General features: G+C 35.0%; 1 pseudogene; it reads left to right on the top strand.

Annotated features, from left to right (window-relative positions):
* The first annotated feature begins 16,261 nt into the window (after nucleotides 1–16,261).
* LOC124229839 (myosin-9-like) lies at nucleotides 16,262–49,940 on the top strand (annotated as a pseudogene).
* The last annotated feature ends 22,149 nt before the right edge of the window (nucleotides 49,941–72,089 follow it).

The following is a 72,089-nucleotide window of genomic DNA, read 5'->3' as shown; positions in this document are numbered from 1 at the left end:
CAGAACTCAATATCTCCCTCAACCACATCAGTCAGACAATATCACACCTATACACAAAATCATCTAATGATCTCCTCTACTATTTACAATGAAATCTAAAGTCTTTGCAAAGAATTCTAAACTGTATAATCAGGACTCCCTTTACAACCATTCTAAAGTGGAAGAGCTGCAACAGATATTAAACACGTAAACAATTACATAATTTTTTTAAATAAAGACAGGTAATGATAAATGCCACATAAATAAATAGAGAAGGTAAGGAAATAGGGCCCATGTGGTGGAGATGAAGAGCTATTTATATAAAGTGGGCAAGGAAGACCTTCCTTAAGATTTGCTGATTGACAAAATATTCAAGTAATATGAAGAACAAGAAAGAAACTAGAAGGTACTAATGCCTGAAGTCATAGCAACATTGACTGAGAGAGAGCAGGATAACCTGTAGCTGGGACAGGGAAGATAACTTGTAGTTACAACACAGTAAGAAATCAAAGGAGTGATAGGTGATTATGCAGGAAGCCATCAGGTTAAATTTTGCCTGGTGAGTTAAATCCAACTTTCTATCCACTTCATGTCTGCAACCTTGCAACTTCAGGTATCTAGAAAAAATCCACAGCAATGATGACTGCCTCTTTTTAAAGTCATTATCATTAATGAGCCACAAATGCTACCTTCCAATCTCATAGTATTGTCTTAGTTCAGTCACTCTTTCACTCTCCTGGTCATTAATTTCATAGCTTTTTATCTCTCGTCAAATTCTCAGCACCTTCTTCTCTATTCTGACCCTCAGCTCCTAACTTTACTTTCTATTTCACTGAGAAAAATTGAAACTGTAAGAAGAGAACATCCATAGTCCTACTGCCATGTCTACCCAAGCACTTGCATCTGTACTCATTTTCTTTGTAGTTACTCTTGTTACCATAGACGGCCAATCCTTTTTTGCAACAAAAGCCAACCTCTCCGCTAATACATTACTTCCAAAAACTGCACCCACAGCTCCATCTAATCAAAGATAACTATATAACAATTCTTTTATCTTATTCTGAATTGGTTGATGCTTTCCTCTTGACTGCATCTTTTACATCCTCCTCCAAACACATTTAACAAAATCACTTAACCCCACTTTCTTTCTAGTTACCACCACATTTCTTTCTTTGTCTTTAAGGAAAGTCTCAGTTAGATTGTCCCCAATATTTCTACCCTCATTCTCTCTTTAACCTACTTCCTCCAGGCTTTTGAATCCTACAATACACTAAAACTACCCCTAAATAAATCACGAGTGATCCTTCTGTTGCTAAACCCAATGGTTAAAATTCGGTCTTTATTTTTTTTGACTAATTGGCAGTACATGAACCAGATGCTTTTTCTTTTCTTCCTGCAGCATGTTCTGAACTTATCTTCAAAAACTCAATACTAATTATCCTCCTAACTCTCTGCCTTTTTTCTTCCCAACATTTTGTTGGTTCTTCTTTGTTTTGCTAGTCTCTAACCATGGAGTTCTGTAAGACTCAGTTCTTGGTTCTCTCTCTTTTTTTATGTGCACACACTTATTTAGTGAGTTCATCCATTTTCCTGTTTTTATAAACGATATAAGTATACTAATTTCCCTCAAATTTATGTTCTGACCACTCCCTGAGCTCCAGGATCACATATTTGATAGCTTACTTGATATTTTTCACTTGAATGTCTGCTTAACATATCGAAACCTGAAGTTCTGTTCTTTCCCCATAGTCGGCTCTCTCAGTTATTTTCTCTATCATAATAGATGATAGCATCATTCCACTAGTTTTTTAGGACAAAAACTTTAAAAGCATTGTTGACTTCTTTCTTTCACACTCTATATTTGACCCATCAGCAAAAATTATAAGCTCAACCTTCAAAATATATTTAGAATATCCAATTAACCAATTTTCACAGCAGCCATTACTACTATTCTGGAAAAAGCAGCATAAAATCTTTCTTGAATTACTGCAATGTTTTCCTAAATGTTTCCCCCGCTTATAACTTTGTCCTTTTTTAGTCAATTCTCAACATAATGTCTAGAGTAATCCAATTAAAACATAGTCTGATCAAGTCACTCTTCTCAAAATTCACCAACAGCTTCACTTGTCACTCATGATAAAAGACAAAGTCTAAGCAGTAACCTGAAAGAGCTTGAATGGTTCTCTCACCCTCTTAAGTCTTGAAACTTATCCCCCATTTACTTTTTTCAATCATTCTGCTCCAGCCACACAGGCATCCCCTTTAACCTGAGAAACTTTGAGCTTGCATTTTCCACTGCCTGAAATCTCTTCCGTTGATTTACACATGGTTCTCCCTTGCCTCTTTGAGGCATATAGTGACATATCATCTTCTCTGTGTGGCTTTTTGTGACTGTATTCATTTTCTAGAGCTGCCATAGCAAAGTTCCACAAACTGAGTGGCTTAAAAGAACAGAAATGTATTCTTTCACAATTCTGGAGGCTAGAAGCCTTAAATCAAGGAAGCAACCAAGAGTTAGTTCCTTCCAAGAGCACAAAGGGAGAATCTCTTCCCTATCCCTCTCTTAGCTTATGGTGACAGCTAGCAATCCTCGTCATTCTTTGGCTTGTGGATCCATCACTGCAATCTCTGCCTCTATCTTCACATGCTATTTCCCCTCTGCCTCTGTTTCTTTACAACGCCATATTCCCTCTCTGTCTCTTTTCTTATAAGGTCACTGTCATATTGGATTAAGGGTCCACTCTACTCCTGTAGGACCTCCTTTTAATTAATTACATCTACAACAATGCTATTTCCAAATAGGGTTGTGTTCTGAGGTACTGAAGGTTGGACTTTAACGTATCTTTCTTTTAATGGACACAATTCAACCCATAACACTATTCATCTCATCTAGAACTGAACCTGGCATTCTCTGCTCCTTTTCCTAATTTATTTTTCTCTATGATGTGTATCTCCATCTTACTTCCTATATATTTTAGTAATTTTTTATGTTTGCTATCTATTTCCTCTTATTACCTTTTAAACTCCATGAGGGAAGAAGTTTTGATTTATTTTTCTTCATGTTCTACTCTCAGCGCAAAAGAAAATGGAATGTAGTTGTTGTAGAGTCATGATAAATATTTGTTTAATTAATTGGTGAATGAAGTTTAAAAGCATTAATGAAGGAATGAATCCCTGGACTATAGAATACTTTATTTAAGCACCGAAAATATAATGAAAAGCAAGTCACATGCAGTTTTTCTCTTTCTAACACTGGAATATATTAAGTATAAGTACACAAATATGCACCCTCTTAAGCACAAGTTGACACCATCAATGCTTTTTCACCAACGACGTGAACTATATTCACATAAAATTCAAAATATTCCCACCAAGATGTGCTATTTACTATTCACAGTTAAGAAGACACTACCTTGCATAAAATTTGTGTTTGTAACATAAGTATTTATTAAGTGTTAAACCACAGTTTATATTCATTTCTCTGATGTGTGTATAGTAACATGGATGGATCGATGCTAATGAAAAATCCTTTGGCACTGATACTTCCTCCACAGTCTCCCAAGTCCCATGCCAGTAGTGGAGGCACTAAAACTGAGTAACATTTCATATAATTTTATTTTGACATCATTGTTCATTTTGTTTTGCAAGTTTGCTCTTTCCCAGGCACTTATGATGTTAATGCATTTTTTATTACTGTATATGTCATAGTCCTGTTGAATTCTGATTAGGATCTGGAACTATATATCACATATGTTTGCTCAGAAGCAAAAAATAAGTTTGAGTTGATGTATTTCATCATTTATCAATGTTATCTGAAAACTCTTCAGAAATGCTCCATTTCATTCCCTATCACTTTTGTTGCTGCGAGAGAGTAAGAGATATTAAAGTTGGACAATGTCTTTTTTAATTAAACAATTGTTAAATGTGAAGATAGAAAATTAGAATAAAGAGTCATATGTAACTTAACATTGATTAGACATACACTTGTGGATGCCACTTTCAAAGTGATAACAATATCACAGATTTAAATGAAGACTTCCCCTTGGAATATTTTGGCTTTGTTTTTAATCACCTTCCTGGACACAGGTATGCACAATAGAATGTACTTCTTAATATAAATAAGCCAGGTAAAACGTGGCGTAATGAAGGTCATGCTTTCAGAGGGAGACTTGATCTGAATTCTCTTTCCTTGTTTTACTCTTATGTACTTGGGCATGTCCCTTAACCTTTCTGAAATTTGATTCCCTCATCAATTAAAATGGCAGATTTAACGTTAGTTTAATGCTTATAATATGCCCTTGAGGCTCTGGTTTAGAAATTTCACAGACGTTATATCATTTTATTTCCATAACACGTTGGTGTGGTATATAGTATTTATTTCTTTTTATAGACAAATAAATCAAAGAAAGTTCTCAAAGGTAAAGCTGATGGTGGATATGTGAGTGTGGAGCTATGAATTTAGCTGTTATTGAGTGCTCATATGTGCCACATTGTGAAATATATATTTTATAATGACTCTTTTGGAAATAAAAATTATATATATTTATACATAAATATACATACGTGTAGCTCTCTCTCTAAATATATATATTATATATATATATATATATTACTTTTATGAGAGTTTTGCATGAATATAGTTTAAAAAGCCAGAGTCTTAAAAAACTTTTGAAGAAAATGACCGGAGATTGCCCCACTCCTTGTCATTCCCAATCTCTGCTTTCCAGAAGCTGTCACTTTCCTTTCTTTTACTGTTTCCTTTGGTGTTTATCCCCGTGTCTCTTAATAATGTGCTTGTATCGTGATTTATTAACTTGTCAGTATTACATGCTATCTATGTTTTCTCTGTGGAAAGCAATAATTTATCCTCCTTACACTCTACCAGTCTCCCTACACCTCTACCTGCATCACCCATGCTCACTTCTTTCACAATCTACACAGTTATTTTGAGTTCCTTAATTATTGCATTTATATTCTTATGACTATATAATATTATTCACAGTTGAATTACATAATGCTGTATGATTATATGCTTTGCTTTGCATAGTTTTTGTTTGCCTAGGAATTAGTAATTTCCTCATCGGTTTTATTTAATTTTCTATATACCCATCCTTTTATCTTATTCGTGAACTAACTTTCGGAGTTTTAAATCTCTTCTTAGTACATTCATAAAGCTCAGTGATCTCCCATTTTGGGGGGCATATTTCTCAGGGCCTTCCATTCTACTCCTCAAATACGGACTACTTGTTTTTGGGCCAATTGCACAACAGCACTTCTCTGTTGTAGAATATCTTTTATTCCTCTGATCTCCAGTCTTTTTCTTTCTTGGCTTCTTCCTTCTTCTGCAGAACAACTTCTAGTAGCTTTTTATGAAAGGGCCTGTAGGATCATTGTCCACATAAATGTGCTGTAGTCTATAATCACATCTGATTCTTACTTTGCACGTTAAAATTTTGGTTTTAAAATTTTAGAAATTATTTTAGAAACTCTTTTGGGGAATGGATTAACTGAAAAATAATTACTGTGTAGGCTTTTGAATGTTTTGTTCCTTTGCTTCCAGATTCTAGTGTTGTTTCTAAGAAATCAGATGCCACTCCTGTTCTCAGCCAATTTTATATGAACTTTAATTTTCTTAACAGTTTCCCTCTCTTATTTTTTTTAATATCTTTCTATCACAAAGTTTGATGATGATATGCTTTTTTACAAATCATTTTAATTTGGAAGCTCATGCCCTTCAGTTAAGCTAAATGTTATATATTATTTTTATGTTCTAAAGAAATTAGAAATTTCTACTTAATTTTCCTTTTCTGCCATTATAGCTTTCAATATATTTTCCTGACTTTTTAATATATATTTATTGATTCCTTACTTATATATTCCTTTTTTTCTTTTATAGATAGATATATGTCTGCTGTAGAAATCACAGACTGACCAGCAAATCCTTGCTGTTGGCTAAATCCTAGCACAACCCTCCAGTAGGCAGGGGCTGCATGAGCCATGCTGGTTCTATGGAGGAACATTCTCCAGTACTCACTTTATATAATTTAATGAAAAAAGAACTTTCAGTAAGGAGAACATAGCTTCTAGAGAGAACTTTTTTATTTTCCTGAGGAAGATTCACCCTGAGCTAACATCTGTTACCAGTCTTCCTCTGTTTTTGCTTGAGGAAGATTAGCCCTGAGCTAAGTCTGTGCCAGTCTTCCTCTATTTCGTAGGTGGCATGCCTCCACAGCAGCTGAGAGTGGTGTAGGTCTGTGTTCAGGGTCTGATCCCACAGACCCGTGTGGCCGAGGCTGAGCATGTGGAACTTCAACAACTAGGCCATGGAGCCGGCCCCTACAGAAGATGTTTATTTTTGTTTTTGTGAGGAAGATTCACTCTGAACTAACATCTGTACCAATATTTTTCTATTTTATGTGGGATGCTGCCACAGCGTGGCTTGACGAGCAGTGCTAAGTCCATGCCCAGGATCTGAACCTGCAAACCCCAGGCTGCTGAAGTGGAGTGCACCAACTTGACCACTATACCACTGGGCTGATCCCTACGGGGGACTGTTTTATTATTTTCAAAGATTGGCACCTGGGCTAACAACTGTTGCCAATCTTATTCTTCTTTTTTATTCTTCTCCCCAAAGCCCCCCAGTACACAGTTGTATATTCTAGTTGTGAGTGCCTCTGGTTGTGCTATGTGGGACGCTGCCTCAACATGGCTTGATAAGCAGTGCCATGTCCCCAGCCAGGATCCAAACCCGTGAAACCCTGGGCCACTGAAGTGGAGTGTAGAAACCCAACCATTTGGCCATGGGGCCAGCCCCTACAGGGGACTTTTTAAAGTCACTTTCTTACAAATAACAGAAGCAGCCTCAAACCAAGTATCTTACTTCATTATGAAGATATGACCACTTGAAATTCTTGCCTAGCAATATTTCATTATGACAATGAAAAAATCACCACTGAATTTCTCCTTTTTTTTTTTGAGTGGAAGCTTTTTGTGTGATTATCTTCTTCATTTTTACTACTCTTTATTGATTGTGAGTGTGTGCAGGAGATTGTAGTGATATCTATTGGTTTATAAATTGTTAGATTAGTGAGCCATATCAGACCTACTGGAAAATACGGGGCAGAACCCAGAGATCCTGAACGTTAAGCTGGATGCCTATGTTGTATGGGATCTTTGAATGGTCCTCTTTGGTGAGGAAGGAGCGCACTTCATGAACGGGAAGGAGGGTGCACTTGAAAATGTGGGGGGCCGGAGGAAGACCACCGCCAATTTAGTGACTGGATTTCCTAGCCTTCCTTTAAGACTCATGTGTTCATGTGACTAAATGACTGTTAAGGAGATGTGAGTGGAGAGATGAGTGCAACTTCTGGATCATTTCGTTTAAAACAAGCCACTTGCCATATATTTTTGTTTTACTCTTCCTCTGAGTACAAAAATGGATGTGCAAATGAGCTCTTCTATCATATAGATGAAGACAAAACTGTTGGAGATGGGGGAGAGGCAAGTGAAGGAACCTGGACTTGCATGATTGCAGTAGCAGAACGGCCCTGCCAACCCAACACTCCTTGACTCTGGAATGCTGTGTGAAAGAGAAAGTTGCTGTACTTTTTGGCTCTTTTTGTAATAGCAGTTTAGTCTATATGGTAATTAACAAAATGTAAATACAAAAAACAGTTTGGAAAACAGAGTGCATTTTCTCCTAAAAATGAACCTGCATATATCCTACTAGAACATGAGCACAAGCAGACACATACAATAATATTTGTAGCAGCTTACTCATTTTGGAAAAACTGAAATCAATCCAAATATCTATTATCAATAAAGTCATATACTGGATCACATAAACATTCTTCAACAGTTGGCCGAATTTCATTCGTACACCTTCTAAAAGGAAGGAAAACAATATAATTTTGGAATATGTGCAGAGATGATATGAAGAGAAGTTTGATAATGTTTATGACCAAAGACAGACTAGACATGATTAGCAGTAGAGTAGAGAGAAGCATACAATGGCAAAGGGAACATGAAGAGAGATTCTAAGGAGCTACTTTCTGTTACTTTGTCATGTTGAGGTAAAATGAGTGTTTCCCTTTTAACTTCTCTTTAAAGTGAACACATTTTATACTCTCTTTTGTGAATTATTTTACTATAAAAAGAAAAAATAGTTTGAGTTGCATCATTCATAAGATGTGTTATATTTGCACACATATTATACATATCTGTTGCACATGCACACAATATTTGATATAACATGATATAAGGTGTGTATGAATATAACACATCTATAATATACAGCATTAATTTTACAGTGCCAGTTAGAAAGGATAAAGGACGCCACGAAGGAGCAAACATTAACTGGAAAAGTTCTTAAAAGGCAGTTGCATTACTTAAAAAATTCAATACTTTAGAGCTTCAATGAAGTTTGTATAAAATTAGTTTGAATCTTGCAAAGAGGGCTCCTCCTGTGAGTCGCAGTGGTCTCTCGTGTAACACGGGTAGGAGAGCACCTGAACAAAGAAAAAAGGCACTGTGATTAGAGATTTCTGTTAACCTGGGGAAAAATACAATTATGAAGAACCCTGTTGAAAAGCTTTCCAAAACCCCTTGAAAGCCATAAACCCCCTGGACGTGGCAAGAGGCATTTTGCTTGCCTTCACTTAAAGTGCATGACGGTCAGAATCTGACTCAGAGAGACTTGAGTTTTGTTTGGCTCAGCAGGCAATTCAATTAAAACACAATAATATTTGGTTGGAAAGGGTCTGTTTTTATGCAGCTATGGCCTTCTTTCATTTATGGATATTTAACTGTAGTATTTACTTTTTTTTTCCTGTCTATTCACAACATACATGATTTTTTGTGTGTTGCATTCCATTGTGTTTTATAAGGTTTCTTTTTCCTAAAGTGGCAGCTTATTTCAATTTACAAGACCGCAGCAAATAAGTTACTCTTTTGTTAACAAAATGGTCTCTTTGCAGTGGCCATATTATTTTGTGATTTTCTATGATAATGTCTCAAAATATTACTATATATGAGGTATACAACAGTTCAAGACAAAATAGATTGGATAGGAAATTAATATTTATCTTAAATCACTCATATCTCATCTAAAATAATCCTTTAATTTTCATCCAATCTAGAGGGAAGTGGTCATTGAGGATGCTTACCGTTATGTTGCATCCCATGCTATAATCGCTTTAACTTCAGGAGGCCCTAACTATGCTCATTCTTTTCTGGAAAAAATACATAAATTAATTTGCCTGGATTAGACTAGCGTTGTAAGAAAGCAAACCTAAAATTTTGAAAACGTTGCAAATTTTTATTGAACACAAGTGAGTACATTTAAATTAATTTTATTATTTCTAGGTTGCCTAATACATTAGGTAACACCAGAAAACTTGAGCAATCCAGTTATTGTATATATTCTGTGGTTTCCTCAAGAGGCAAATTAGTAAAGATTTTCTTTCTCATATATTTCCACACAATATTGTAAAATAAGAACAGGGGCCTAATGGACCTCAGTTCTCTCTACTTATTCATTCTCTCTTGCCATATCTGTCATAGGAAATGAGTAAAGGGATTACAAGTAAAATGATGGAAACCTCCAACATTACTAAAAATTAGGGAAGGTTAAAATAAAATGCAGATAAGATGAGTTTGATGGAAGACATGAGTACTAGATTTTTAATTACCCCCTCTGAGAAGCAGTAATATTCCTAGACAATAGAAGGAGAAAACACCACAAGAAGTCAAGTAATACTCATTATATAGAGAGTGAGGGGTCCTGGTGAGGTCATTTGGGACACTTTGTGGAAAAAACCCACTAGTATGCCATTTTACTGCTAGGAGTCAGCCACAATTGAAATGCTAGAAATGGGAAGGCTTGGGGATTAATTAAGGAGTCCACCACAGAGCTGACTCTATCCTACTCCCCACCCCCCTTTCAGGCTACTCTATTATTGATTATTAATGTAAATTTACAGCAATCTGCAGAACATTGTAAATTTTAGAGGAGTATTTCAAGTAAAAAATAATAAGAACAAAGGAAAATCTACTCATCCCATTGATCAGCTAACACCAGGCCACATTGCTTTTTTTTCTGACTCAAGGAAGAGTAAATGAACAATAAAATTACAGGCCAAGACTGATGAGAAGAAACCACAGCAAAAAAAGTAAGAATGTAAAATCTCCTTCAGAGTAATGTCTCCTTGGAGACCCAGAGCAACGTAAAAGAAGACAGAAATCTTTTGCCCAGAAGAATTATTGGTACTACCTTGATCACATAGAGCCTCCAAACATAGGTAGTACCCCCTTTTAGCCCCATTTGAAAGGAAACTCTTTCATATAAATATATTAATTTTAGTTATACCATTCCACTCGTCCTACTTCACCTACTCATTGTGAGGACTTACAAATGTGATAGGAGGAAATTTTCTATATCCTGCTTTGTCCAGGGACTTTGCTTCAATCAACCATAACTCATAAATAGAACTATAACATCACCTGTTTCAGGAAAAATAAAATAAAATGTAGTGTACATTGATGGTTAAAACACTTCACAAAACAGACTCTGTATTATATCTTTAACTTAAAATTTATCTATCAGAAACCTAAAGCAAACATCAAACTTAATATTGAAACACAAGAATCACTGTGTCTGGGGGTTTCCTGAGGATCGACATCATCGTGGGGGGAGGGAGGTGAGTAAACTCTATAGGGTGTGTTGGAGGTCCATACGTGATACTAGAGCTCTCTGCCCTAACGTTCATTTCATACCCTCAAGTCACATGAAGTAGCAAAGTAAGGTTTAAGATTTCACCTTTCCCCTCAGATATGAATGATTAATGAGGTAATGATATAATGCATACCAAACATGATGAGAGAAAGCAGATTATCTGAAGAGCACAGCACCATGAAGACAAAGAACTAAACAACCAAATTTATATGCAAGGCAGAAAAGCAATTTAAAAAACATAATAAACATGCTCAGAAAGGTAAGGGATGAAATTGCAAACTTTCAGCAGGAACAAGCATTATGAGATAGGGCCAATTTAAATTATTGTGTATAAAATTTTAATTGCTGAAATAAAGATCTCGATAAATATATTGGATAGAAAAACAAATATGGTCAACAGTTAGAATTAATGAACTGGATGATGAGGTAAGGGAAATATCCCAAAATAATTGATTTAAAAATGTCAGCACAAATTTTATGAGTCACTAAATAAGAGAAAAAATAAATATGAAAATATTTAATGGTGTAATAACTAGAATCTCCAAGAATGAAATATGGAAATGACAAGCAAGATATATAAGGCAAAACAAATGCACACACACAAATGCACAATTAGAAATATTGTTTTTAAATGTAAGAACCTCAAAGAAAACATGACAATTCCAGGACTACCAGAAGAGGAAAAAAGTTCACCAACAAGAGACAGGAATCACACTGACTTCAAACTCTTCACTCAATGATATTTGAAAGCACTTAAAGATATTAATAGTTTTTCTTTTTTTTTAGGTTTTATTTATTTTCTTTTTCTCCCAAAGCCCCCCAGTACATAGTTGTATGTTCTTCGTTGTGGGTCCTTCTAGTTGTGGCATGTGGGACGCTGCCTCAGCGTGGTCTGACGAGCAGTGCCATGTCCGCTCCCAGGATCCGAACCAACGAAACACTGGGCTGCCTGCAGCGGAGCGCATCAACTTAACCACTTTTAAACCACTGAGCATCACATTTTACATACAAGCAATATCATTTAAATATCTGATAGCCAAATTCAGTAAGTTGTCAGAAATATAAGATCTCATAGGTTTACTACACAATGGCATTCTTTGAAAACACTCACAGCAGAAGTACATCGGCAAGGATAGAAATGACCCTGATTAAAAGAAGAGTAATGCCAAATTGTACTAAAAATAAAGAAACAAAGATCAAGCAATCTCTTGTCTTTATTTCTCCCAAAACAGAAAAATTAGCTATATAAGTATGGATGGAATCCATGTATATATTTTCTTTTATCTTATATATCTGTAAGAGGAAACCTGAAATACTTCTAGAAAATTTTAATATCAGATTAGACATAATTTAAATATAATTTTAAAGCTAAAGACAGAATAAGTAATGAAGAGGTGTTCTATGTACTGATAAAAGACATACTTTGTCAAAAAGAGATGATAACCATATTAGAGCCAAATACCAAAACATTTCTCCAGTATTCCCTTTAAATATTTTTCTCTTGTGCCAAATATTCTAGTCATATTATATCTATGGTCTTTTGATAAGCCCACTGGACAGTTCAAAGAAACACAAAGGTGAAAAACAGAAATCAGCATCATTATTGGACAAAAGGGCAGTGTAATCAGTGGACCCTATCTTTGAGGTATTCTTGCTGTGGTGAAGACGGTATCAGATAGAAGAAAATAAAAATTAGCCTCTGATCATAACAAGGACAGACCAATGAGAAATGAATTATTTCAATAAAGTCAAGGAAGACACTTATAATGCAAGATCTGTAATTAGGAATACTCACTAATGAAAACTCTTTCTCTAAATACCAGAAAAACTAATAAATGCCAACTTATTTACAAACAAAATATCTTTAATGAATACAATATATGCCAGATCCAATCCATCAACCATGAAGATGAGAGAACATTCAGGAAGCCAATCCAGAGGCATTCTGAAAGCCAATCAGCAGGTTACGGAGTGTGTGCCCAAAGGAAGTGCCAGAATCGTGAAAAGAATAGTGAATGTGGCTTTTTTGGAGTGATGTGATACAGGGGTTAAAAGCCACAGAAAAGATAGGAGTTATGCCTTTATAAATCTAGTTTGAAACTACAGTTTGGGAAGTGGCTCTAAAAGAGGTCATATGAATAAGCCAGAGGCAATTATTGAAAGACAAATTGGGTAATAATAAATATTCTCAAGCATTCACACTTGTGTTATCCCTGAGGTGAGGCGGGGTGACGGGGCTACTTATATTGAATTTCAGCCAATAATAGAGACTTTTTAGTAAAACAATTGGTATTGAATCCATTTTAATATAAAAATAAGAATCATGATTAAATATAAGAAAATAAATGTTAATCTTGAAAATATAAAAATAACTTAAGTAATAAAACCTGGAAAAACAGGCTGGGGGAGTGGAAGTAGAGAAACGTTTAAAGATCTTACATTTTTTATCTTTATTAGTGGATAATAGATCTTGTAATTACTTCAACCTTGTAAGTTAGAAAACTTCGAAGGAATAATTTTAGGATAAACATCTATACTAAAGAAACATTGGAAGGCTAGAAACTTTCTCAATTTTACTTCATACTGATTCAGATTGGTTTCTACTTCAGCAAAATTCAATTAAAGTAACGCTTGGCATACTTTATTAAAGTAAGCTATAAGATCCATTTTTAATTATTTACATGTATATTCCTATTAAAAGTAATTCAACAAAAATTTATTGAATACTATTAGGAGCCTGCATCTTGTATAGGTCCTGAAGACATGGCAGTGAATAAAATGAACAAAAGTCACTGCCTTCACAAAGTTCTGTTTAGTTGAAGTGGCAAGGGGCAAAATATGCACCAAAAGAGTTGTACACTTAACAGTATATTAGAAGGCAATGAGTAATTATGGAGAAAAAGCAGGGAGGAAGGAGGCTCAGGACAAGGAAAATTGAAAGGAGTTTAAGTACAACAGTTCGGGGAGTCCAGACTGAGCTGTTGGTGCCTGTGCAAAGAAGACAGCCACAATCAAGAGATTTCTGAGTAGTACAAAAAAGTGGGTGCCGGAAGAAGCCACTGGGACTGGAATGGAAGTAAAAGACAGAGAGGGTAAGAATGACATCTGTCAGGGATAGAGGGTTGTGATCATTTAGGGACTTGTAGGCCATTCAAAGCATTTTAGTTTTATATTTTGAGTAAAAGAGGGTGCTACTGGAGAATTTTGAAGAGAAGACTGACATCTACCTATATTTCATCAATCCCTCTGTCTCTATCTCTCTATCTATGCTATATCTATATATGCATGCATCTATATTGATTGACCTTGTTTGAGTCACATCATTACACTATCCCAATCTTTTGGTGGGATTATAGTTTCATTTGGATTAATATACTTTTACCTGTGGTGAGGGCAGAGTTTACTGTAATCACTAACACTCGGCAGACCCCCATCAAGGAAGTATGAAGGAGGTAAAAATTGCTGTTACTAGGGGAATAGAGGGGGAGTCTCTAAGGTTGACTTAACAGTCAAAAACAGCTACTATCTACAGAGAAAATAAAGCTGAAACATGGATGGGAGACAGGTAAGAGGACTAAAGCTTAGGTTCCCTCGAGCCTACAGTGGGTCTCTGGCATGGACCACTGACCAGCAGCATTGACATCACTTGAAGACTTGTTAAAAATATAAATTCTCAAACCTGAAAAATTAGTAACTAGGAGTGTAGTGCCTAATCTTCTTCTTCTTCTTCTTCTTTTGCTGAGGAAGATTAGCTCTAAGTTAACATCTGTTGCCCAATCTTCCTCATTTTTGACTTGAGGAAAGTTAGTGCTGAGCTAACATCCATGCCAATCTTCCTCTGCTTTTTATGTGGGTTGCTGCCACAGTTTGGCTGATGAGTGGTGTAAGTCCGTGCCCAAGATCCAAACCTGCTGGAGTGGAACGTGCTTAACTTAACCACTATGCCACAGGGCCAGCCTCTAGTAATCTGTTTTCTAACAAGCCCTTTGGAAGATTCTGACACACACTAAAGTTTGAGAATTAGTTGCCTATATAAATAGAGTTCTTGATGTTAATATGTAACCTTAGTTTACCAAGACTGACATTTTCTATCTGTGATAAATGTTCCAGTAATTAATAAAGTATGATTCAATGATGTGTACTCAGTGCCTCTATACTGAGATAGTAGGGGGAATTGTTCTGGAAAAAGAAAGGGGCTTGTTAGAGATTTTGCGTTCAGATTTCTTCCCCTCTCCTCTAGGGAGATTCTCAAAATCAAAAGCCAAACTACACATGTACACATACACTTAGACATTATGCTATGTTGTGGAATGCCTGGGATTAATAAAACTTTTAAAAATAAAATATTAACTGGGTAATGGTGATATAGGAGGTCACAGAGAGCCCAAATTATAGTTACAGCAGTTATTAATGCATAATAGGGACAGGATGCCCACTGACCACACAGAGCTTAAAAATAACTCACTAATTGATCATAACTATTTCTGACACCCTATTTGGAGGAGAGAAGATGTAAATGGAGCCACTTCAACATCATAGCTTGTCTCCATGAACACTGCTGGGAGCTTCGCATAACATACCAAGGGCTGGCAATCGCCAATGCCTAATTACAGTCATTTATCACACAATGACATTTTGGTCAAGGATGGACTGCAAATATGATGGTGGTCCCATAAGATTGCAATGGAAGTGAAAAATTCCTACTACCTAATGACATCATAGCCATTGTTAATGTCGTAGCACAACACATTACTCATGTGTTGGTGGTGATGCTGGTGTAAACAAACCTACTGTGCTGGCATTCATATAAAAGTATAACGCAGGGCAGTCCTGGTGGCATAGTGGTTGAGTTTGCGTGTTCCACTTTGGCAGCCCGGGGTTTGTGGGTTTGGATCCCAGGAGTGGACCTACACACTGCTCATCAAGCTATGCTATAGCGGCATCCAGTATACAACGTAGAGGAAGATTGGCACAGATGTTAGCTCAGGGTCAATCTTCCTCACCAGAAGGAAAAAAAAAAGTATGGCATATACAATTATGGGCAGCACAAAATACTTGGTAATGATAATAAATGTCTGTTACAGGTTTATGTATTTACTATACTGTACTTTTTATTATTTTAGAATGTACTCTTTCTACTTAAAAAAAAGTTTACTGTAAGACAATATGCCATGTTACACCAGCAGCAGCCTCATACATCTCGTGCTTACTATGCCGCTTGATTGCATCATTTTCTCTTGTGCTTGATTTAATCCCGTGTTGTTTTGTTCATGATGGCCCATAAGTATAAAAAACATACTGTTAATGTTGCCAGTAAGAGGCCACATCGAAATGAAATGTAAATGAAATTAAAAGTGGTTAAGGACTACAAAGGTGGAAAAATCAATGATGGTTATTGCTAGCCAGTCAGGCATGTCCCATTCCACCATAGCTACAATCTTGAAGAACAAGAACAAAGTGACAGAAGCTGTTAAAAGATCTGCTTCATGGAAGGCAACACGACTAACAAAAATTTCAGAAGGACCTACATCAGACACGGAGAAACTTCTAATGACCTGGATTGAAGACCAGATACAGAAGTGTATCCCTCACAGCACCATGATGATCACTGCCAAAGCAAAAATTTTGTTTGAGATGTTGGAAGAAAAGACTGGACCAGACTATGATGTTGGATTTACTGCTAGCTCTGAGTGGTTTAAATTATTCAAGAATCGTTACTCATTATACAACGTGAAAGTGAGTGGTGAGTCTGTGAGTGCTGATATAAAAGCAGCTGAAGAATTTTTGGAAACTCTAGATAAACTGATTGTGGAGGAAAACTACTTGCCAGAGCAAATATTCAGTGAGGATAAAACCTCCCTAGTTTGGAAACCGATGCTTGACAGGCTTTCATCCTTAACGAGGCCAAGTCAATGTCAGATTTCAAGGATTTTAAGACCAGGATAACAGTCTTTCTTGTTATTGTTATTCAAATGTTATTTGAATGATGAAATATTTCTTATTTTCTTTTTGCTTTCCATATAGTCCAACTTTTCTATGGTATGAAAAATTATATTTTGTAACTTTAAGGAATAAATTTTGTTAAGTATAACATGAGTTTTGAGAATTATACAGATACATATATAGCTCAATACATTTTCACAAAGTGAGCATTCTTGTGTAACCACAATATACAATGAGAAATAAAATATTACTGTATCAAAAAAGTTCCACTTCTGCTCTATCCCCGTAGCTGGCCTTGCGAGGGTAACTACCATGCTGACTTCTATCATTGTAGATTAGTTTTTCCTATTTTTTAACCTTATTAAATAGATTCATATGAGGCATGCTCTCTTTGGTTTCTTTTGCTCAATATATTATTGTGTGTAGTTGTTTTTTTTTTTGTCAGATTTGTTTTGTTTTGTTTCGTTTTTTAGTTTGTTCTTATTCATCACTGTATAGAGACAGTTGTCTCTCAGTATCCATGGGGGATTGGTTCCAAGACCCCCACAGTTACCAAAATCAGCAGATCGTAAACACAATGCACAACTTGTGGTTGGTTGAATCTGTGGAGATGAAACTTGTGGATTGAGAGAGCCGACTGTATTCACTCTGTAAGTAAGACACAATTCACTCATCCATTCTGATATTGATATACATTTGTACATTTGACTGTTTTTCTCTTACCAATGATGCCATTATGAATATGTATATGCGTGTTTTTTGTACATATATGCTTACATTCCTGTTATATATATATATATAAGAGTGGACCTGCAATGTCATAGGGTATACCTCGTTCAGCTTTAATAGACACAAAGTGTTTTGGAAAATGGCTATGCACATTTCTAGTCCTACCAGGAAATTGAGAATTTCAATATTTCCGCATCTTAATCAAGATGTAATTTTAATTTTCCTGACTAAAAAGATGTTGAAGAGATTTTTATAGTTTACTTGTATATCTGACCCTCTTTTGTTCCACCTCACATAACCTGGGCCTTTTTACTTCCATCATTGTCATGAAAAACAGATGCTCGATGGATTAATCTGATAACACATTGTTTCAACTGCATCCTGTGTTTTGGTTTCCTGTTATGGACCTAAGATACTGGGGAGATGCCTGCCAGAACCTTCTCAGCCATTCTGACACATGTGCAAGGGGGTTAATACCATAAGGGGCAAGCATTAGCCATAGGAGAACATGAGTCGCTGGATAAATGTTTCTTTCCTCTCTCACTTAGGCAGACTATGTCAAGGTGCAATCTACATGACTTCTCAGAAGGTCCCCTGAGAATTGTTCCCAAATTGGCCATAGCAATAACAGACTAAGTAACATAGCCTGCTTTTCCTTTTCTGTTTCACACTTTCCAGGACCCTGGTCATATTCTTTTGAATTCCTTCCTAAAGTAAACTACTTGCACAGTCATTGATGTTATGGGAGAGCACAAGCTTAGAGAATTGGTCATTTGGAGATGTGTTCGAGATTTTGTGAGCTTTTATTGTTTCTTTTTTCTTGTTGAGTTGCAGAATGCTTGTGGTAGGCCAAATATAGCCCCTAAAAGATATTCACATTGAATCTGTGGAATGTGTTAATGTTACCTTATTTGGAGAAAAGGGTCTGTGCAGTTGTGCTTAAGTGAAGGACTTTGAGATGAGGAAATAACCCTGCATCTAAATAATCCTGGGTCCTAAATCCAATGACAAGTGTCCCTGTAAGAGAAAGACAGAGGGAGATGAGAGACAGACAGAAGAGGAGAAGACAATGTGAAGATAGAGGCAGAGATTGAAGTAATGTGGCCAGAAGACAAGAAATGCCAAGAGCCACCAGGGCTGAAAGAGGCAAGGAATGATTTTCTCATAGACCCCCAAATGGGAGTGGGGCTCTGAAGAGATCTTGATTTTGGAATTCTACCCTCCAGAACTGTGAGACAACACATTTTTGTTCTTCTAAGCCACTCAGTTTGTGGTCATTTGTTACAGCAGCCCTAGGAAACTAACACAATGCTCTTTATATATTGTGGAGATGAGTTCTTTGATATATGTGTGCTAGTATCTTCCAAATGGTATCTTTTGATGAATGGTTGTTCATCATTTTAATGCAATTCTGTTATGAATCTTTTATGGTTACTGTGTTTTGTGTCCTACTTAAGAATTCTTTGTCTATCTAAAGGTCTTAATTATTTGGTCCTTTGTTAGCTTCCAGAATTTTTATTGTTTCAACTTTAAAATTTAGATATACCAAATATCTCACATTGGTTGTTTTTTGTTTTGTTTGTTGTGTGTGTGTATGTGTTTGTGTGTACATGTGTTGCTTTTAAAATTTGCCTTTTTTCTTTTCTACTTTGTTTTGTTGTTTATATGTTTTCTTTTATCAAGCATTTCACATTGTTTGCCTGAATTTTTTGTTTTGTTCTGTTTTATTTTACTCTGTCTGGTATTCATATAACTTCTTGAATCTCTGGCATGGTATTTTAAGTCAGTTTTGAAAAACTTGTGCCAAATCTCTCTTCAATTATTACTTTTTCCTTTCTATTTCTTTCTCTCCTTCAAGAATTCAGGTATGCTGGACTTTCTTTTTGTAAACTGTTTCTCACGTTCTCTTAGGTCACTTTCTGTACTTCCCATTTGGATTATTTACATTTCAGCCCTGTGAAGTTTAAAAATTGGTGAATGCCTTGAAGGGAAAATCAGCGCATAAGCTAAACTCTCTTCTCTGAGCTTTCTTATTTATTTGAGATGGTGGCATTTTCATTTCTGTCTGACATGCATGGTGCCTCTCAGTAATTTCATCCAGTTCTTCCAGTTATACCTAGAGGGAGAAATAGTCTGATCCATCATGCTCTAAAGCAGAATCGCTACTTTTTAAATGTGCATTTTTCATTGAAGTATAGCATTGAATACAAACTGCATAATTGTGCTTAGACTTTTCACCAAGTAAATACAGCCATCCCCAGCTCACAGATAAAGAAACAGAGCAGTTTCAGCAATTCAAAATATCCTCTTGTGCCCCCTCCCTCTTACTAGTCACCCAAGAGTCATAAATTTACTTCTAAACCCGTTTTCACTTTTCTCTGTTTTTGATTTGTGAAGAAATAGAATCAGATATTAGAATGGACTTATGAATTCAATATTATATTTGTAAGATTTATCCATATTATTACATATAATTCCAGATCATTGATTCTCAGTCTGATAGTGTATTGCATTATTTAAATGCAGCACAATTTATTATTCATCCCTCTCTCGGTGGACAGTTGGGTTGTTGCTTGTTTTTGCCTATTTGGTATAATGCTGCTATGAAGATCCATGTATGTGTCTTTTTTTATTTTTTGTAACATTGGCACCTGAGCTAAAATTTGTTGCTGTTGCCAATCTGGTTTTTTTTGCTTTTTTTGCTTCTTCTTCTCCCCAAAGCTCCCCAGTACATAGTTGTATATTCTAGCTGTAGGTCCTTCTGGTTGTGCTATGTGGGATGCCACCTCAGCATGGCCTGACAAACAGTGCCACGACCGCACCCAGGATCCGAACCAGCGAAACCCTGGGCCGCTGAAGAGGAGTGTGTGAACTTAGCCACTTGGCCAGCTCTAAATATGTATCTTTTGATGATCAATAGTCTACATTTCTTTTGGTTGTAATCCAGTTACAGGCTGGATTTTGGAGTCATAAAATACAGTAATATTTAGATTTAATAGTTAGCAGTACCACCCGAGAGTTTTCTAGCGATTTTACCATTTCTTACCAGCTAAGTGTTAGAATTACACAATTTTACAAGCATACTTCTCATCTTTGCCAAAACTTGCCTTTCTTAGTCAGTTTATTATTTGCCATTCTGGTAACTTGCCTTTCTTAGTCAGTTTATTATTTGCCATTCTGGTATGTGTCTAGTGGTATCTCTTTGTGATTGAATTTGCATTTCTTGAAGAGTAATGAAAACAAATACATATTCATAGATTGATTTGCAACTTGGATTCATATTTTTTTGACTGCTATTTAAGTGTTTTGTTTCTTTTTCTATTAAATTGTCTACCTTTTTATTACTGTCTTCTAGAAGCTCGTTATATAGTCTTTGTGGTTTTTTTTTTTTTGAGGAAGATTAGCCCTGAGCTAACATCTGCTGCCAATCCTCCTCTTCTTGCTGAGGAAGACTGGCCCTGAGCTGACATCCGTGCCCATCTTCCTCTACTTTATATGTGGGATGCCTACAACAGCATGGCTTGCCAAGCGGTGCCATGTCCACACCTGGGATCTGAACCAGCAAACACCGGACCGCAGAAGCAGAATATGCACACTTAACTGCTGTGCCACTGGGCCGGCCCTCTTTATATATTCTAGATAGCAGTACTCTTTTGAATATATGTGATACAAATATCTTCTCCCTATCTCTGGATTAATCATCATTATTTAATAGTATCTTTAGATTAGTATAAATTTTTAGGTAATATTATTATTTCTTTACATTTTTCTTCTTTCAAGTTTATTATCGCCAACAATTAATACTCCCAGAATCAATGTTTGTATATTTGTGATGGGGGGAAAGGAGATTAACGTTTTTTTGTATTGATATACAGTTGGCCTAGAATAATTTATTGAACAAAATTTTTCTTTATTGCACTGTAGTAATACCATTGTCATAAATTAGGAGACCGTATGCATTGGTCTATTTCCAGGCCCTTTATTCTGTTCCAATAATTTATTTTTTTGTTATTGTATCGCTTCTCTTTATTAATTGCTATAACTTCATAAAAAGTCTTGATTTCTGATAGAATGAGTGATCTAAGTTTGTTCTTATTATATATTGCCTTAAATATCTTAGCCCCTTGTTATTATGGAATAAGTTTTTAAATCAACTTTTCAATTTGTACAAGAATATTCTTCTGGGGTTTTGATTGTGACCTCATTGATTCTATGGATAAATTTGGAGAGTATTGAATGTTTATAATATTGAGGCTTCTGATCTTTGAACGTGGTATACATAGGTCTCCTTTTATTTAGCCCTATTTAATTTGTCTCAAAAATTTTTTGTAATTTTTAGTATAGAAGAATAGCTCATATTTAGTTATACTGTCAGCCCACCATATCTGCAGGTTGCATATCCAGAGAGTCAACCAACAGCAAATAGAAAAGCCTACAATGGTTGCATCTATACTGAACATGGACAGACTTTCTTTTCTTGTCATTATTCCCTAAGCAATACAGGATAACAACTATTTACACTGTGTTAGGGATTATAAGTAATCTAGAGATGATTTAAACTATATGAGAGGATGTGTGCAGGTTACGTGCAAATACTATGCCACTTTATATATGGGATTTGAGCATCTGCAGATTTTGGTATCCTCAGGGGGTCCTGGAACCAATCGCCCACAGATACTGAGAGACAAATGCATATATTTCCAATTATTTGGTATTTTTGATGATATCGTAGATGATATCACCTTTATAATGTTACTTTTTAGCTTTTGTAGATTTATTACAGTGCAATCGATTTTTGGATATTGACCTTGTATCTAGTTGCCTTTCTAAACACATAGTAATATTAATATTTTGTCCATAAGTACTTTTGGAATTTTCTCTGTACCATTCATGTTCCATTCATCTATGTCAAAAGAAAGAATTTATTATAGGTGGTTGTTTAAATGATTACAGACAAACTGAAAAGTTGAAGAGAAGACAGTAGGATAGTAATTGCAAAAAGTATCAAAAGTATGTAGTACAGTGGGAACAAAGGAAAGAGATTGGATTATTTGAATATAAGTTATTTTAAATAATTGTAGCTTTGTGGATTATTATATGCACTTTTGTTAGTTCGTTAATCTTTTTGTTTTCTTGCTTCTTTTTACTACATTTGTTTTTAATTAATGTTTCTAACTTCCTGAGCTATTTACTTATACTATTAATTTATTATCTACTTTTCTAATTTATAATTTTCTAATATTTATATTACAGAGTTTTACTGTTTCTCTAAGCACAACTTTAGCTTGAATTCCTGATATTTTGACATTTAGTGTTTTCATTATTGTTCAGTTAAAAACATTTCTCATTTTGACTGTTTTTATTTCTTAATTTCTAAAGCCTGGTAGATTTTCTAAGTTATTAATTTTAATAAGGTTTTCTAATTTACTAATTTTAATTAATTTTTAAAATTTCCTTCCATTGTGGCTACAGGAGATCATCTACATTATTTCAGTTCTTGGAAATTTGTTGAGGTAATTAAATTTGGGAAACACAACGTGAAATTTCAAAGAATATATAGTCTGTGGCTTCTGTTTTTCAGAACTGCTCTACCCTTGCTAGTTTTTTTCCTGTTTCTTTTTTCAGTTACTGAAAGAGATATGTTTAATTTTCCACTATAATTGGTGATTTGACTATTTTATTATGTCTTATTTTGCTTTATATCTTTTGAGGTTATGCTAACAGCTCTGTACTCATTCAAAACTGTTATTTTTTTCCCAGTTGATTTGATTAATCATTTTCTGAAGTTCCTCATTCTCTCTAGCATTATTTCATAAAGTATACTTTCACTGGTGATGAATTGCTCCAATCCTATTTTCTCTTTTCTGCAAATTTTTCCTGTTTTCTTGAACAAATCAATCAATTATTTTAAGGTCTTTGACTACCAAATCTAATATTTAGGTCATCATGTGTCTATTACTATTTTTGGTTTAATTTTTTAAAACTTGATTTTGAATGATATTTTCCTTTCTCTTGATATATTTAGTAATTTTTGTTTGAATTCTGAGCACCTAATAAACTTAAGAGCCTGGTCTTGCTCCGGAGAGGTTCAGCCTTTCCTCTGCTACACGGCAGAGTGTGGGGATAATAAGTGTAATTCAATTAGAGACTGAGCTGAATTCAGTGTGGTTTGCAGTTTTTCTAAATCTCTGGTCACCTAAATTGTAGCTCCGCAGGGATTAAAAGCTGACGTCCTGGTTTTGTTGTGTTTGCCATGCTCCTGGAAAATACCAGTCTATAATCCTTGTCTCTGTGGCACGCTGAGACTGCCAACAATAAAGCTTTTCTTTTCAGAAGCAGTCTGCTGCTTTTTCTGTTACCCGGAAGTAGACTTTTGCTAGCCAGACTAAAGCCCAGATACCTACCCTCTTGCTCTGTGCCCATAATTGTCAAATGTACTCAGGGAAGATATAGCTGCGGTCTCCTTGTGTTGCTGTAATTCTCCACTCTCCACAATCTCAGGTTCTAATACTTGATGCTTCAACATTACTGTATGGTTTTTCTCAAATTTTATGGCTTTTTAAATTGTTCTAATATGGCCTCTCCTTCGTAACTATCGGCGAAAGCCCTCTTTCCAGGATTTTTTTCATGTTACCAAAGTTTAAGTATTTTAAAAAATATTACTTGATCCCAGATTTGATACTAAGATTATAAAAAGTGAAATATTGTTTCCCTACTATAAATTAGCGATGAAGCTCATTTGCAGTGACAGAAATTACTTTTCTCTGATTCTGCCTCCATATTGAAATATATGAACCTTATCACAGACAGACCTAGATTCAGTATCAATTGCAAGTGATTAAAATAGTTTATACATAATGGAAATATATCAGCTCACATATGTATGGTGCTGGAAATCATCTGCTTCTTACCTGGCTAGATGCAGTGGATCATTGTTGTTAGCATTCTGTATTTCTCCAGCCACTTCTTGTCTTTACTTCACTGTGTTTCTCTTTTAATACTAATATTATTTTTCTTCCTTTAGCTGGCTTATTATTTTTACTAAGTAAAGATAGCTACAATACTTCCAAGGAGTATTAGCCTTAAAGCTTTTGATCCCAAAAGAAGGACAGCACTGTATGCCTCCATTAAACAAATCTTATAGAATAAAATTGTTTCTGTCTAGGTTATAGGGAAATTGGTGCCATGTTTAGTCATTCTTTGGCCTTCCACTCTTTTGAGTATGTGGTTGTCATAACGATGTTATTAGAGCTTCAATGATTTATGACAGCATGAGTAAAGTATCACATGAGCTAGGGTAGGGGATGTTACTCATTTGAAAGAGTATTAAGCAGGTAAATAAAAGAGATGGTTACTGCATCTGTTCAGAACTCTTTGTTACTTACAACCATTTAATGTAGTTTTATCTCTGATAATTATGTTCAAATTACTTTGCATAATCTGCAAAACTTTTTTCCGTTTAACTTTAAACCTTGTTTTCTGTGTTTCTTCCTATTGGAAGAGGACGTGGCTGATGGTGGACCTTTGAGCTAGACCCAGACAGTTGGAGGTTCCTTACACCCTCAACTGTCCTTTGAACGCACAATCTGCCCACCATTCCCTAAGTGGGAGCCTTTTTCAAGGATGCAGCCTTGAGAGAGCAGTGTGTTATTAGGTGGTATATGTGGCTCAACCCAGTTGAGGCCTCTATCTAAACTTTTAAGATTCTGGCTGGTGGGTGTAGAAATCTGCTCATCTTGTGGCCACCAGAGAAAAACTTCGTATGACTTAAAATTAAATACAAAATGGAGATCAGATTTGAGAATTCCCTGAGCAGACAAAACCATTTAAGCCATGGAAGCAAAACTGAATCTAGCTTATTTCATGAACATAAGCAACACTTAGCTTATTTCTTGTAAAAGTCTCTGACAATCATAAAAGAAACTTGAGTTATCTTCCTAAAAATGGTATGAGATAATCACATTTAACTATGCCCTGCAGTCTGGAAAGTCCCATTGTAATAAACAGTCATTACAGAGGGTAAAAATTCCTCATTTTTGCTTTATAAACCATCCTGTAACTTCATGCTTCTGAGTTTCATATCAGTCTTTCAATTTGGAATCTCCCAATTTGCGAACTGTTGTTATATGCATGATAAATTCTTGGTATATACTGTTTATTGATTTGGTGGTTTTAATTTGCTATTTCTGGATTGTCGACATATATAACTTCCCTTGCTCATCAAATTTACCACCTGTCAATCTGGAGTGGACTGCCTCTTTCTTCGACCTCTCGTTGCCCTCCGTGTACAGGGACCAGTTTCAGATTCCCCTAGGAAGCTCCCGAGTTTGTGAAGCAACACTTCCACACATAGTATTTGATCTCTCATAATCACCCCACTTGTGCTTTCTCAGATGTCTCAGGCTTCAATAAGCCTATGAATCTGAGCAAGTTCTAGAACTCCTAATAGCTTTGTTCACATAAAAAACTCAAACATCTACTCATTTGTGAAATCCTTTCTTAGCTAACTAAAGAAATTTAAGTATTTTTCCAGTTCATTGTAAATATTTGAGTATTTGTGTGTATGTATGTGCTTCCCATTAACTCATTTTTTTTCTGCTAAGGAAAAAATCCAGTTCTTCATCTGATATGAAGTTTTTGTACATCCCACTTGATAACAATGAGCTAAGATGGCCCTAATTTCTAAAAGATATTTCCTGGACTTTCCTAATCATGTAAATGACTGAAGTTTTCTGTCTCTCTAAATTAATACGTTGTCAGATGACCCTATTCTCCAAAAGTCAGTGTTACTTTGCTGAATTCTTCATGTCTATGGTTACAGGAAGGAAATTTTGAATTGTTTTAATGAGAAACATCATTCAGTACTTATTTTGAAGCTGAAAAAGGATTTTTGTGTAGCATAATGCCATTTCTTACATGTTAAAAATTGCTTTCTTGAGAATGGAATGTTATTCTGACTTAATCTTAAAGCATTATTCATTTATGATTTTGCAATGTACTCCGAGATTTACAATGTTAAAGTTAGTCTTTTTTATCTTGTGTTTTCTTTAGTAGTGTATGAAGACACCTAGTGATATTCTCTATTATTTTTATCTTAAATTATTTGTTCATCATATATAATATCCATGCATTGCTAAAATGTTTCTTCTGCCTGTGTATATATTTTAGAGGGCCCAAACTTATAGCATTTGTATTACATCATTATCTAAGGCCTAAATCCTTTTCTGGCCATTGAAAGAGTCTCAGCACATACCAGTATCTCACGTGAATAGTAAGGGAGAAGATGCCTTGGAGGAAAACATTGTGAAATGTGGTCACTGGTATAGTGGAAGAATGCCATTTTCTATTAAAATAATAGTAGGTATCACAGTGATTAAAGGCGGCTATGTCTGTGAGGCCATACTAAAACTTCTAGAGCCCATTTTGGAGTTTAGTTAAAAATATCTGTCCCTAATGGTGGCAATATGATAAACAGCACGTCACTAATAAAATATCCTATGATTCTCTTACAAAGGGTCATAGCTACTGTTTTCCTCACATAACTAAGAAAAAAAAAATAGAAAAACCAAGGAGCACACATGGAATTTCACAGTGAGAGTTGCAAAGAAAAAGAATTGCTATATGGATATATAATATTCATTTATAAATATTTTATAAGAGAAGGAATTAGAGAAAGGTAGGGGAAGAAAAGACAGATTTATCATTCAGATATTTGAAGACCTACTTAGACATTCAAAATTACAAAGAGAAAAAAATAGGAGACAGATGATCTAGTGAAGAAATATCCTGAGACATAATAATCTACTAGTAAACAAATATAAGTATTACAGTTGGATTTGCTGAGGCCCACTTCAGTTAAAAATTACTACATTTATCCTAAAGATCTGAGGTGATTCCCAGAACTGCCCCCCATCAGTTTTATAAAAATATAAAGAAATTTGATGCAGGACATTTGAGTAATATTAAGAAGGGTTTTCCTGGGGGTGAGAGGTAAGTTCTAAATTCCTTGAGGGTAAAAAACAAAAGAGTCCAAATTAGGATGATTGGATATTCCTGAAATGAAGAAAAGAGTGGGTTGTGTTTTTTTTAATATATGTCCAAGGCATAGACCGAACTTGCACGTGTGGCCTCAAATCAGAGATCGGCGTGGAATAACTTATAGAACTTTGATGCTGTGTGCCACAGCCTTGAGAAATGAGACAAGGAACTCTGAGAATAAGTTTGCAATTGTTGGAGTATAGGGCTCTGCTGTGAAAAGCATTCTTGAGTCTGCCCAGGACAGATTGCCTAACCATTGAGAAGCAGACCTCAGTAGCAGCATTCAGCAGCTGATGACAAACAGTGGTGATATCTAGAACCATTCTTCACAGTTTTTCCCAGGTTATCCACCACGTAGGTTTGGATGCGACTTTTACAGTATCTTGTGTAAGATAAAGAGTAGCCCTAAATATAATAAAAATGGGATAGCCCACTAGCAAGATGAGTACAGGCTGCAGGCTTAGCTACAGTTGGATCAATATCTATATTTCTTTCTCTCTTGTCCTGTAGTCTAAAATATATGCATACTCAAGTGAGTCTTTATTGACCTGATCATTGGGATGAATATCTTCTTTCCTGACTTGACAGTTGGAGAGCAGCTCTTCACTAGCTCTTGCTATAGGGCTTTGTAACCCAAATATCATCATCTGAACAGTGTGTAGCAAAACGTTATTGCACAAGTCTGTTGAATTTATTTGGGACCAGCTGTCACGACCTCACCACCACCACTAGATTTCCATTTCTATACAATATTTCGGATATCTACAAAGTCCAACTATTAGTAATTTATGAAAATCAAGATTCAAAATCAAATACAGTATATATGTTTGTTTCACAAATTAGGGACTAAATAAATAATTATTGAGTAAATTATGGGAACATTATAATTTACTTAATAAACAGCATTTTGTTGTTACTTTATACTAAACTTAACATTTTGATAGTTAGTGTCCTGTTGTTTTGCTATTGTTAGCCTTTTGTAAAGAAGCACCATGAACTTAATTCTTCCAATACAGATAATACTATAGGAATGATAATTATTCTTTCATTTTATTAGAGATTGTTCCTCTATTTTCCACAACTTGAAATAGTAAGGCTTAGAAAATGTTCAAATAATAAACTATTAATTCATTTGCTGAAATTTAGCATAATATACTTTGGTACCTAGTATACTAGTAAATCCCTCCTAAAATTTCAAAGTGTTTTCATTGAGATAATGATATAAATGTCTGGATAATATGAGTGCATTTGTGAGTGTGTTTGTGTGTGCATGTTTCCTGGAAGCCCCCCACATCTGCTCTTCTATCAATGGCTGGATTGTCCTTCTCCTGGTTATCAGAAAGTGCATTAGCAGGTACTGTTACGTTGCTGCTAACAGCTTAGCAAAATGTTTTGTTTTTCAAAGCTGCACCTATGACTTCTGTGGATGTCACAGATATGGTTAAAAATTTGTTGTGTTGCAATCTTTGTGTGCTTCTGCTGTTTTCTCCAATTCCCTACCTGTCCTGGAGTATATAAAGGGGAAAACTAAGTTAGCCTAGCTTTTAATAATCCTTCTCATCATCATTTATTCTTTATGCTTTGAAGTGAATGGACAATACTGTATATTTATGCTCTTTTCCAAAAGTTGGGACTTGACTTGTTGGTTTTCAGTAAGAACCTGGAACTTCACTTTCTGAAGGTAATGGTTCTGATATTACTCTTTCCTCTTTAAAATGATACAGATAGAATCAGTCAGATTTTTATTTGGATTCTAAAAAAGTAAATCTATGGAGAAACTTTTCTCCATCTACAGAAAGTTATCTTTTTTCCTTGTTAATGTGTTTCTTTAAAACTTCAAACCTGTGTACTCTTCCCTTCAATACTTGAGTATAGTCTATGTAATAGGCATTGTGTTAGATTCTGTTGAAGCTTAAACAAATATAGATTACTTACTTTAAAAGGTTTATGCCAGACAAAAGAGACTAATGTTTTAAAAGACAATTAGAAAGTAATGTAAAAAGAAAGTAAAAATAAAAATATAGTAATAGAAATATGAATAATAAATTATATGAGAACCCAGAAGAAACATCTAGTATTATTTCATAGAAGGCTACCAGAATGAGGTGAGACAGAGTTTAGTCTTAAAGAATGTGTAGGTGATTCACAGGAAGAAAAAAAATGTAGCATTTGTGCATTTCTTTGTGGATTCAAAGCAAAGAAGTAATATGAAAATTAGTAAAGATCATCGAAGTTTCTTGAATTTTCTGTTTCAGGTGGAGAGTGATGTATAATGGCATAAGCAGGAGCATAGAAAGAGCTAGCCTGATGATTGAACTGGTTACAGAATTCCAGGGTGTAAATTATTTTATGCATTATTTGGACAACATTGTCTTTGTGCTTTTCTTACTGTTTACACACAGTGCTATTCTGCTTCCTGAGGCTTTCTATGTGATCTTATTTTTTTTTTCTCACTGAAACTTTTTTAGGATTGTCAGTTATTTCGAAGTTTTCTGTAATTTCACATTGATGTGCCTTGTGATATTTCTTTGCTCATTAACTATACTGAGCTTTTATTGGACCCTTTAAATCTAGAAAATCCTATCATGTCTTAGAAATTTTTCTTGGACAATTCATCCCTGTATTTTCTTTGTTCTCTCTTTTTGATACACATGTAAGTCCCGTAATAAGTGGCTGGGACTGCTCTTCTAAGTTCACTCAGTATCCTTCACTGTTTTATAGCCCCGCCTCACTATCTACATTCTCCAATACTGTGTAAGTTTTCTTTCAAGCATTTGTTGGAGTAATAATATTCTTAATTTCTAAGAGTTCTTTCTTTACTTTTGAATTTCACTCTTTTGAGGGCATCCTATTGTTGATTTACGAATGCAAGTTATTTTCATTATCTCTGTATATTAATTGTGATTTTAGTTCTCTTTTTATATTTTCTTCTGCCTCTTGCCTTTTTGTTTCATATCCAATTTACTTTTCTTATTTATGTATTTTGTTCTGTATCTTTCATTTTAGAACCTCTTTTCAAAGGTGAGATATTTATGGGTTATCTCCACATATTTAAGAGTGAGTCCTTTTAAAACTGAGAAGACATTTTGTATAAATTGGTGGAGCTGGTGAACCATTGGACTTCTAAATGATGTTTAGACAGGAATAAAACCGGTTCTTTGGGGGACTTCCAAATATCAATAGGAATTTCTTTCTGAGTCAGAAACTTACCCCAGAGGAAATAATCCAGTATCTTGATAGGGCAGGGTATGAGGTGACAGGAAAAAGTGGGGATACCTAGTAGCTGGCACTCTCATTCTGTAATATCCAAACATTCACTTCATCTCTCAATGAATGAGGGTCATGTTGGCCCACAGCTGATTTTAGAGATAGTCTGTATCAGCCTTTCCAAACAGTATAACCTGTCTTTTGTCTAGATAGGAGTCATCTGCTGACTGTGCAGATGGAGGCATGGAATTAGCAAGTCTCACTGTGCAGTTTTTCCATTTCACTCAAATCCTTCTGTTTTCAGCTCCACCAGAACCTTGGCCTTCAGAGATAATTGATGTCTCTAATTCCTGAATCTTTCTGAGAAACTGTATTATAAATTACTTTACTTTGTGTGGGTTCCTCCTTTGAGAGTATTTAACCAAATGTAGAAGGCTGAAACGTAAATCATTTAGGATTTCTCATCTAATTTTCAACATCACAATTTATGTTGACATCTCTTCTGTTTTCTTCTCTTTACTGCTATTCTTAAGGGTTTCAGGAAGGAATAAAAATAAATGCAAATATTACTTTCACTATGTTTAATGAGAACTTCTTTCTTTTGTGTATTACTTTGTTAGACAATAAACTTAAATTATTTTTTAAAATTTCCCCAATATAAGTTGTTAGCACTTTTGCCCAAAGACCTTTATCTCATTTCCAACCAAGTTATTTTAGAGGATATATTATTTTTAGATTTAAGGTGACAAATTGAATATAAGAAATAATTAAATTTACTAAATTATAAAAGTGATTCTTAATTTTATCAATTCATTAATCTGTGAACATTAAAAAAAAATCCAAAACCTCAAGCCAAAAATAAATAAAATCAGAATTTTGTGATGATGGTCATTCATCTATTTTTTTAAAAGCTTCAAATATTAAATTGCGGACCCGGGAAAGCACTGGCACACATTTCTGGTTTGACACTCGTGGAGATTTAACATAGTCTAAAGGGAAGAAGACAATGACTGTTACCATCTCATTTGCTTTCATCATATGGATATAACTAATAAAGCTGATATGTAGAAATCTTGATGCAGAAGTTTTATACTGTACTTTCACTTACTTAAAAATACATTTCATATAATTGTAAATGACTACAATATTAACTAAGCATTTTAAATTTGCTGATTCATCTGTGAATACTTTTGAAAAAGATTACTAGATAATTATAGTATCTTGAAATCTTAATTAAAGTGGTTGTTTTACTTAAAATTCATTTGACTCGTTTGAGATCCTATGCCTCACATGACAATTCCAGTTGATGAAGGCCCTGTGGCATCTTGGACAATCATGGTTTGGGCGCCAGACATGTTTAATTGAATTTGGCCCATCATTTATTTAAATTTAGAGCTAAAAGATATTTTAAATTGGCTCTATGCTACTTTGAAAATTTACAAAGGGGTGTTTGTTTTTTTTCCTTTCCTCTCTCTCAGAGTGGGGACCATCTGTTTGTCATGGAAAGTCATAAAATAATATTTGATGTGAAATTTGCACTCCAAGTCTGACACTCAAGTTAAGTGGAGTTTTGGAAACTAATTATCTATAACATATCTAATTCATTTATATTTTAATTTTAATCCATCAGTGTCAAATAAAATGAATTATTTCAGTTTCAATTTCTAATGATCTTAACAAACTTCTGGTTGCTGAACTGGAAATTATGTCATGCTGTGTAGTGATGGTCTCCTGGATTAGCACAGCTGCCAGAATTTCATTCCTGTTTTTAAAAATAAATTACAACATTACACAAGCTCAATATCTTTAATTTTGGCATTGAAATAATGTCAGAGGCAACTTCATAAAAAGAAATATATTTCTTGTTAAGAAAAAAATCACGTATAACTGAATTAATTATAAAAATAATGTTACGTATCAAGTTAGTTCCAAGTTAAAATAATAGATCAAGTAATTATGTACAGAAAAACTGGCAGAAAACTAAACATCTTAAATTGAATGCTTGCCACTCAGTAATTAGAAGCAGTGTTTGTTTGGGGGGAACAGATAGTAAAAGACACTAAATTTATGAAGCCTTCGAAGCTCCTTAACACCTGCCTTTGAATTTGATGCTTGCGGGATGGAAGCAGAGCACTTCCAGAAAGGCTGAGTTGTGAAGTTCAAATACCAAGCAGTGAAATATGAGAAGTGCTATGGTGTCTTACTTCTAAATTTGGAGAAATTTACAACTTTCATCCAGTTCATGATATTAACGTCACTGGCAGAAGAATCATCATATGGTTTAAGGAAATATGGCCACTGGGGAATTACTTTGATGATTCTTTCAAATTAGATTAATACAAATGGGGCCAAATTCTCAGGCCCTTCACTGTTAACAGAAAATCAACAAGAATAAAATGAGAAATAGTGAAAATAAAATAACAATGAAAGCCTCTTATTTCATTTGGAATCTCTGGCTGGTTAGCTGAGTAGGAATAGTACACCAATCTGTCTAAGATTCAGTATTGGCTCTCTCCCTGTTCCCCAACAGAGGCAGTTAGCTTCACTCTGTTCTGTGACTACAGAATACATCTGTTCCATGAGGAAAGGGTAATTTTTACCTTATTTACCATCATATCTCCAGCATCTAGGTTACATGGACACATGGTGGCTGTCCAGTATCATGCGGATCAGCGAAAGACTGGATGGATTAATTAAAATCCCCAGACAGGAGAGAACAGATGATATGCACAACCCTACACCCATTAACAGCTACTTTGCATAAATTGGACAGAACTTGATCAGAACAACAGAACAACATCTTTTTTATCCAAAGGACAATACTTGGTGCCACTGATGAGACACAAAAATTGATAGCGAAAGGTATTTCAAAGAAGACAAGAGAATATGGAAATTTCCCAGTAGAGTTTATTCACATAAAAGTAAAACAATGTACAGTTCACTTGAAAAAGAGTGGATAATAAATTTTATTTGTGCCAGAATTCCAGAGAATAAAATAACTATTGATGTTATAGAAGATAGTTGGGGTTTATTCCCAAAACTTAACTTTCAATGAATGCCATTGGATATTAAGTTAACAGCCTAGTAAAATACCCAGGACTATATAGTCTGCTTTATTCTGGAATCTTGAGAAAATGAGATATTTTGGTATTTCATACATTTTCAATATGTCAAACACATAGGATATGCTCACACACAATTTATTTTTTGATAAAATAAATTTGTTCCTCAGGAAAATCTTCTGTATATATGGGACTAATTATAATATGTAACATTTAAATTATTATAATTATGGAAATCAAAAAATGCAATATAATAAATTGAATCTTACCTAGAATATTTGTTTAAAATATTCTAATAATAAAGAGCTATCATTTAGTAAATTTTACATGTTTATGCAAAGTAAATAAAATGAAGAAGCAAGATATGAAATAGTTCTAGAGAAAAAGGAATTCCTTAACCTGTCTTTTTTTCTTTGACTCTAAAATAAGAAAAGATAACTAAATGGCCACCACAAAGGTTGAAATTGTGTTATAATTAATTTATAAATAATAATCAAATAAACTGAATCTAGGCACAAACGTTAAAGGATATACTGGTAAGACATATATATTAGGGCACACTAGAAATGATCTAAGCATCCTGGTGGAAATTGCTGGAACTTAAACTTGTGGCAAGAGCAAGATTATAGTATAAGAAATGGAATTCTTTTTTCTTTTAATTTTCAAATAGAAATCAATGTTTTTGTCTGAACTTCAATACATCAAATATTACCACTCTTCAAATTTTATTCCTCATACCCACCCTCTGACATTTTTAACAGAGGTCTAAAATAACATACTCTTAAATGCAGAGAATTTGACTTTAAAACCTCATATAGCACAAAAATTTGACTTCTTTCTGCTTAAAAGAAATTTCGTATGGATGGTGCTGAAGAGTATGAATAATAAGAAACAAAACAATTCCTTCTTGCTTCATGCCATTTAAAAATCTATTATTGGCAGAGGAAAAGCACATTGAATATTCAAATCATCATGACATCAGAAGAGCAAAATTATAGTTGTTTATGTCAGCTGTTATAATACTTTTTCACTAAATATCGTATTTTATTTGGCTTCTGTAATGTAAATACTGAAACACTACTTAAGACCACTTTTACATATGTCCAGTTTCCTGGGTTAGAATCTTAGCTTTAATTATATTTTAAAAGGGTTCGTGACAATGCAGAAGCATAGGAATCATTATCATACATTTTTAAAATTTCTAATTTAAATATCAAATGGACAACTTGACAAGACGGTATTTCACATCAATCATTTTAGTACCCTCTTTTATATGACTAGCAAAATACAGCACTTAACATTTAGTCACTAATGTTTCTAAAAACTAAAGTTATGCTGTCAAAAATTTAAATGCTATGTCACCTCCTTCACAATCTATAAAAAACTAATGAGTAATTACTTTTTGGGGAAATAATGTAATGACTGCAGGCTTTACATTATTGTTGTTATTTAATTTGAAAATCAGGATTAATCATATTTAATATGCAACACTCTAGCTGTGCATAAATTTCCTACCTGGCTTTCCTCTCAAAATATCATCCAGTTTCTACTTAATTCTTTATTGTAATGAAGACTTTAGTCTTGAATCATCCTTATTTATTTTTTGACTGGTTAATTTGTAGAAGATTCTATTTTATCTTTTGGTATGTTATTTTATTTTATTTTTGAGCCAAAATGCATAAAATGTCACAAAAAAATGGAGTGCCAGAAAATTCTACTTTCCTCACAAATATTCTCTTCTTGAAGTGATCTTAGGTCATAGTCAGCTTTCAAACAGCCTCATCAGTATTTAGTCATTCTGATTTTACAGTTGGACCTATATCTTTCAATTGAAGAAATCCATTCAAATGAAGTTGCACCCCCCCATTTCATTTTCTAAAGAAAACATACCCTTTTTATTACTTTGACTTTTATTCAATTTAAACTTTTAAAAGCCAAAGTAGTCAGATGTTGATACTTATTCGAACTGAACATGTTTATGTTATTTTAGGTTTAGATTGTTCTACAGTTTAACATTCTTTTTTCAGAGCTGCTAGTAGAACTTGCTTGAATTTTTAAAATATTCAGTTCGATTTAAGTATTATTTCAACCTCAAACATCGTAACTATTCATTTTTGGAGAGAACGTGTAGCTATATTAACCATGAATTGTAGTATACACAAGTAGAGCTTGTTGCTAAGTAACAAATATCTATTATCATGGGAATGATATTACATCTTCTGGAGCACAGAAAGAGCCAGGAAATGATCTCTGAGGAAAGGGATCAGTCACACGTCTATCACAAACCTCCCGTTACAGACGGTAGAGGAAAATTAATGGTCTAGGTTTCCTGGCTTAATAGGTTTCAGTTCCTGTCTTCTGGAAAACATGCATTTCAATTTTATCTACTCTGAATCACCATAGCACTTTAAAAGATTAAATATTATGAGGTCTACAGAATAGTAATTTAGAAATAAAATATTCCTTTTGCAGGTGCAGCCTGTCAGGTTGCTAACATTTAGTTAAGCTTTTACAGTCCACAGAAAAGCTTTCTGGGAAAATGAAGCCAGTAATTGTGGTAGTCACCTTAAACCATGCTTCGAATAATCTTCAGAAGCATTGCCAGTTTTCCCCTAGCTCAGATCTGGTAACTGGTGCTCAGATATATACACTATCAAATATGCACACGTATAATAAGTAATGAAGAAACGTTGAAGTCTCTTTTTCATAGGAATTATTTTATGGGAGTGAATTAAAATATATTTAATGCTCTTTTTAATGTTTTCCTTGCCCATATACAAGCATGAATCTTACATAAATAAGATGATACCCTAGTCTAATTCCTCATATGTTTTACTCCATTAATTCATTAATTCAACAAATATTTATTTAGAGCCAAATATTTGCTCTTCCTGAGGCATAGTTGTGAACATGAGCGGTCACAACTGTACCAGCCCCCAAATCCAACAATTATTTTTCTTAATGTTGAAATGGCAGAAATGTTTCCTTATAAATCATCACAAAGCAAAGATACCACCAATGTTAATTATTCTAATTAACATTGTAGTAGAATTTCTAGCCAGTGAAAAAACGCCAGAAAATATATAAAATGGTGTTAAGATGGACAAGAATAAACAAAACCTTCATTCTTCACAAATGATCACATTAATACTGCAGAAAACTTTCAATTATCTCAGATATTTATTATAATTAATGGCAGAATCTGGTGATAATATTTGCTGTAGGTTCAAAGCACAAAAAAATAGATGCAATTCAATACAGCACCAATAAAGAGTTCAAAAACATAAATGCAAAAATATAATTTTACAATCATACGAAAAATTAAGGTATATAACAATAAATATATAAAATGTACAAAACCTTTATAAAGAAAATATAACACATTACTAAAGGCTATAAGAATTTCTAAATAAATTTTCTGATAAATTATATTCACGACTAGATTGACTCAATATTGTAAAGATATCAGTCATCCCCAAATTTTTCTATAAAATTACTGCATTTTGAATCAGTATCTGAAAGAGTTTTTTGAGGACATTAATGTTAATATTTTTGTGAAAGAGGAAATGGGCATAATGAACCAACATATTCTTGAATAAGAAACACAAGATGAGGGCCTCTTATGAAAGGATAGCTGATATACCTACCAAATATCAGACTGACCATAACACTATTGTTAGGAACAGAATGTGGTATTAGGGTAGGGTTAAAAAAATGGACCAGTGGAAGAGACTGTAGATCCTAGAAATAAACCTATGACACCTGAGATACGTGGCAGCTAGCTTTGGAGATCTCTAGGAAAGAAAAGTCTATCCTAAACATGGTGGTGGGGCAAAGGGTATTTTTATAGGAGGGAAAGGAAAAGAGAAGGGAATAACCCCTCATACTGTATACAGATATTACTCAATAATAGATTAAATATTTAAATGTTATTTGTAAAACTGTACAAATTTTGACTACGGTAGAAATTTTGTTTGGGTTATGATAGGATTTCTTAAGAAACAGAAAGTATACAAATCAGAATAATAATTGGTGAATTTTACCACATAAAAGTGAAGAGATTTTGTTTATGGAAAAATATAAACAGGAGCAGTCAAGCTGAAGTTAGAAGTTTTGTAATATATGTATAAGTAATAAAGGATTCTTACCTACATTTATATATTGGTTTTGAATGTAAGAAAAAATGAAGATAATCTCTAAAAAATGTAATCAATTTCAGAAAAGAAGACTACAAATGGTGACAAACATATGAAAATGTATTAAACCTAAGTAGTGAGCAGAAGTATGAAAATTAAGAATAGAATGAAATACTACTTTACAAACACTAGATGGTCCAAAATTAAAAAGTTTTAAAATATAAGATAACAGAAAGGATGTGGGAAATCTGTATACTACTCATGAAAGTCTAAATTGGACAATATTTTATGAAAGCAGTTGCCATTATTTGACGTTGGAGGTGAACCACAAATTTTAATCTAACGAGTGTCCCCTGGGGAAACTCATGCAGATATGATCTAAGAAATATATTCATTGCAGAACTTTTTTTTTGCAATGAAAATTCTTTCAAACAAGTCAAATATATATCAACACATTGTGATAGATTAACAAAATGAAATATAACAAAGCAGTGAAAGTGAATGAAACGCAGGTACCCCAATGACGTGGATGGATTCCTGATATATAATGTTAAAAAATCATATTTTAAAGGTTATTAGTGCGTTACATCATTTCATAGAGCTGAAAAACTATCAAAACTAAATAATATATGATTTAAAACAATACTTATGTGGAAAAAATATTTTCTTCAAAAAGAAAGAGGAGGAGATGGAGGCAGAGAAACAGAACTAAATTGAAGCACATATATCAGTAGGCTGAAGTAATTGCAGTGGTTTTGGTAAAATTCTAACTGCTCGTTTCACAGTTATTGTTTTATTTTAATGACTTATACATTGCTTATGTCATATGTATTATTTTCATTTACCAAATATCAAATAGTACTTTTTATCAAAAAGTATCATCGTTATATAAGCTGCACATACCTACATTTCTGGAGTTGATTAGCTTGCAATTAAAGTAAATAAATTCCAAGTGTAGGTAACCTACATGAAGATAAAAATATGGTATGTTTGCAAAACAGGACATAGTCTTTCTTTTAATAACCAAATCACACAATCACACCTTCTATAGTTCTTCAAAACACTATTCATATTAAAAAATTAAAGCTGGCAAATAAAATATGTAAAAATTGTATGTTTATTGCATTTACTTTTTAAAAATCTTTAATGTATGGAGATTTCTGTCAAAAAAATTGATAATCCTTGTATTATTATCTCCTAAAACAACCATTCTATTGGCCTGCATTTAAAATTGATGAGACTTTTTTACAGCGAGTTACATAGGTCTGTAATGCTTGAAAGTGTCAGAATCAACATATTTTTGACTAGAAATCTATAGTCTTAATCATGATGTTATATTGTCTCATTTAAAAGATAAGAACACACTTGTTCTGCTTAAATGCAAATTTTTATCTAATCCTAGCATAGAAAGTATCATCACTTTCTTCCTGGTACACATTTGGTTTGGATAGGTGGTTACTTCCCTCAGTTTCTTTAGCAATAGGGTACATGTGCAAAAGAAGTCTGCCAGGAAATATAACAGAAGTGAAGTCAGCATCGTTGCAGCATAAAACATCAATCTTTTTTGCCCTTCCTTTTTAACAACAAAATTTGGGCATCCATCCATGAACAAAAGTACTTGTGTCGGGTTTGTGGGATCTGGTACCATATGCCAATGAGCCCGGAAGGAGTCTCTCCCACCTATGCATAGGGGAATAGGAAGACCCAACAAGAATCAGTGAACTGGCCCCAGCCCCTCTCAGCCGTGGTCAGAGAAAACCTGAAGAGTGCTGAGTTGAGCAGACACCCAAAGATGAGAAAGCTTTTGTAGAAGTCCAGCCTTCCTGAGGAGAGATTCCAGCACTCCATTGGAGAAAAAAAAAATATATGAGTTTGGATGCATTGCAGAGGAGAAGAGAAACTTTGCCAACCCAGGCTCTCCCACAATGTGACACAATAATTAGCAAGCAGTGACCTCTCCTGTGAGGGAAGAGGACAGTGATGAGTGAGAGCTCAGCGACTCCAGCTGTGTGGGAACTGGCTGGAGAAAGGTGTGTCTCTTCCACGGCACCCAGAGTATTAAGGCAGGACCTCCAGGACTGGGAGAGGGAGGAGATCAGGGAAGAGGCTGATAAGAATATCAAAGGGCATTAAAGGGACAAGGTTCCTGCTGACTGTTTTCAGGACTCCAGCAGGAAGCCCACTCATGAGCCACTGGGAGAACCTTACCTGAGGATACCTCCACCTGGCCTGCAGGCATCCCCAAGGCACCAGTGCTATAGCCGCACCTCCTCCCACTCTGTGACTGGCTCCTTGTGCACACATCTAAGTTCAGCAGCAAGGCTGAGCTCCAGCAGACAGAGAGTGCCCTCAGAAATCAGACCAGGGATTGTGGACAAGGGAGAAACCACTAACCTGAACTGTATCATCATCTTCTAGAGAACAAAAGAGAGATTTCCAGCAGCCAGCCTGGTGAGTTGTAAGAACAAGAGACACATATAAGCTTAAGAATTCTGCCACAAGAAGGAGCAAGAAGCAGAGAGCAAGTGTGTCTGTACAAGGCTGGCTCAATGAAAAATATCTCGCACCTGAAAACACCGAGTAAAGATCTGAGAAGGTGATAGTTATTTCAAATGTAAAAAGAGCACAAAACTCCAAGAAGCATTAAGAATCCAGACAACATGTCATCACCAAAAGATAATAATCCTTCAGTAACAACTCAAAGGAATTTTGTGAGTTAGCTGATAATAAATTCAAGATAGCTGATTTGAGGAAACTACGAGATACAAAACAGCACAAAAAGACAATTCAAAGAAATCAGGAAAATAATAAAGGGAAAAAATGAAAAATTTTGCAAGATATAGAAATCATTAAAAAGAATCAAACAGAAATTCTGGAACTAAAGAATTCAATGAATGAACTGAAAAATGCATTAGAGAACACCTACTGCAGAATAGACCAAACTGAAGATAGAAGTGATCTGGAGACAGGAACTTTGAAATAACCCAGTCACAAGAGAAAAAGAAAAAAGAATAAAACAAAGTGACGAAAACCCATGAAATCAATATTTCACGCATTCACTCAAAACAATCAGGATTTTTAGGTGAGGTAGCTGAGACACACAGGTAACATAATTTGTCTGACATTACAAGATTAGCTTATTAGGTAGTGTAGGATAAATGGTTATAGGTCCTCAAAATTTGTTGGCAAAAACAATCGAGGTTTAATTCCTTGTCAATTTGTTCAAGTTACAACTTTTAGGTCACAGACAATTCTATTTCACATGATTTTTCTAGAATTCATTCATTTGTTGATAGATACTTAGGTTGTTTCCATATCTTGGCTATTGCATAAAATTCTGCAATAAACATATGAGTGCAGATATGTTTTTGATATCCTGGTTTCATTTATTTTGGATTTATACCCAGAAGTGGGATTGCTGGATCATATGGTATCTATATTGATTTCTGTAGATTCTAACATTATAACTTCCTTTGAATAATGTGCTTTCCCACCTTTAGCAAATGCAGTTCAGTTCATCCTTACCAATAATCTTTAATATTCTAAAAATTAATTTCTACGTATCTTTACTTTTAGGTTACCCACTGGTTATTCTACTAAAGAATACCTGTCACCCTCTTTCTCGCTTTTTTCACTTAGGACAATATCCTCTAGATTCATCCATATTGTTGCAACTACTACATGATGCCACTTAGATGAGCAATCTAAAATAGCGAAAGTCATAGAAGTTGAGGGTAGAATGGTGGTTACCAGGGGCTGGAGGGAGAGGAAAATGAGGAATTATTAGTCAAAGGGTGCAAGTTTCAATTATATAAGATGAGTTAAGTTTTAGAGATCTACTGTATGGCATAATGCCTATAGTTAACAATACTGTGCAGAATACTTAAACATTTGCTAGAAGGGTAGGTCTTATGTTAAGTGTTCTTATCATAATAATAATAATAAAGAGGGCAGGAAGAGATTTTTGGAGGTAATGGATATGTTTATAGCATAGATTGTGGTGATGGTTTTATAGGCATGTACTTATCTCTAAACTCATCAAGTTGTAAACATTAAATATATACAGCTTTTTGTATGTCAATCATACTTCAGTAAAGTGGTTTAAGAAAAGAAGAATATCTTTCACCATACTGTAACAAGATAAACTTCCTTTTAGAATGATTATATTCATGTCACTATTTCTTGAAAATCTTGGTGACATCTCTTTACTTAAAAATAAAACCCCAAATCCTTAACTTTACATTCAGTGTCCTTTTTTAATCCAAATCAAAACTCCCTTTTCAGTCTTATTTCCTACCTACCTATAAATACACCACATCCAAAAAGTACTTCTGTCTTTTGCCAACTATTCAATAAAATTTCAAGAGTCCCTGTTTTTAATCACATTGTTTTCTATTTAAATTTTTTTTACTGTATTTCATATGGTATTCATTTTACTGTCTTCGTGAAGATGTCCTATGATATTCCTAGATAGCAATTATATTTCTATTTCCAGGATTTCCATAATATGTTGTTTGTTCTCTTGTTAATTTTATTAATTCTGTCTTAGATTAAGCCATTTGTGAAAACCCAAGATAGCTGCTTTTAGAGTATAAATACAAATACAGAAAGTGCTCAATAATACCTTACACCTTGATATTCCCTATATCTCATAATTGTGCTGTGGACAGAACAGGCACACCGTGGGCATGTAATACCATGTAAGCAATATTGTTGATATTTTTATTGATGAATCTCATGTTGGTTTATGTCATTTCTTACTTAGATATAGGATTGATAATGTTTTAAAATTTTTCAATTTCCAATAAATCTGCTTCTTTTTTACGTAAAAGTAGTGAAAGTAGAATTTAATTTACCTCAATCGTCTAGTTACTTAACTGAATTCCATGAATATGTAGTGGATACTAAACTGATAAAATAGAAATAACATAATTATTTAGGGTGTGCATGTTAATTAACATATAGTGTTAACACTCTTCAATACATTTTAAGCAGTCTGATGCACACAATACTTTCTTCTAAATTCTGTATCACTCATCTTGTTATTATCAATTCCTGTCTGCTAACGTTAACTATGTAAGTAAAGTATAGATGTGCTGAAGTCAGAAGATGCAGTTTATAGCTCTCCTACTATTTCTCCCCATAAAGTTTTAATTACAAACTTTTAAAACATTTTAGAACTTAGAATTTAATACTTATCATTGCAATATTTATTCATTGTGTTCAAATATTTTCAAAACTCCATTTCTTTCTCGGTCTCAAAGACCTTAAAACTCTCCTTAGCCAAAGTATGCCCTTGATTTGTTGTCATCAGTGTGATTCAAAATTTTGATGAAGTCATTAAAGGACGTCAACCAAAGACATTTTAAATTTTTAAAATGTTATGCCCACACTAATCATTTTAGGAAACTCTTTTAAAATATTCTCAGTAATTTATTCACTCCCACTACTAGCTTCCACATTTTTATCCCTTAGATTGAATAAGACATATTAGTAACATTTTCTACTTAGATAGTAAAGTTATTCAATAATAAACCTAAGATTTTGTGGAAAATAACCCAAAGACTTTGAGATTTTGTCTTGATAATAGAAGTCTGAAGAATATAATAGCCAAGAATTTCTTCTATGACCTGTGATAGTTATTGGTCATTCACAGGCAATCGTATTCATTTTTGTTAAATAAGGGAGATGGACATAAAATAGTAACGTTTATCTAGGCAAAACCCTCAATATAGTAGGATATATTTTTAACTGGAAATGGGCAGTGAGAGCCCCTGAGGACTGAAAGGACAGCTGGCATGACAACACTTGACATCCTGTGTGCAATTGGTTTTGAACGCTTGGCAGATTTTTCTAATGGTATGGAAGCACTCAGACTGGCAGCTAACTGTTGAGACTAGATGGAGTGGTGGCGAGGCCCTTTCACATAACTGTTCCATGAGAAGCCGTTAGATACACTTCGCATCAAAGATATATTCGAAGTTCAAGTGCCTGCCCACTAGTATCTCCTATTTCATCAAATTCAAGAACAGAACAACTTGACCATCAAAAATTATTTAATTAGTTCTTTTTTCCTTTCCTTTCATTTTCAATGCATAGGTCAGTTTTAGATTGGAAGAGAGATTATCTTAGCTAGAAACGGGAAATCAACGATTTGGGGAGTCTAAATTCTATTTATTGACCGAATATCACTTGAATATCATAGTTTAAAATAGTGCTAGAAACAGTTCAATTGTCAGAATATTAAAATTTAAATGAGATGAGTTGCCTTATTTGTTAGTAAAAAGTTATAATGTGATCATTCCTAAAAACACGTAAGAAAATAATAATCAAATTATAACATAAACTGTATCGTAGAAGAAAGGAACCTGTATAGAGAGTCAGAATGCCGAGATTTTAGATTTAAGTCCATTATTCACAGCACGACAAATTCCACTGTCTCTTCTTTCATGTATAAAGTGAGGATTATAATAATACTTGCTTCCCAGTGTTGTATGAAAATTAAATCAGATCATATATATAATCGCTATATAAATACGGCTTGTTATTATACAAGCTAGTCTCATCTTCATTATTCACTAGAAATTTTCACCAATTATTGCATAGCCTCCTATGTTTTGCTATTATTTTGTTTTGGCTTTTGAGGGGAAGTAAGGTTTAGAGCTATAAAATGGTCAATATTTGGGTAATTATCAATAGCTCACCAGTTTTTCCAGACTGAAAACCTCAGTAATTTGTGAACTCTCCTCCTACAATTGAAATGACATCATGGACTGGTTAAATTTATTATTAAGTGGCTATGTTTTGAAAGAAAAAATATTAAGTTTTAAAAGTTAATAAGATCAATAAGATGTAATTCTAGCCTTGTGGAGCTCACAATCTAGATAACAAAAAGAAAAAACAAGGACTATAGTATGAGGTAGACAATTTAGTGCCCTAAAAAGTACAAAGGGTATTCTTTGCATTAAAAGGAATGAGGATTTTTATAATCATTGATTATAAAATTGTATAATCAATTTACAATATATATAATTTTTATACATATAATGTATATTATATATAATATATAATATAATATATATATAATTTATAATAATTGTTTCATAGAAAATGAGGTATTTGAGATGTGACCTAAATGGATAGAATATAGTCAGAGGGGAGAAAAGAAGTCAGCAAAAGAAGCATACTCACGGGAGAACAGGGATCACTTAGGAAAAATAAAATACCAATAAGACATACAAGGATGAGTGACAAGATATTTAGCTAATATGTTCTATCCAGAATGCTCTTAATATCCATTCACTCTTGCTTTCTATTTGCTCTAAAGCCATTGTAACCTGAGCCTTTATTCTCATACTTTGATATTAATTAAGCTTCCTAATTGGACTCCATTGCTCTTAGACTCTGTTCACTTGAATGTCTTCAAAAACAAGTTTCAGATATGTCTTCCAAAATAATACTACTAATATGTTTGTACTCATTTAAAAATAACATTCACTCCTTATTTTCTCAAAGTTCACCAAAGTTGAGTCAAATCATCTTCTCAAAATTATTATTCATTCCTCTGTTGTAAGAAAACTATATTCTTTACACAACTATGCTCACCACTCCCAGAATATTATGCCATGTTCTACCAATCCTCAATTCCCCCAGCCAACCCATACATACACCTGGAATGCCTGTGTTCTTTCCTCAAAATCCAGATCAGTTTTCATCATTAGAATTAAACCATTCCTTATCATCCTAGTTGTCATTCATTTATTCATCCATTTATTTAATCATATTTAACAGTATTTATTGAATGTCTGTTATATGCAAGGATCTGTGATATGCATAAAGGATTTCATTTTTTTCCAGCTTTCATAATGCTTTTATGAAAAATTAAACAATGTGCATATTTACGCCCTCTTCCTCTAAGTTTATAGTCTTTACTGTCTATTCCATGCATTTGTACTTTTCTTTCATGTGAACACTTTGGAATCTGATGTGAAATCAATATATAAACATAATAATGTCTACCAACTTTAAAGAGAAAAATATCACTAAAACTCTCATCATCCTCACACCTTCACTCATTTTCTTACTACTCTTAGAACTCTGCCACCATAATCTAGGCTAGTCTACTGGAGAATAGGAGACACAGAGTCCCATCAACCTCTTTATCAACCAAACTGACAGTCATTCTAATTATACAAGGCATGTGAATGAGGCCATCCTAGGCCAATAAGTCCCCAACTTGCCTACCAGGAAAACACAGATGAATAGCCAAGCCCAACAAGGATCAACAGAGGTGAACTAAGGCTGGTCAAGGCTGGCAGAATACTCACATGACCCATAGATATGTGAACAATAGTAAATAGTTGTTGTTTTAAGCAGTTAATTTTGAATTTGGTTTGTCGCCCATCAAAATGGATGTAAGAGAAGGATAATATTACCCTAAGTTTATAATATTTCTTCTTGGCACAATTACAATTATATTTTGTGTCTAATAACAATTTATTATTTGAATCTATTCATATGTGTATCACTTAGTTGTTATTTTAATGATGGTAAGAAATTTAACTTAATTAAAATTTGATAGCTAGTCAACCATTTTACTATGTGAATATCAATTTTTAAGTTATTAAATATTTTATGGCCTGCAAATCCAATTGACCATATGATAGACATACATAAAATAAAAAAAATAAAAAACAGCATGAAAACCCAATATGAGCTGAATAAAGTATTATCCACATGTCTCACTAACAAGGTTAAGAAACAGTGTTTAAAACATTTCTCTTTCCTCGGCCTGAAAAAGGTCATCTGAAAAAATCCCACAGTTAACATCATACTTAATGGTGGAAGACTGAGAGCTCCCCCACAAAGATAAGGAGCAAGACAAGGATATCTCTCTTACCACTTCTATTCAGCATTGTACTGTAAGTTCCAGACAAGTCAGTTAGGCAAAAAAAAAAAAAAAAAAAAAAGCAATAGAAGAAATCTATATCAGAAGTTAACTATTTCTAGTAGCAAATGACATAATCTCATATGTTGAAGTTCCTAAAGAATTCAAAAGAAAATAAATCTAAACGCAATTGACCCTGGGGAAATACTGGCAGATATTTAAGCTTCACTCTGTAGATGAATGTAACACTGTAGTTTCAAATGCAAAGAATAGTTATATATGTTCATAGAAAAAATGCAGAATGTATTAATCTGGTCTCTTTCAGAAAAAGAAAATACCTAAAATTTACTCTGAATCTGTGTATAAAGATATCTAAGGTAATATATCTATGATAAGAGAAAACAGGAACCAAAGCTTTACCTAAAAACTACATACTACCTGGTATAATAACTTCTTTTTTCTCTTATTTAAAGATAAATATTAAACAAACAAAAATAGAGAAAATAAAACAGAGTGTATGATAAACTGACACCATTGTCCCCTCCATTCAGATTTATCAAATGCTAAAAACTTTTTTTATATTTACCTAAGACCTTTCTTAAAGATATAAAATATTACAGTGACAGTTGAGGCACAACATATCATAGAAACCCTCATGGTTCCCATTCATTTCCCTTCTAATCAGAGGTAATCACTATTTAAAAGCTGATGTAAAAGCCTTCTCAACTACTTCTTAAAATATTTTTAGAAAATATGTGTATATATATTTCTTTTTTCATAGAACACGGTACTCTTTATTGTGATGCTCAGTGGAAACGTGTAAACCAGCTTACTGTAGTGGTGGCAGCTGTGACACATGCTAAGGCACTTTCATAATATAAAAAATGGGGTGGGGGTGGGAGCTCCATTCACTCCTTTGTGACAGCAACTGGGACCTGAATTCAGAGCTTTTTAGGCATTCTTAGCCTTTATGTATCTTCATGATTTGTTGAGAGTTTCTTTAAAAAAAAAAAGCCTTCTTTGCCATAAGCAAGTCTAAATGTAGCAATATACAAAACAGTTAGAAATACAGGTAAATTCAGCAACAAGTCTAGGCCAGTGTAGGACAAGCTACTGTCCTCTAAACATGGTTCCAAAGGAAAGACAGCAGTAAAGACTTAGAATTTTATCATTTATTACAAAAAGGGATGGGGGGAAGAAAATCTTTTTTTTTTTCCTTTCAAAAACATCTGTGCAGATGGCAGATTTTAAAACCATACTGAGTCAATGGTGCAGATCAACTACCCCAGGGCCCTAGTACTCCAGTAGTTTCAAGATGGTGTGGGAGGACCACCGGCCCTTTCTGATTCTCTGGCTGTCAGACTTGGGACAAATCCCTTAACCATTAAATATATTTGGTTCCCAAGAGTGTTGGGAGAAGCCACTGCTGGCCTTTCCAGCTTGGCCCCTAGGCAAAACGAGAAGAACTCTTTCAAGGAACAGCTGGAGGAGGAGGAGGAGGCCAGCAGAACCTCGAGAAGCCAATTGCCAACCTCCAGGCCTAGGTGACCATATGAAGAAGAAGATGGAGGATGGCGTGGGGTGCCTGCAAACTGCAGAGGAAGCCAAGAGGAAGCTCCCGCAGGAGCTAGAGGGGCTGGGCAGCGTTATGAGCAGCGAGTGGCCGCCCACGATAAGCTGAAGAAGACCAGACATGGCTGCAACATGAGCTAGATGACCTGCTCGTAGACGTGGACCACCAGCGGCAGAGCGCCTCAAACCTAGAGAAGAAGCAGAAGTTTGACCAGCTCTTAGCCGAGCAGTGGACTGTCTCCACCAAGTATGCCAAGGAGCGTGACCCGGCCGAGGGGGAGGCCGGTGAGAAGGAGACCAAGGTGCTGTTGCTGGTCCCGGCCCTGGTGGAAGCCTTGGAGCAGAAGGTGGAGCTGGAACAGTTCCACAATCAGTTCCGCCTGGCGATGGAAGATGTCCTGAGCTCCAAGGACAACGTTGGCAAGAGTGTCCTCAAGTTGGAGAAGCCCACGCGGGCCCTGGTGCAGCAGGAGGAGGAGATGAAGCCCCAGCTGGAAGAGCTGAAGGATGAGCTGCAGGCCACCCAGGACACCAAGCTGTGGCTGGAGGTGAACCTGCAGGCCGTGAAGGCCCAGTTCCAGCAGGACCTGCAGGGCCGCGACGAGCAGAGTGAGGAGAAGCAGGAGCAGCTGGTCAGATGGGTGCGGGAGATGGAGGCAGAGCTGGAGGATAAGCAGCAGTGCTCGACGGCAGTGGCAGCTCGGAAGAAGCTGGAGATGGACCTGAAGGGCCTAGAGGCCCACATCAACTCTGCCAACAAGAACCGAGAGGAAGCCATCAAACAGCTGCTGGGGCAAAGGCCAAGGAGAACGAGAAGAAATTGAAGTGCGTGGAGGCCAAGATGATTCAGCTGCAGGAGGAACTGGAAACTGCCCAGCGTCCTGAGCGCCAGCCCCAGCAGGAGGAGGACGAGCTGGTTGACGAGACTGCCAACAGCGGCCACAAAGGAGCCCTGGCATTGGAGGAGAAGCGGCGCCTGGAGGCCCGCATCGCCCCGCTGGAGGAGGAGCAGGGCAACACGGAGCTGGCGAACGACCAGCAGCAGAAGGCCAGCCTGCAGATGGACCAGATCAACACCACCCTGAACCTCGAGCGCAGTCACTTCCAGAAGACGAGAATGTACGGCAGCAGCTGGAGCGCCCGGACAAGGAGCTGAAGGTCAAGCTGCAGGAGATGGAAGGCACCGTCAAGTCCCAGTCCAAGGCCTGCATCACTGCCCTGAAGGCCAAGATGGCGTAGCTGGAGGAGCAGCTGGACAAAGAGACCGTGGAGCGCCAGGCGGCCTACAGGCCCGTGCAGAGGGCCGAGAAGAAGCTGAAGGGCATGCTGTTGCAGGTGGCTGATGAGCGGAGGAGCGCGGAGCAGTGCAAGGACCAGGTGGACAAGGCGTCCACCCACCTGAAGCTGCTGCAGCGGCAGCTGGAGGAGGCCGAGGAGGAGGCCCAGTGGACCCAGGCCTCCCGCACGAACCCCCAGCGGGAGCTGGAGGCCGCCGCCGGCAGGAACCACAAGGTCAGCTCGCTGGCGAACACGCTCAGGCATGGGGACCTGCTGTTTGCCGTGCCCCACCGGCTGGCCTGGAAAGCTACTGAAGACAGCTCCACCAAAAGATAGACAGCAAGGCCGACGGGGCTGAGGCCAAAGCGGCCGAATAACCACGTTTCCTGCTGCCCAAGACGGAGGGGCGACCAACCAAGGGACGACTCCACCTCCTCTTCCTAGCCCCTGCAGCACCTTGTCCACCCTCTTGGCACTGCTGTGACCGTGACCCCTACTCTATCCCCCCAGGCCAGGGGATCTCAGGCCTGCATATCCCTGTCTGCCCCCCAGGCCATGAGGAGGGCGTTTGGCTTCCTCTGCTGCAGCCCCCTACAGCTGCCCTCCCACCCCCAGAATCTGATACCAAAGAGTCAGGGTCCTCAGCTCCTCCCCGGGAGCAGAGTGACCAGCAGGATCCTTGGCCCTCTCTTGCCAAAAAGCACAAGATGTTGAGGCAAGGAGGGCAGGCCACCGGGGATGGGCAAGAGAGTTTTCTACGAATCTGTTTTTCTTCAGACTAAGGAGTTTTGCTAGCCCGACACCTAGGAAGAGTCATCACCTTCTCCTGCCTCCGCCACCAGTTCCTCCCTTCCCCCCTCCTTTGCTGTTGGCAATCACACACGGTGACCTCACACCCTTTGCCCCTTTGGACCCCTACTCCTGTGGGCTCTGGGTGGTCTGACAAGAGCATGCCCAGGACCCCACCTCTGTGCACAGCATGCTGGGAGCAGGGAGGGAGGGAAATTCCTCCCCACCCCTGTGGGCAGTGCCACTGTCCCCTTCTTGCTTCTAAACTGTCTCAAGTGCAGTGATGGCCCCTTCCCTCCTTTGCTGAGGGCAGCCCATCCTGCACAGCGACGCTGTGGGGCCGAGCAGATTCATATATTACATATGTTAATAACTCTAAAATCCTAATATAATTTTTATTTGTTTATAACATTAACCAAATGCATCATGCACAAATATATCTATTTTAATGGTCTTTGTTTCCAAATTTTCTCTAATCCACATATGTAAGAGCACATCTTAGAGTTTCTCTATTGTAGATAGAGAATATACCTACAACCGGAGTTGCTTAATCTTGGACCCACAGAAGGGTTACCCTGTTCTGCTAAGCAGAATGCCTAATACCCAGTTTTAGGTCATTGTTGCCTATGTGAGGAGTGCTGCTCTGTGACGTGAATGAAGTTTGTGATCCTCTTTGTTCTACTTAGCGGACCTACTCAGACACTGCAAATTTGCTTTTCAGAACGTGCGCAGGTAAATGGACTTCCACCAGCTGTGTGAACACCCATTCTTAATGCCCTCTGCTATTGCTGATGTTGACAGACCTCAAAAAATTCTGACAATCTAGAGGTTATAAAGTGATATGTGATTCATTTGTGTTTAATCCGTAACTAATAAGCTAAATGTATTTTTCTTGTTTATTTGCATTTACATTTTCTCTGCTGAAAGTGCCTAGGCCTACCCTTTTCCCTCTTTCAGTGAAATTATATGTTCTTTTAAAATGTATTTTTTGGGAATTTTTATATATTTTGGATCCAAGTCCTTTGACTCATATATAAATTATAAATATTCATTAATGTAATTATTTAATAAAATACAAGAATTTTAGAATGGAAAACTAATATTTAGCATTTATATAGTTTTTCCACATATCACAAAATATATTGATAATTTGATGGTTTTACCACCCTACATTAATTAGATTTGGGCTTGGATAAACTTTATGTATTTCTGACAAACATTTTATGTAGTTCTATATTTTTTTATATTTGAATGCGAACACTTCAACTAGTTCATGTTTAAAAATTATTGTTTGTCCTCTGTGAAGGACTTCCAAATTCTTTATAGAGCTGTGATTTTGAAACAAGAAATAAACAATTCTGAAAGAAAGGCAGATGAGGTTGAGAACAAGTGACCTGCATCGTTGCCTCTGGGTACTGTAAACTGATGCTCAATTATAAACAAAGGGTGTGATATTTGTGGTATATTGTAAATGAGAGTTCAAAAGAAAATGGTTAAATAAGAAGGTTGTGTATTGGGCAAAAAGTTAGTGTAGTTCCTAGCTAGCAGATTTTGCTCAAGAGCACTGTAACCTTACTTGAAAAACATTCCTTTCATGTTTTTTAAATGGACACATTTAAATTTGGCTTCCATTCAGAGAGCATAGTCCTTTAAAACTATTTCAGTGTTATTCAGCATAAGAAAGAAATGATCTATCAAGCCAAGAAAAGACATGGAGGAACCTGAAATGTATATTACTAAGTGAAAGAAGCCAATCTGAAAAGCTACATACTATGATTCCAACTATGTAACATTCTGCAAAAGGCAAAACTATGGCAACAGTAAAAAGATCAGTGGTTGCCCGGGATTGGGGAGGGGAATGGCTGAATACATGGAGCACAGAGAATTTTTAGGGCAGTGAAAACAGTCTGTATGATACCATAATGATGAATACATGTCATTATACATTTGTTCATAGCCATAGACTATACAACTCCAAGAACGAACTTTTCTCTAAACTATGAACATTGGGTGATCATGATGTGTCGACGTAGGTTTATCACCTGTAACAAATGCACCACTCTGGTGGGGCATGTTGATGATGAGGCAAGCCATGCGTATCTCGGGGCAGATTGGATATGGGAAATCTCTGTACTTTCCCCTCAGTTTTGCTCTGAACCTAAAACTACTCTACAAAAATAAAGTCTTTAAAAAAATGTTTCAATGGTGACCAAAGGAGTTAAAATATTATTTTTAATTAGATTTCTTTATGCAAATTTTAGATTTAGTCATGACTGATACTATCTAGAGACATACTCTATTTTTTTGATCCTGAGTAAACAATAATTAGCATTTAAGTCAGTCAATAGCTCAGGTATGTTTTGAGTCTATAAATGCTTCACATATTAAGAACCAATAGCTGACACTTTAATGCTTAAATACATGCTAGGCAGGTTCTAAATGCTTTATATTTTAACTCATTTGATGCTTACAAGAACCCGATGAGACAAGAACTATTATTCCACTATTATTCCACTATTATTATTACTATACCCATTTTTCAGATACAAGTTGTGAGAAACGAAAAGATAGGTACCTTGTCAAAATAAATAACGGTAGATTGTAGAGCTGTGATTCAAACCCAGGCAGTTTTGCTCCAGAGTTATTATTATTATTGTTATTTTGCCTCTACAACTACTCTACTCAAACTGTATTCCATGAACGTGTGTGATCCAACAACTGTTTGGATCCATTTTGCTAGTAGAGAAGTACAAAGACTGAGGTTAAGTATTGATAAACGTAATTGCTGTTTCACACTGATGCGTCATCTAAATGCTTGGTTGCTTTCTAATTATACATTTTTATTATATTTGACAAATTATTGGTCTGCATGAGTTGGAAACTAAACAAACAACACCCTTCACCCTAAATCAGAGATAGGCCAACTTTTCCTGTAAAAGATCAGATAACAAATATCTTAGAATTTTTGGGTCATATCATCTCTGTTGCAACTACACAGTTCTGGTGTTATAGCATGAAAGCAGCCATATACAATAGTAAATGAACGGTTGTGGCCCTGTTCCAATAAAATTTAATTTACAAAAACAGGGGTGACACTATATTTATTATATATTATATATATTATAATTACAGCAAAGAGTGAAACTGTATTCTAGTGGAAAGCACATTAAATTAGGAATTGATTGTCCGAGTTGTATTACTTATCTTACCACTAAGTAGTTATACAACTTTGGCATGTCAACTCACCTTTCAATTTGTATTCTCCACCTTGAAAAGTTAGGAATGGAAACAGATAGTAATGGAATGTTTTTAAACTCTAAAATTACATGTAAATTGATTCTTTTGACTTGTATTATCTTATCAATGAACTTGCACTTGTTATTTTCCTGAAATGTGCAATAGAATTGTATCATTCTTGTGTAAACTAAGATCCTTCCCTCTCCCTATTGAAGTAGTTTAACTTAAAACATATTGTATGCAATATTAATACCATTGTTACTTACTAACTTTGCTCACTCACTTTCTGCTTATCTCTAGTAAGCTCATGGTACACGATCTGCTCTTAGACAATTAACCTTTTCTTGTGTTAAGTGGTTATCAAAAAAAATACTTAACATTGTCACCTCTGCCAGTAAATTTGTGTACCAGTCAGTGGTTCTGTGGCTTATGCCATGAAGCTTCCAAGCTGTCAGATAGTTGAATCAATGAGGAAATTGTCCATCACAGGTTAGGTGAAATATGTGTGGGAAAGAAAACTTAAGTACAATATATAGATGGTAGTCTGAACACTTTTATAGGACTTAGTAATTTATATTAGAGTGTATGTCTATTATTATTTTTACTGTTTCAAAATCTATGACTTTTTTTTATCTTCCCCATTCATCATGGCTGCTATAGCATGTCCTTGAACACAGGAAACAAAATCTGCTGGAGAAATATCAGCATCTATTTTAAAAGAAATAAATATTCTCCCCAACATGTTAAAAGCATGAAGCTACAAAAGGTTATTTACAGATAACTCTGTGGTCCTATCTCTTAATTTAGATCAAAACATTTTAAAGTATTTATTTCTTTATTTTTGTCCAGGTTTTCCTGTGCACTTGCAAAAAGTAAAGCAATAGTTGACCCATTAATAGAGTATAGAATTTTTAAAAAGGCAATGTTTACTGACAATAAAAAAAAATAAAAGACAAGACTGGACTTTAAAGTAGAGAACTATTAACTTTAAAGAAATAAAAATGGAACATAAAGAACTAGAAATATTGATAGTAACTCAAATTACATTTAAGATAAAGAAGAAACACAGATAGATAGAGAATTGAGATCTGAAGAATGGTCAGAGGAAATATTTTGAAAAAATATAGATATACAAGTATAGAAAAGGAGACAAGAAGATAAAAGACATGAGAGAAATGTTCGAAACTTTAATGTAAGTACAGTTGGCATCCAAGAATAAGAGAAGCATGAATATGGCAAAGATTAGCATAAGATTTTTCCAAAACTATCAGAAGCATCAATCCAGAGATTCAAGAAGCACTACATGCACTAAAAGGGCAGCATTACATAAACACACACACACGCGCGCACGCGCACACACACACACACATACATACATCGATCAAGAGCTGCAACTTCTACCCCACACTCCCTGTTACATTTCTGGCTTTATTTTTCTCTGTGGGACTTACCACATCTTTCTATATATTTTCTTATTTATCTTAATTTTTGCCTTTTCCCACTCACTAGAGTATGAGCTCCCTGAAGGGCAGTTATTTTCATAATTATATTATTTCTTGTTGTATGTACAATAAACCTTTGTTGCATAGATGAATAGACGAGCGATCTACACCTTGCATGCCTCAGCAGCCTCCCTGGGGGTATCAGACTCATAAGTTATGCTTGATATAAGGCACCACTAAATGCTGAGTTATGAATTCTTACAATTTATAGAAAAATTTTACTATGAAGTGTCCTAAAGTGTGAATTTTTAATGCCAATAAGATGGTTTAAGCGTGTACTTTGAAACTCTTTTTTTATCTAAAGACCTTCAGAAATACTTAACTTTGGACCTTATCATATGCAAATTTAGTAACTACTTTTTGCATACAAAAATTGCTGTGTTTGACTTACCAAAATAAACTATTAAATTGTTGTAAGATCATGCATATTTATGTACTAAATCTCCATAGATCCACAGGAACTCTGGAAATGTTCTGAGTGAATATCATATCCTTAAATTATAGTTTCTTCTCCTAGACCGTGCTACTTCTGAGTGATTGAAGTTCTCTCTTACTGGATACCCTGAAAAGATAACTACAAGTCCTAATCAGCCATTATCATTATTCTCTTAGGATTATAACTTTGTTTAGAAATGACAAACATAAGAGACGTGTGACTAAGCTTGAAAGAGAACTACCATTGTGGTTTGTTTGTACTTTGAAAATTATTTCTGTTACTGTGGTGACTACTGTCTCTCATATCTTGTAGCTATTTAAAGAAGTGTATTCATCATATCCTTCTGAATTGCTCTTAAATTTTTCCCATTAGTTTTTATATAGTCTGAATTAGAGTGGCCTGTATTTATATATGACTTTTACTATGACAATTTAAAACTAGTTAGAATATCTCTCTGAAAGGATTTGTTGTGTTGCTGTTAGAGTAGTATAAAGTATGCAATCCTGAGCATTTGAACATAGTTTTGTAGGAAAATATGATTGGAGACATGTAGGTTTCATTGGGTGCCGATGGACACAAAGGTGGGAGATGTCAACAGCATAGTGTCCAGATAAGGTCTCATAAGAAGCAGATTCTACAGTTGTATTAAACTTGTATAAACAAAGCAATTCTGAAAAATAATTCTAGTGTAGAGCTCTGATTGGTCCAACTTGGGACAAATTCCCTGCACCTGGACTAGTCATTGCAAACGATGACTGAGAATAGTAGAATACAGGTACTCCTCAGAGATATTCTGTTCCAGGCCACTGCAATAAAGGGAATTTTGCAAAGAGAGAGTCAGACTAATTTTTTGGTTTCCCAGTGCATATAAAAGTTATGTTTACACTATACTATAGTCTGTTAAGTATGCAATAGCATTATGTATGAACAAACAATGGATATACCTTAATTAAAGATACATTATTGCTAAAAAATGCTAAGCATCATCTGAGCCTTCAGCGAGTCATAATCTTTTTGCTGGTGCAGGGTCTTGCCTTGATGTCGATGGCTGCTAACTGATCAGGATGGTGGCCCTAGGATTTTCAGAATGGTAAATAAGCATTGGCTTTAACTTAAAGTCACTGGCTGCATTAGCCCCTAACAAGAAACTCAGTGTTCCTTGAAGCTTTGAAACCAGGAGTTGACTTCTCTTCTCGGCTATGAAAATCCTAGATGGCATCTTCTTCCAATAGAAGGACATTTTGTTTACATTGAAAATCAATCGTTTAGTGTAGCCCCCTTCATTAATGATCTTAGCTAGAGCTTCTGGAGAACTTGCTGCAGCTTCTACATCAGCACTTACTGCTTCACCTTGCACTTTTACGTCATGGAGACGGCTTCTTTCCTTAAACCTCATGAACCAACCTCTGGTAGCTTCAAACTTTTCTTCTGCAGCTTCCTCACCTCTCTCAGTCTTCAGAGAATTGAGGACAGTTAGGGCCTTGCTCTGGATTAGGCTTTGGTTTAAGGAAATGCTGTAGCTGATTTGGTCTTCTATTCAGACCACTAAAACTTTCTCCATATCAGCAATAAGGTTATTTCACTTTCTTATCAGTTGTGTGTCCACTGGAGTAGCACTTCTAATTTCCTTCAAGAAGTATTTCTTTGCATTCACAGCTTGGCTAATTCTTTGGCACAAGAGTCTATCTTGCCTTTTGACATGCTTTCTTCACTAAGCTCAATCGTTTCTAGCTTTTGATTTAAAGTGAGAAACACGTGACTCTTCCTTTCACTTGAACACTTAGAGGTCATTGTAGGGTTATTAATTGGCTTAATTTCAATATTGTTGTATATCAGCAAACAGGGAGACCCGAGGGGAGGGAGCAAGATAGAGGAATGGTCAAGTTGGTAGAGCAGTCAGAACACACACAACATTTACTGATTAAGTTCACCGTCTTATATGGACATGGGTCATGGCAGCCAAAACAATTACAGTAGTAACATCACAGATCACTGATCACAGGTCACTGTAACAAATATAATAATAATAAAAAAGTTTGAATTACTCCAAAAATTACCAAAATATGACACAGAGACATGAAGTGAACAAGTGCTGTTGGAAAAAGGGCACTGATAGACTTGCTCACCACAGGGTTGCCATAAACCTTCAATTTGTAAAAGACGCGATGTCTGGGAAGCATGATAAAGCAAAGAGCAATAAAATGAAATATGTCTGTAGTCTACTCTTGGGTTAGGGAGATAGAGTACTGATAGAGATGGGAGACTTTGTGGCCTCCAGAAAAATAAGAAAGTGGGAGTCTAGAATTTTCATACCTTCTCCTGTTACTGATTATGAGTTCCAGGTAAATAAATATTAAAAGAATAGTGATTTCGTCAAATTATGAAACCATCACTTAATAAATTAAAACAAAAAGCTGAATGTATTGCTCCCTTAAAGGAGTGCTGTGCTGGTCACATATGGCATCCTTGAGCAAAGCATACTGATCTCTTATAAAGTATTTGGAAAAAGCCTTTGTCTTTAGGCTGTGTTGGTTATAGAGGTCAGAGTGAGTTGCCTCCGTCTTGAGAATGTGGCATGTAAAAATTTGTGTTTTGGGTAGAGTTGTGTGAGTTTGGTGACATCATCTTTAGAATAATGCACACTGGAGTGAGTCCATTGAAAGGCTTACCTTCAGAGAATGAGGTGGACAGTGTTTGGCCAGCTTTCAAAGGTGGGTTCACTGAAGAGAGTTATCACTGGTTGTTTAGATGGATTCAAAAACATGTTATAATAGACAGAGAATTATAATAGCCATAGAACTAATATTTGTTAATTAAAAGAGCTCTTTCGTTAATGACTCTAAGGCTATAAGACCATAATTCTGTCCTAAATGAGCAAGGACATTTTTGAAGAACATTTAAAAAATAATTTTAGATTTACAGAAGAGTTGCAAAGATAGTACAGAGAGTTCCCAAATCCTTGTTACTCAACTTCCCCTAATGTTAACATCTTAATAACCATGGTGCATTTATCAAATTAACCAAATAACTTTTAAAAGTGTTGTTTTGGGCATTCTTGAAATTAAAAATAGTGTAACATTGTGACAATTATTGATATTATGTATCTCAATAATAGAATAAAATTTGAAAATCTAGTTATTTCAATAATAAGTATTGAGTAATATTTAACACCCATTCCTAGTTTAAAAAAAAGTCTTCAAAATCTTAGAAGAACCATTTTGCAGCACGAAAAAAAATGGACATATTAATACAACTATAAATATCATCCTAAAGGAGTAAATATTAGAGTTATCCCAAGATAACCAGTTAAAAAATTGACAATATAAAGCTACTATAATACAATATATATAATTAGTAATTATAGTAATGCTTCTGTATCAGTAGTCGAGCTATGATAATCTTACATCCAATTTTTTGAGGCCTTTTATCAGTGTCACTAATATTGTCTGTGATATGAATTTTTCATTGAATTCTGTAATCACCAATTGCAGCATCCAAGAAATTAGACAGTCTACTAATACAAAGGTATTGTGGTCAGAAAGATGCAAAGGTAGATCTATTTATGGTTAGATAAAATGCTAACACGACAGTAGCATGTAATATGGATTTATGGGGAATAAAAATCATGGAGTTTTAATTGGAAACATCAGAAAACAAGGCTATAATTTTGGTCAAATTTGTTTCTATAAATGAACAAAATGAGCACAGCCAACAACTTACAAATGGCAACTTAGTTAGAAATACCACTTTTAGACATAAATCAGAAGATTATGGTCTTTATGAAACCATGTGTTGAAGGATAACTATTGAAAATGTATAATTTTTTTCAGCCTTACTTGTGCCCATGGTCAGAAACATGACCACACAAAAATTATTCCAACAAATTCTGAATCAATTTACATTTATTGATATGCTCTCAGTTTCGTAAATTGTGAAATTGGATAAAAATAGTGCCTACTTCACTGGATTGTTTTGAGGATTAAATTAATTTAGTCCTCAGTGCATTAGTATGCAAAGCATTTAGAAGCATGTCTAGCATATAGTATGCTCTTGGTAAATATTAGATAGTATGACTCTATAAGAAATATATCAGATTTCCACATACTCATTAAAATGCTGTGCACTTATAAAAAACAGCATTCTTATTGTATTCTATTGTTAAAATAGTATCCTGCTACCATTAGCAAATTTATGCAAACATGCAAAAGGGACTAGAAAATGAAGGATATTATTCAGATAATTCACTTTAAAAAATCACCTAAATGCTATGAAAAATTTTTTTAAAAGTCCTATTATCCATCATTTTCCTGTATAATTCCTCACTTAACATTTGTAGTTTAGGGTTACAGATGACGTAATTTTTATCTTAACCATTTGGTCTTGGAGCAATTAAAAACTTTAATTAGTACTAAACAAATACTTTGGGGACATTAATGATAGTTCACATATTTATCCTGGCTCGTAAGAAAAGCGATTTTCAGTTAATACTTAAAAGCTAAGACAGATGATACCTTCGGCATTTAGATCAATTAATGTAATTACTTTTATGCATAAATACTAACTGCAGTTTTTGAGTCTTCAATTTATTGTCCGAGTGGCTGGTGGATCTCTGTAACATCCGCAGAGGCTAATTTATATTTTGAAAGACTAAGCAACACATTCTTTAAGTAAATTAACCCACTTGTGCACAAAAATACAAAATATTTTAAAGTTTTTTTTTCATTGTAGAAGCCCAATATGTGTATTTATTTTTATGTATATACTTTATACCTAATGTGTAGATATAAGCAGTATTATAAATGATCAAAAATGAGACTGGGTAATTATGATAAATACATGATATTCTGAAGTTATTGAATATTCACATGGTCTTTGGCTAAATATTTAGGATTAAAGAATTATTTAATCATACCTTTATCTTGTGCAAAAAACAAGGTTTTGTTAATATTTTGTGGAATATGTTTTTTAATAAAGTCCTAATATCAAAGAATATGGCTAATATTCTGACAATATTGCCATAACAATTGATCAAAGAATAAATATCAATAGCTATCAATTTATTTTAGGTATGTAATAGAAGGAGAAAAGGAGAAGTTTTTTAAAAATTAATTTTCCTCTTTGAATGTTGTATTAAGAATGCACATGTCAGGGGCTGGCCCCGTGGCCGAGTGGTTAAGTTCACGCGCTCCGCTGCAGGTGGCCCAGTGTTTCGTTGGTTTGAATCCTGGGCGCGGACATGGCACTGCTCATCAAACCAAGCTGAGGCAGCGTCCCACATACCACAACTAGAAGAATCCACAACGAAGAATATACAACTATCTACCGGGGGGTGTTGGGGAGAAAAAGGAAATAATAAAATCTTTAAAAAAAAAAAAAAAATGCACGTCAGCTACTGTTTCTGGTTTAAGCTGTTTCAACCAAACTGCCTACAGAAAGCATATTGAAAGAAATGCAAAAGTGATAGGCAATGGCTAAGTGAAAAATGTCAATTTATATTATAATTTTAATTCCTATATTTATTATTTCTGAGGGTTATTTGCTTGGGTATGAAAATGGTGGCACATTTTTCATTGTTTCTAAATGAAGTTCTGAATTGAGTCACCCATAATCATAAGTGTACTAGTAAGAATGTGTCAAATATGTGAATATCATCTAGTATGTGTGTCACTTACATACTTTGGCTGTGTTTACTATCAAATGGAATTATTAATTTTAATATGAGATAGGTTTATGGCTTTAATGAAGAGCTATCATGTTTGTTAATTAAATAAGTTAACGTTCCACAGCATTTGTTTATTCAGAACCCTCCAGAGTTCAAACTAAAGATGTGGCCAAATCAATGTTATTTCCTTAACTTATGGTTATAAAACATGTAATTATAATTAAACTGCAGATGCTTTATTAAAATATTTCACTGTGAATATATTTTTATAATGATGAATTTCTAATATAGAAACATAAGGCAATATGTGCAATTTTAAGAAAAATCTTGTGCTTTTTAGATACTATTTACTCTTTGTATCAGTAACTAAGAATTAGATAAGACATATTTACAGTATAAAGTTTTCTTGGTTATAATGTAGGTAATGACACATATTTCTCCTCCATATACTCAATTATGCAGGAGTGTCAGCTGCCTTTGTTTTGCTATAATTTATATCTTGATCCTTTATTCCACCCGGTGGCTATAATTTAGTATTGTTTAATTCTAGAAAATTTCAAGTGGGTCAAGGATTATTTTTCTCTCTAAATTAAAGGCTTATTTAGTCAATAAAAAGTCTACTGATTTCATAACTGGGGTAAACTTAGATTCTTGCAGGTCCCCTTTTATTACCCTCCTTTACTGGCTTTCCCTGAGTTGGAGATGACACTATTTGTCTTTTGATTGTAACCACACCTCACACGTGTGTTTGATGAAATATTATGCTACCGTTTTATTTCTGGTTAAACAATTTATGACATGATTACTGCTATACCTCTTCATCTCAGTCAAGAGCTCCTCCCAAGTGTAACTAATCAAGAGTTATACGTTAATGCCACTATTTGACTCATGTAAACCCATTTGACTCCTCCCTCACCATTCTGTTCTGTGTAAGGATCTTGTTAGTGGTGAGGAAAATATGCCTAAAATGTCATTAATATAGATAGAGAAAAGAAGAAGTTAAAGGAATGAGACCTAAAATATTCCAGTATTTTAGTTCAAGAAATTAAAGAAGATTCAGAAAATATGAAGGAGTGGATTGTCAAATAAGGTACCAAAAACACAATGTTAGTGTGATGTCTAGGAAAGCAAGTAAAGAAAGTCTTTCTAAGATGAGTAGTTTATGGATTGCACAAAATATTTGTGATAAATCAAATAAGATAAAGACAATTAATTTAGCAAATGAAACTCATTGCTGACTTTCTTTAACAAAAGCAGTTTACTTGAAGTTGGATGAGGTATTAAGTGGCGAGCTCTATTAAAGTTTGTTCAAAAGGGAATGAAATGAGAGGATCTGAAGACAGGGAACATAGCATTCTTTATAGTTCTGCTGACAAGTGAAAGAGAAAATGAGATGTTAGGATCAGGAAAAACATAAGATGGGTATAAAGAGTATGTTTCCATCAGAGAGAGAGAGAGAGAGAGCGAGAAAACTGGATGACACAGAAGAGAGAAAGAAAAAAATGCTGCAACAGTGCCCTGTGTCTGTGCAATAAGATAAGAATTGGCACAGGCAAAGAGATTCTGGAATGCAATAAGAACATGGAGAGTTCTGGGATAGTGGGAGCATCTGAGTACATGCTGTAAGTAGGTAAGTTTGGTGATGGAAATATGTCCAAGTCCTCTTTTGACAAAATCAATTTCTTTCAGTGAAATAGGAAGAAAACAACTGAAAATGAAGATAGTAGTGAGGTCACTGGAGGTTTGAGGAAGGGGAGAAATATGTCCTAAGTACTCAGAAGAAAGGGAGAAGGAAGGAGTGAATGCACTGGGGAAGTATAGTATGATTGACAGGCAGCCTTAAAGGCCTACTCAAGGCTGCCCTTCATTTATTTATGATGAGACCATTCAGCATGCTTGTGAGGTGCCTCATTGTATGGTTCAGGTGCGGAGGTAGAACAGAAATTAGATGTAAATGAGGTTAAGGTTTTGCCAAGAAATTACACCAGAGCAAGAGAGAGCAAAAGGAATTAATGACGTGGACAAAGAAGGCTTCTGGAATTCACATAACTGGGGTTCTTATGTTTATGGCAGAGGCTACTCTACTCAATTCAGTAATGTATAAACATAAAAGAGCTGATGGGGTCACTGTTGTTTCCCTAATGCAATATTATCGTGCCTTCAAGTCATGGCTTCACAGAAAATTGACTAGATCATACCCATATCCATGCAACTGTACATTCCGTTATGCAACTAACATCTCATCCATCCATGTGTGAGACGCCTACCACAGCATGGCTTGACAAGAAATGTGTAGGTCCATACCAGGATCCAATCCGGTGAACCCTGGGCCACCGAAGTGGAACATGCAAACTTAACCACTGTGCCACTGGGCCAGCCCCAGAATGTTTATTTTTAAATTATAATATTACATGAATAAGAACTTTAGATTGGTTTTATTCCTTCTTATTTGATAGATTTAATTAACTAGAGTGGGTAATTTGTATTCCATTCCATTTCTCTAGTCAGCAGCCATGTTTTTTCTATAGTCTTATTTAATCCTGTATGATAGAACTTGTATTTCTATAGAGGCAGTGAGTTTGACATTTTTGAGCTGTATAATAATGACTGAAATGTGTCTTGGTAATGATTTAATTACTACAATGGTGCTTACAAAATTGGTTCGCTGTCCTATCGTTGGCTGATACTATGTATAGCCCTGTGACTCTCTCCATTTACAGAGAGCTTGTCTCTTCTGTTCTTTCACTCTCCCACCTTAAGAGAACTACATCCTTAAGTTTGTCTATGGCTCCTCCAAATTGAACTAAATACTATAAATTTTAAACTGTGTCTCTGAAAAGAAACTTTGAACCATTTTGAAATAGCTTTGGATATTTGTCTTGGTGGGAAAAGGATTTGAAATTAAATACATATATTATTCTATACAAGAGGACAAGATTTACGTTACATTGAGAACTTTGCTAATTAAGAAAGAAAAATTTCTTCTCAGTCAAGAATGGGACCTGTGTGATATCCATGCTACCCCAAACCCACCCTTAACATTTTAATCACCAGTGTCATGGAAAGAGCCAGTAAATTTAAGATTAGAAATAGGCTAAAGAGACATTTAATTCTTGATCATTGCAATCTTTAACAAGGACTCCTAGACCCATTAGGGACATTGGACAGCTAAGCAACGCTATGGTGCTGTTATGGCCTGCGTGACCTAGGATGAAGACAACGTTCCAAAACCAAGGTTTCTAAGTACTGTAGATGGGTAATCTGACAAAGAAATTCAGAAGAATAAAAAAGGAAATTTTTTATTTATTTATAGGTTTCACACTTTAGGCATCTTTTTTTTCTTTGTGATTTTTTTCCTTAAAATTAAAGATTTCAAAGTTAGAATGTTTTATCCATTTTCACTAAATTTGAAATATAGTTATAAATATGGAAAGGATATAGATATAGATAAGAATGATAGCTCCATGGCTTGGTATTTAAAGAAAACAGAGATGTTAAATACAGTTTCTTACTGAAACATTGAAGGGTATAGATCAAAAAATGAGTCAATTTACTGTGAATAAAAACATATTCTAACCACTCTTTCTAACATAGCATTGATGTAACTGTCTCCAATAATTTACCATTCTTTATCTTCATAGCACTTAATGTATTACTCTTTGTCATGATACATATATATTGATCATCTCTTTATGATCTATCTTCACGTCTTCTCCACCAGATTGTAACCTCTACAAAAATGGTCTAGTTCAGGGCTTTATCTTTTTTGCTGAAAATAGTGTCAGACATATTAAAGGCACTTAATATTTTTTCAATTAATGAAAGAAGTGAAAAGGAATAAATTATTACCTACTAGCAAATATTTAATAAGCACTTGATATTAGCTAGGAGTTATATTAATACCTTTACATACATCCTCTCATTCAATTTTCACACTAACTGAGAGGCAAACACTGTTACATTGTTAGTATTTTTGTTCTACAAATGTGGAAACTGAGGTTAGTAAATAGTGCTAGAACTGCAGAATTTGAAAGCTTTTTGTTTCATAATAGGTAAAATTAATCTAATTTCTAAAAGAAGTCAATAATTTATTGTTATTCAATTTGCCTGTCCAGTCTATATACTAATATGCATACAAAAATTAATGTTAGATTCTATACCCTTTTTAATTCCTGGAGAAATTTAAGCAAGCGTATATACTCCATAAAATTATAAAATATTTATTATTTTTGGTCATGCACCTGAGATACCAAGTTAAAAATAGTAAGCAAGACCCTAAAGACAGTTATAGTTTTCTCATACAAAGAACATCTAGACTTTTTTTGGAATAACTAGATCCTCCTTAGGTAAGAAAAATAATAAGGTGTAGTTTATCAAAATTAAATATGTCCTTGATTCACAGTTAATGTATTTCATGTGAAAAAGCAAATCCATGTAGATAAATAGTGTATGTATATGTATGTTTATATAGGTAAGCGTTCAGTGTTTATTCAACAAAAATGTTCTGTATTTAGTTTTATTCTTTTATTTTTGTTGTTTTAATTGACACCTCTATATACCAGCTTTGCATAGCGCATCATATATTTAAACTTAAAAGAACGAGGTAACAAAAGGCAGCCTCCATAGTAAAAGTGTTAAATGTAAAATGCCCATCACTTTGAAATCAAGTCAGATTTATCATCATTTATAATTCATTAGGACTCCTTTTAGACACTGTTTCAAACATCTCCTAGGTATTTATATCGGAGAGAGAGCAAATGCATAGATGCATGTTGCTGCCTAATAAATCTCTTTCATGATTTTCGCTTGCAGTAACGGAATACCCTGACCTTGCAGGAGAGCTCTCATCAGTGTCTTTATAGAGATGTGGGAGCAGCTTCGACAAGCAAAAGATGAAACCTAGAGCGTCTAGAACTCTCTTACCACTGCTTAATCTTCGGGACATACGAAGACAAATCCTCGTCTTCACTTTTACAATCACATATTTCAATTTTATCACCTACTTTTTTTAACTCTTAAATAGAGCTGTGAAGGATATAGGAAAAATGCTAGGCAAGCACACTACTCATGGAGAACTCCCTAGTCTGAAAAAGCCACAGGAAAGCAGATTTTAAATCAACACAAAATTACAAGAGGGAAAGATTAGGGCAGCAAGAACAAACCCATAAAACTATAAAGGACGAGGCAATAACAGTCAAGCAGCAAGAGGAAAAGCAATGTTTATTAATTGTCTCGTGACTTTCCTTCCATCGGGTCTCATCTCTTCTTTGAAAGGAGGCTAAAGAAAAATCATAGCATCTGCTTTTTTTCTTCTTCTTCTACAGATGCATCCATGGTTTCATATATTTGCAGTTGCCTTCCTGAATCACAGGTAATTGTGTATGTGGGTTCTCATTTACAACAACAAGCACAGTCTTTGAAGAAAAAGAGAAATTTATGCATGGGTGCTTCTTAAATGCAGAGCCATGATTTTATTTACCTAAAATTTAGCAAACTGCTTAAAGACATTTGGAAGTTTGTTCTTTTCTTTCCAAACATTCTCCAAGTAGCACAGTCCCAGTGACAGGTTATGTTAATTACATAAAGTTCTGAATAGATTCCATGCTCATGGACTATGACCAAAGCATATGTTAAAGAAATAACTCTGTCAATACGCTTAAAATTTTGTCACTAAAGCTTTTATGTGGTGTTTTAAAATTTTACTCTGTGTAAATAGATGGAAGAAATATCTTAAGGCTGCCTTATTGAACGCTTGGGAGGGTGAAACAATAGGACACCTCTCTCCCAAGGCATCTTGCTATTTTCTGTTTTATGTAATGAGATCCTATATAATAACACATTTTAGGACGAATTTTCATGTTAAATAATTTAGAAAAATTGTGCTCAAAAGCCTTACATTTCAAAATATATATTCATATACAGATTCTGTTTATAATGTCTTTCTATAATTCACACTGTCAAACTTTTGACAGTTTATCTACTTCATGATTGCTCCATGATTGCTTCAATACTATCATACACAGTTTACCAAATTACTTGCTACAAAATAAAGAATAACTATTATACCTTTCCCACATGGAAGAAAGAAAACAGAATGAAAATGAAATATCTAGATAATGATTTTCCAGGTAGTACCACACAATCTAAATTGATCTGACCAGAGGAGGAGAATATATTCCTCATTATAATAAAAATTAAAATAACTAGTACATTCCCTTCTGTTGTTTTTGTTAAACAAGAATCCACCACTTAGGATTAATTTCACCTGAAAACAGTCAGGATCCAAAGTTAAAAAGGCTGAAACAAGACAAAAGTATTTATATCTCGTAAAAATCTGGAAGAAGGCAGTCCAAGCTAGTATGATGGTACAGTTGCCTAAAGTCATCAGGAGTCCGGGCATACTCCAGCATTGTCTGCCATCCCAGAGTGTGTTCTTGTCCACTGGTCCAAGATGGCACCTGGATGTACAGTTGTCATATCTATATCCTTGGTAGCAAGATAAAGGAAAAGAAAAAGAAGAAGTAAAAGAAGTTTGAGATCTGGTTTGTAGGAGCTTTACTCAAGCTGTCCAATAACCCTTTTCCTTAAATTCCTTTGGCCAGTATTTGTTCACATACTTACATCAAGCTAAAAGAAGATTTTATTCTAGCTGACCATGCATCCAGCTAAGAATATAAGTTTTCCTTTCTTCTGCCTTCCTAAGTTTCAAATGCTCCAGATCTTGGCCTTGTTTCTTTTTTAATCAACATGCACAGCTTGGTGATCTCATGCTGTCTCAAGGCTGTATATACCATCTTTATTGCAATAAGTCCTAAATTTATATCTCTGGCTCACACTTCTCTCTGGAACATCAGACTGCTATTTTCAATTCTTACCTCATATCTTCACTTGATTTCTAATAAATATCTTAAATTCTACATGTTCAGAACTGATAATCTTGATCGTCTTTCCAAAGCATGGTTCATCCATTCTGTATTTTAGTAGCTCAGTAAAAAAATCATGGAAACTTTCTTGACTCCTTTTTAATCCACAAGACATCCTTCTTGGCATTTCTTTCAAAATATATCCCAAATCTAATTACTGCTCATCATTTCCAGTGCTGTATCTCTGACCAAGCCACAGACATCTCTTAACTGAACTAGTGCAATCATCTTCTATCTGGTGTCTCTGCTTTTAACTTTATCCCTCTACATGCTATTCTTAACACAGCTGCTGGAGTGGACTTTCTTAATTGTAATTCTGATCATTTTACTCTTCAACTCCAAACCCTACTGTGGCTCCTCATTGCACTCAGAATTAAAGCCAAAGTCCCTGTATAATCTACCACTCAACATCTCTTTGACATATCCCTCCTTTACTGCTGTTCTTGTGTTTCCAAATGCAGTAACCTCTCTGACATGCTCTGAGCGAGACCGACATGCTGCCACTTTAGGGGCATTTCTCCACCTGCCCCTCTGTTTGGAATACTCTTATCCCAGTAATCCACTTGAACCCTTCAAGTCTTTGCTTGGATATCATCTACTCTATTAGGCTTACCCTCACCACCCTATTTAGCATTGAAACTTCACCTCCACTTGATCTCATCACTTCCAAATCCTCTTACCAAGCTTTAATTTTTTTCCATAATACTCATTAATTATAATATGCTATATAATTTACTATACACACACACACACACACATACAGCTTATTGTCAATCCTCTACCATAGAATACAAGTCCCACAAGGGAAGAAATATTTTAATCTTTATCACTTCTTTATCATAAGCCCTAGAACAGTTCATGGCACATATTAAGTATGCAATAAGTATCTGTTAACTGAATTCATTGAATGAAGGGTTTCATTGATATGGAATAAGAGAATTTGTATTGGTGATAACTAACTGTCTCTGCCATAGGATCTAAGTGAAACTGCATTGTTTAAAACGTCTCCTTGGCAACACAGTGAATAGAATGGAAGTAGCAATTATTACTAAATACCTAGCATGTTTCTACATGAGAAGTTTAACTTATTTCACAAGCACTAGTAAAAAGGCTTCATTAGCCTCATTTGCCTGACTGTGACAACTGAGATGGAAGGAACTAGGCCACATAGTGAAATCATAAATCAGAGATTTGAATCTCTTTGCAGGTGTCATTGCGTTTGCAATTTTTTCTAGTTCTATGTAATAAGGAGTTTGACTACAGTTTTTGATGTTTGATTGCTATCTGTTTTTAAGTACCACTGCTTAATTTTCCCTTCTGCTCCACATCTGGACAAGCTGATAAGAAAGTCTGAGTACTCCCTCTTTGGCACCAAATGGAGATTCAAACCATGAAAGCACCTTCCTTTGTACAGGAACACACACCCAGAACCCCCTTCCCCTAGCACAATAAATTCTAAACCAATCTGCTTCCTTTGTTCTCTGAAGCTATTTCTGATCGGTTTAAGAAGCCTGCCATTATCTCCCCAGACTCTCAATTGCATGAGTACTAACTCTTGATGATGATGATGATGAAGATGAAGACTTAACTTTTTTAGAGTAGGTTTAGATTTATAGCAAAATTGAGGGGAAAGCACAGAGATCTCCCATATATCTCCTACACCCACACATGCATAAACGCCCTCTTATCAACATCCCCCAATAGAGTGGTACATTTGTCTTAATTGATGAACCTATGTTGATGCATTGTAATCACCCATAGTTTACATTCGGGCTCACTCATGGTGTTGTACATTTTATAGGTTTGGACAAATGTATACTGAAATGTATCCATCATTAGAGTATCATTCAGAGTATTTTCACTGCCCTAAAAATCCTCTGTGCTCCATCTATTCATCCTCCCACTCCCTTCCTAACCCCTGGCAATGACAGCCCTTTGACTATCTCCATAGTTTTTCATTTTTCAGAATTTCGCATACTTGGAATCATACAGTATACAGCTATTTCAGATTGGCTCCTTTCTCTTGGTAATGTACACTTAAATTTCCTCCATGTCTTTTCATGGCTGATAGCTCCTTTTTTTTTTTTTTTTTTTTTTTAGCACAGAATAATACTCCATTCTGGATATACCAGAGTTTTTTTTATCCATTCACCTACTGAAGAATGTCTTGGTTGCTCCCAAGTTTTGGCAATTATGTGTAAAGCTGATATAAACATCCTTATGCATTATTTTTGGTCTGTGGACATATGGTTATAACTCCTTTGGGTAAATGCCACGGAGTACAATTGTTGGATCACATGGTAAGAGTATGTTTAGTTTTGTAAGAAACTGCCAAACTGTCTTTCAAAGTAGCTGTACCATTTTGCATTCCCACCAGTAATGAATGAGAGTTCTCTGTTGTTCTGTATATTTGTCAGCATTTGATGTTGTCAGTGTTTCAGATTTTGGCCATTCTAATAGGCATGGAGTTGTATCTCATTGTTTTAATTTGCATTTCCATGATGACATATAACGTGGAGCATCTTTGCATGTGCTTATTGTTCTTCTGTGTATCTTTTTTATGAGGTGTCTGTTAGTCTTTTGCCCATTTTTTAATTGGACTGTTGGTTTTCCTTTTGTTGAGTTTTAAGAGTTCTTGGTATATTTTAGAAAATAGTCCTTTATAAGTTGTGTATTTTGGAAATATTTCATGTAGTCTTTGGCTTGTCTTCTAAGTCTCTTGATACTCTGTTATGCAGAGCAGAAGTTTTTAATTTTGATGAAGCCCAGCTTATCAATTGTTTCCTTCTAGATCATGCCTTTGGTGTTGTATCTAAAAAGTCATGGCTATACTCAAGGTCATTTAGGTTTTTGCTATGTTATCTTCCAGGAGTTTTGCATTTTACATTTAAGTCTATGATTCATTTTGAGTGAATTTTTGTGACAAATATAATGTCTATGTCTAGTTTCTTTCTTTCTTTTTTTTTTTTTTTGCACGTGAACGTCCCAGTTTTCTGAGCACCATTTGTTGAAAAGACCATCTTGGCTCCATTGCAAATATCAGTCAACCATATTTTTGTGGGTCTCTGCCTGGGTTCTCTATCCTGTTCCATTGATCCATTTGTCAATTCTTTCGCCAATACTACACTGTCTTGATTACTGGAGATTTATAGTAAGCCTTTTAAGTCAGGAAGCATCAGTCCTCTAACTTTGTTCTTCTCTTTCAATATTGTGTTGGCTATTCTGGGTCTTCTGCCTCTCCTGATTTATTTTTTTTCCATAGATTATTACTTTCTCACATCTGATACAGTTTACTTATTTATGTTATTTCTTATTTATTTTTCCTGACTAGAATACAAGCTCAACGAGGTCAGAGATTTTTGTCTTTTTTTTTCTTTTGTCACTGTATTCCCAATAGTGAGAATATAGTGAACACATAATGTATCCCTAATAATATCTGTTAAATAAATGTGTAAAGTACATAGTAAAGATTCAATCAATGCTAATTAATATAATTTTTAAATGCCCAGAATTAAAAAAGAGTTGAATCTACATATTGAATGAGCACTCTGTGTTCCAGAGAAAAGAAATACAAACCAAAAATATTAGATCTAGGCAATCCGTCTTTAAAATATGAAATGTAAACATAAGCTCAGGGAATATTTCCCATGAACTGTCTTTGATGGCACTATGAGAGAATGAATTTCAACCAACCAATTGGTAACTGGGGTAACTGCAGCAAAAAGACACAGCTCAAGGTTACATGTGTATTCTATTGAAAATGCAAGAGCATGTTTGTGTAAATAAACTCTTTGTGAGGTTTTCAAGTTCTAGAGAGTTAATATTGACAAAGACCTCTTGATACCTGCCTCAGGATCAAGAACATGTTGACACATCATTGTTAAAAAGTGTATCCATGATTTTCTATGAAATTGTGTCTGATACCAAATAAATTAATTTATTAACATATGTTATCACAAAAGGAAGCTACATTACTG

Source organism: Equus quagga, chromosome 18 (genome assembly GCF_021613505.1).
Source record: "Equus quagga isolate Etosha38 chromosome 18, UCLA_HA_Equagga_1.0, whole genome shotgun sequence".
Lineage (NCBI taxonomy): Eukaryota > Metazoa > Chordata > Mammalia > Perissodactyla > Equidae > Equus > Equus quagga.
This window is presented reverse-complemented; position numbering and strand designations above follow the sequence as displayed.